A 51771-nucleotide genomic window follows, 5' to 3' on the forward strand; every position below is an offset into this window, starting at 1 on the left:
AGTTAAGGGGGAAGGCCCATTTGTGAGCCCATTGATGTATTTTATTAAGAGAGATTTTTGGTGTAAATTTTGGACCATTTTCATGCTTTTAGTGCGGATCCAGAAGGCTCCATCATCCGCGAATTTTGATGTGTTTACTTTAGGGGAAAGGCCCTCGAATAGATCGTTTATCATTATATTGAAGAGGGTGGGGCTGAGGATACTGCCCTGTGGAGTGCCATTTTCTAGCGGACATTGGTCCGATAGAGTTTGGTCTATACCCACGATTATTTTACGATTGTTTAGGAAGTCCTGGATGTAGTTTATTATCTGACCTTTGAGTCCTATTTTTTTAAGTGAGCGTCCATAGATATGATGACCATACTTACATGTAGATACTATTTGAGTTGACGTAATTCTTGAGTACAACTCAGTGTCACCCTTTATTACAAGTTCATAAACTACCGCGCAATTCAGTCCACTCATCTATGCGTAATTTACACAATCGTCCTCTGCCTATTGTTTTCCATTCAGGATTCGATTGCTGTCTTAATGTCTTACAACAACGTATACATCCTCATAATGTCAATGAAACATTCTAGTCCAAATCCAGAAAGCAATGATTTGAGTGACATCTCCTGAACAAATTAGTTATCATCAGTGAAAACATCTCATTGTTCAGAAACCATTAATGTAATCAGTGTTGATTAGGTTTTCGCCCTTTTATCAAAGTGTTATTCTAAGATTGGTATAAATCTAAAGCTACGGCGACCTCTCTTCAGATCCACATGTTTTCCTTGTCTGAACAGTTTGAGAACGATATCTAATACAAGTTGAGGACGTTAATGTGACCAAAGACAATCTCTGTTCACCCGATACAAGAAAACAGTTGTTACTTTGTGAAGGAATTATACTGATAGTCATTTGCACTATGGAAAACAAGGTGAGTCAGTTGGACATATAAGTGGAAACGACATACAGTAATTTATTACATTCCAGAATTGCTTCCATTTCAAGGACATGGATTGAGTAAGGAGTACTGATACTGTATAACAAGCCAGTTATTAATAGCAAACATATGCTTGTCATGCATATTTTGAGTGGTACTGTAAATCACATTGTTCTTAATGTTGTTAGTCAGCCACATATGTTCTTCATTGTAGATTGCTACATCTGTGAGATGTCTGTTCCCTGAAGTTAATAGATTGTCCACACAATGTCACATCAAGCTGGAGGGTACGACACCAGAAAAGAGTGTGTCTCGATTCAACGTCATCGACATCATCAAGAAAGATGAGACGGAGAACAGCAACAGCTCAGATGACAGCGGTACAGATGCGCTCCATACTACATTTGAGGATGCGGAGGGAAATATCAAATCAGAATACAATGCTAATGAGGCAACAACAAATGGCAGTGAATCCATAAAACATGATGTGATAGGAGCAAAGCATTCGCCAGAAGAACTCACAGCAGTACCAGCAACAGTGATCAAAGAGTACCCGAGTCCTTCCTTTTATTACCCAGGGGGCTATGTTCCTCGTTCGACTTTCAACCCAATGTATCCAATGTTTCTTCATGGACCATATCCCACTGCCTACCCGGGGTCCTTGTCGTCTCAATTCTTCCCACACACGATGTCACAGATCCCTCCGCTGCCACAAACTGCAACAGCGTCCACCATCGACAAGCAGAGTGTGCAAGTTCATTATGATCATAGTAAGTGACATCATCATATTAATCCTAATAGTCAAATCAGGTTTCTTTGACCTCAATAGAAATAATTGTATTCCGTTATATACATCACCCTATGATTTATTGCCATTCATATTGATGGAAATGATTCATAATATTCTGAACTGATTTTCAGGTGACACCAGTGACCATACTCATCGCAGTCCTAGTCCTGCCGCCAGTACCACATCCAGTGGTGTCTATAGCGACTCCGTCCCGAGTCCCACCAGCTCCACCCATCGTGTTACGTCACCTGCGATCGAAGCTGACGCCCCACAGAAGAATGTCCGCGTCCCCTCTGTTCGCACCAGTTACAGTCAGAGACAGGTTCGGGTCATGGAGAAAGCCTTCTCAGAGAGCAGATATCCGGACTACGAGGTGTTTGAAACGATGTCTGCTGAACTGGATATCCCTGTCAAGAAACTAAAGGTAAACAATGGTATTCTGATATGCACGCAACGTGTGCTTGATACCGAACCAACGTTATGTTTATATGAGGAATGAAATTCTCAGACACTATCATGTATCTGTTGCGATGGCTTTCCTAATATGTTTTTATTCATTTCAGGTGTGGTTCCAGAACAAGCGAGCACGAAGCAGATCCCGAGTCCCATCTCCCGACACCTTGAACTCCATCATGCCATCAACACCCGCATATGGTTACATGGCCCCATATTCCATGATGCCTTTCCCGTATCCATCAGCTCCAGTGATGCCCATGTACTCAGGGTATCCATACCCGTCCATGTTTCCATCACCGATCTGCTGAAAAAAATTGGGAATGTCATCAGTAAAGTGCTACACAAAACAACTGCTTTGTATATATACTTGCTATATATGACGAACTATTTATTGATACAGTATGTCTGAAATAAATTATTATAACAATGCATGTTCTCCTTTATCAATGGATGTTGATTGCTGGTGTGTGGGATGATTTCAAACCTCAGTGAACGGTAAAGCTAATATTGTGGCAGGTACATCAAGGACTGAAAGAATGAGATGGTTGGGTTTAACGTCGCTTTTAACAGTAATTAAGTTATATCCCTGCGTGTCAGCTCATATGATGTCATCGAAAGTCACATCTCACATTTTTGTTCCCTTCGTAAGTACCTCTATAACAGGAAATAAATATTTCAAGACCTTTCACCACCATTTGTGTTACGTAGAAGCACATTGTTAGGCAGAATTCCTATTTGAACATTTTGAAATTTCTAAAACATTGGGCAACCTCAAAAATAAAGATGTTCAGTAAGAGGTATATATTGCATACTGTTCATGTAACTGTATTTGTTCCGCTGGGGAAAGATTCTTTTGCGATAAGCTTCAAAAACAATTATAGTGATTGATTTTGATACTTTAGGATGGACTGACTATTTTGACATCACTGAGTAATGTGCTGCAGAAAAGAACTTCGTACATCTTATAAAATAGTATGACAATGTATAATCTTGTTCATCAATGGATGCGTGCTGGTGTGTGGGTTGATTTTAAAATTCAGTAAACTGTTATCAAACCTGTAAAGCGAATATTTTGACATCAAGGAACTGAAGAATGCATCTGTTGGTTTTAACGCCGCTTCGAACAGTTTTTGCAGTTATATCTATGCGGGTCAACTTAATGTGCGGGATAACCAAAAGGGACACAGATCTTCGAATGTCGTACTTTAGTAAATCCACGAAAATGGTATAATGTTGACAAGCCGATACGTATAATTAAAGAGTTCGCGATCTTGGTATTCTGGAATATAGAAGGGCCGCAACCCAGCGCATCGAATTATATACATGTCATATGTACTGATGCTATTGACTTTTTGGTTTTACAGAATTATGGAACATATAACTTGTGGTTGAAAACAAATAACAGATGAGGGTAGTTTTATGTCGCTTTAAGGCGTAATAGAACAGGGTACATAAAGAAATCCACACCTTATACATGTATTTTCGTTCCTTTAGTAAGTGCTTTACCTCTCACAGTTAATAACTATGAACAAAGAAACACTAATTTGTTGATTTAATATGATTAACCTGTCTGATAGGTTGGTTGGTTGGTATGTTGTTTAACGCCGCACTCGGCAATATTCCAGGTATACGATGGCAGTCTGAAAATAATCGAGTCTGGAACAGACAATCAAGTGATTGACATCATGAGCATCGATCCACGCAATTGGGATACGATGACAGGCATCAACCAAGTCAGCGAGCCTGACCACCCGATCCCGTTACACGCCCTTTACGACAAGCATAGTCGCCTTTTACGTCAAGCATGGGTTGCTGAAGACCTATTCTACCCCGGATGTTCACGGGTCTAACCTGTCTGATCAGACCAAGGTTAAGACCTGTGCTTAAATCGATATTTCATTCACATAATGTATCACATAGTCTGTAGAAAGTATTAATGTTTTGGGTTTATCGAAACCCAAATATACAATTGAATCTTTATAGATATGATGACCAGTCTGTAGTCTACTTATATGTAGATATTATTTTAGTAGACCTAAACTCAGTGTCACATTCACCATACCCCCTATTCTGCATGCTTATAACATTGTGGGTACCTTTGCTTCAATCGTTCACCATGTACAAGTCCTCATTCCCTCCTTCCCCCATACACCGAACTTTGTTTTCCTTCAAGATACCCCTTCCCCCTTTGTTTTGAACGATTCCCACAGACCAGTTCGAAGTTCAACCAAGCCCATTGTGATCCATCATTCTTCGCATAACATTTTACTGTTGTCAACTAAACACTTTCCATCTTTCCCCAGCCCCTTTCTTTGTTCATAATTTCTTCCAAACACTTTTTCAGTTAAACATCAAGACAGACAGACGTATATCAATAGCTTTGTTCACACGTTTGGTTTTGCGTGTTTGAAACCAGGTAAATATCTCCTTCATGCACTTAATGCACATTTTGGGGAGGTATGCATACCCGTCATGCTGTGAGCAAGATTCTAAAAACATTTTTCTTAACATCAACTTTGTTCAAAATATATGACATAAATTGCCAACATCTACGCAAACACTTTATGTATTGTTTGACAAGAGTGCACGTTATTGTAAATAAGGGTGTTGCCATTTACTATGTATGAATCAATATTTTGTATGACTTTCAAAGGGTATATTTACGACATTTTGCAATAATTAGAGCTAATAACTACCCAGTTTAGCCTTACCCTACTGCCCACCACGAAACCAATAGCTCAACACGTTTGCAGACAATAAGAAGAAGGTTGAACACGACTTTGTTTAAAAAACAACAACATTTATTACTTTTCCAACTATAGGGTTAAAAAATATATAGAGTGGGCAAGTACATTTACAATCAAGGTAGAAATATTGATGGAAGGCCTGTTTTGAATGTTTGAAGTAGACAGTGAGTTGTCGTGTAAGTGGGTAAAATATTTTATGAACGCTTCAGAGAGTAGAAGTCAGTTGCTTGCATTTCTTATGATAACAAAGGATTCGGTTGTTTTTGTTTGCGATACATTTTTCAATTTGACAAATATCACTCAGTCTTTTAATGAATACACCGAAGGACGATTTTTGTTGATTAATACTTGAGAAATAAATGCTGAGAGAAGAACATTATTACCTATATGGTTACATGTACAAAATCCAAACATGACAGTATATTTTGTGAATTCAAGTTAAAAATTATATTACTGTTGATAAATATTTTAACCTGTCACCAGAGTCCTTGACATGTTCACATTCATAGTAAATATTTGATACATCTTCACTACAGCATTTACAGAATGTACAAATATCATCGTCAACTAAGTTCATCACAAGTGATTCTTTCTTTGTGTTGATTGTTCTATAGATAAATCTTTGATCTCTCTGTGGTTTTAAGTGACTGTGTACATTTTAGTGTTGGTGCTGTTAGAACTGCGAAACTGGCGGTATTTCCCTCTTAGTAAGAAAAATGTATTGTGCATTATGTGAAGTCTTCCAAAATATGCTCCAATTGTGAATTTGTGTTACTTGATAAACATTTTCTTGACACAAATAGGGATGTACTCTTAAGATATGTTTATATAAATCCAGAAAATTCATCATGGTATTTTGATATTCATTGTGGAATATCTATTTTTCAAGATTCCCTTTTTGACGTGCTCTGGCAATAAGGAATTGTTTCAGTTTTGATTGGAGTAGAGCACTGATTATAGATTATTGTGATTTTATTTGCGATTCCCTGAATATGAAACGTTTTTCTGTGAGAGAACGACCAACAGATATGGGTGAGTGAGTTGGGTTTAACGCCGCTTTTAACAGTATTCCAGTCATATCACGGCGTGTCAGCTTAATGTGGGAGGAAAGCCCGAAGTGATGCAGGTCTCATACGTTTACCACTTCGGTGAAACCCACGAGCATGGTATGGTGCTGACAAACCTAGAAACATAATCGGGACGAACCGGGATTCGAACCCACAATCATAGGTTTCTGGCGTTCCCAAGGGCCGCAACTCTGCACAAGGAATCGCGGCACCTTAGACGACTGGGCCACCCAAGCCCCCTTCCAACAGATATGGCAAGAAGTTGATAGATTTATGTCCATCGTTTAAACTTTATTAAACTATTTTTTTATGGCCGCTGTGGTACCGATAACTTAGCGGGTGACTTCACTTTTATTTCGAGTGCAGGAGCAAGTGATATTGATTATACTTTGTACAGATTTCAATATCAAAACTAGGCCATGGTCACCTCACATGCCAATCACATGTTCATTTCAGTCACGTGTCCCAACTAACAAGAACAATGCTGCACGAGATAACCATCTTGTTAATAAGATTATGCACATTTTGCTTATAACGATTGTGCTAGCATGTGTTAGATGAATGTGTTAATTTAGCCTTGTCAGATGTAAATGAAGGAATAGAACTGATTTTAGATGTTTTACGTCGAGCTGCAGATTTTACTGAGAGAAAGATAAAGACTATGTGTGTTAAAGATGATCAGCCTTGGTTTGATAAAGAATGTCGATATTTAAGACTAGAAACCCAGCGATTGTTACCCATATTCAGAAGAAGAAAGGACAGTTTTCATTACAGTCTTATATTGAGAGCAGGAATAAATATCACAATCTGTTACGGGATAAAAAGAGGCAATACTACACATTAAACCAGGAAAAATTGCTTCAGAATATCAATAACTACAAAGAATTCTAGGGTACGTTTAAGCGGGCCACATCTGGTAACGTACGCAAAGCATCGGTATCCATGGATGAATGGTTTTCTCATTTTACTTCATTATTTTAAGGCTAGCGTAATGACCATGAATCATGAGGGCAGTTAGGTTATGACTGTGCCTTTGGCGTGGTAATCTGAACTCACCAATTACGAAGGAGGAAATTAGCATAGCCATTAATAAAACTTCCAAGTCAGTTAGTGAATATAACTTACAACCTGAATTCTTTAAACACTCAATGGATGTGTTATTACCTTATATTGAACTGTTGTTTAACATATTGATTTGACTCATCTGTTTTTCCAGACAGCTGGAAAACGGCAGTTATTGTAGCATTGTATAAGAAGTTGATTCTAAATTCTAAATAAAAAATGCTGTAGAGGAATATCTCTTTTCAGCACATTCAGTAAATTGTATAAATCTATACTCAATAGCAGATTGACATTCTGGGCTGATTCCTGGGAAAAAGGTGGTTGAGTCACAAGCGAGTTTTAGGCAAGGGTATAGCACAATTGATAACACATTCATCCTCCAAGCCATTATTCAGCGTTATGTATCTAGAAAGAAAGGTAAGCTTTATGCCATATTCGTTGATTTCAGAACCGCTTTTGATCTTGTTGATAGATCCAAGCTATGGTTTTACTGAAACATGGAGGCGTTTTGCTGAAAGTGCTTAATGCCCTCACATCCATCTATAAGTACGCGAATACAGTAATCTATCACATGATTTTTATTGTCCATTGGGTGACAGACAGGGATGTTTGTTAAGTAAACTATTATTTTCCATGTTTATTAATGAGTCCCATTTTACTTTATGGTTCAGCAATATGGGGACTGGATATTCACAAAGAAATCAAAACAATACAAATGTTTGCTTGTAAACGTTTCTCATGTGTTAAAACATCGTCCTCAAACCATGTAGATAGAGGTGAATGTGGACGATATCCTATGTATATATTCACATATAAAAGAATTATAAAGTTATTAATATGCCTGACACTGCATATATAGAGAAATGTTACAACTTATTAGTTCTAGATTTCTTTCAGTGGCATTTAGAAGTTGGAGTGATGAAGTAAGACGAGTTCTATGGATGAACAACTTCTTTATTACAATTAGTGCGACGTTTCGGTGTAGAACACCTTTACTAGTTCTAGATTGTGTGAATGGAAAGACTAACTGGGCTTCAAAAATTAAATATATTTTATACGGGTTTCTTTTCGGATATGTCTGGCATGTATATAATATATCTAGTTTCATATCTGAGTTTGAATATAGATTGAAATCATCCAACGAGCAAGACTCGCATGCAGCATATTTTTCATGTTCTAAATGGATAACCTTTGCTTCTTTCAAAATATCCTTTGGTCTCGAATTTTATATTAAAGAAATTTCCATTTCAAAATTCCACGCTGCATTAGCTCAACTTAGATGTTCTTCACACCAGCTCCGAAATGAAACTGGTAGATATGTTAAAGAAGTAAAGTCAGATAGAATATGTCATGCATGCAAAGATACATAGAGGATGAATACCATCTTGTACGTATGGCAATCTCGGGAGTTTGTATATACCTCCAAAATACTACATATATCCAACATTACAAAAAATAACATACTAGTGTCTTCAAAAAATCAAGAAACTGTTAACAAATCTTGCAACGTGTGTACATAAATCAATGTAACTAAGACAATCATTTGGGTGAACAATGGATAACAATGTACCAATGTATATATGCTGTTACTCCCCAAAGCAATGATGTAACTGTAGAATGTGCATATAGCCTTCACTACTTTATGAATAAAGATAAAGAATAAACCTCTATTGTAAACCTAGAAGCAAATTGTCCTCAGTACATTTTCTGTAGTATGAAAATAAATCTTTCCAATTAATAGGAAAGTAGAATTCCACTATTCCAATACTTTAATATCCTTGTGTCACTATTGATTATTTTGTCATACAGGATCCTGGATCCCTTTTTATCTGTGAGAATGTCAGTCAAATCACTGTTGATGTTCAGTTGACTTACATGTAATGATCTGTTTGTAATGACAATTTTCCAAGCTCTAGGAACATCGGTTAAACAGCTTGTGATAGCTCCTAAATTGTTCCTTTTCTTTGGATCCTGCTCTTAAAATCTTCAAAATTTAGATTATGATTTTCATTACAAATATCTCTTATAAAATTAACACCATGATGAAACAAATGCCTAATAATATATAAAGATTCAAAATGATAATTGAACCAGAGTGGTTGAACTGTGATTTGCTCCATATCGTCATTATCATACTCTTGTTTTCTATGAAATATGTCAAAACATCTCTCCCATAAGGACTCATATAAGATAAGCAGTCACCAATATTAGAGTGAGTGAGTATGGTTTTACGCCGCTTTTAGCAATATTTCAATAATATCACGGCGGGGGAAACCAGAAATGGGCTTCACTTAGTGTACCCATGTCGGGAATCAAACCAGGGTCTTCGGCGTGACGAGCTAACGCTTTAACCACTAGGCTACCCGACCGCTCCACACCACTATTAGAACCGAGAGAGAAAGTGTCTCATTGGAAAGATGCTATTGCTACCAGTATTCGTTTTTAAATATCGTTTGAAGTTTGAAGACAGTTTAATGACAGATTTAATGTCAATCATTCTAAGACCACCATCACTCTATTCTCGAATCATATTGTTTCTTTTTGTGCTATCATTTGTGTCATTCCAAATGAATTTTTAAACAAATGTGTTGATTTCGTGTATAAATGGTTTTGGCGGGTTAGGTAACGCAGAGAATATATGTACTCGATTAGAGACGGCCAAAGTTCTTTTTATTACAGTGATTATCTCTTTGAGTTAAATTTCTTCTACGCCAATTGGCAAGTAATCTGTTAACAATATCTAATCGTTTCTTTGTATTGATCACCCATAGGTTTTGGAAGGAAGGGTTTAGTTTAATACCTAAGATTTCAAAATCTCCTTTGTGCCAGTCTAGTTATAAATCATTTTCTAAAGTTATATTAAACTGGGCGGCAAAAAAAAGTATAGGTCGAGTTCCATGATCGATAAAAAAATAACAAGAAGAGGTTTTGTTGTGAATTATAATATAATCTAGGGAGGAGTAACATATGATTGATCAACCACAGTTTGAATGAAATTGTGCAATCACAGGTAATGTAAGCTCAAGGTTGGGTATGAAATTTCATTTTCAAAAGTTGTCTGAAATGTCACCAAGAAATTGGCAGACACACTACAAGTTCATTGTCGACACAGTTGCCTTCAATAGTTTGTATGACCTCCAGCTGCCCCAATGCATGCTGTGATACGCCGCCTCATCGACGACGTCGGACTGGAATCCGTTGACACTCTTCTCTCAGGTTGCTGCAATTCTTGTCTGTTGACGGGAGGCTGATGGCGTGCTCTAATCTGTCTGTCAAGATGGTCCCACAGATGTTCAATAGGATTCATATCGGGTGAGTGGGCAAGCCAGGGCAAGACGTCAACGTTCTGCTGTCAGTCTTGCAGTATGGGGCCTGGCATTGTCGTGTTGAAACAGTGTACCCTGCTGTTGGTCGAACCTGCCTCGCCCATCGCACTCTCAGGCGTCGATGTTGAGCAGTCAGTACCATTCCTCGGAAAGGACGACACGCTCGGATTCCAGCAGCACGAAGTCGTCGTAGTACTGTACGTTGGCTAATTGGATGTCCCAATGCTGTTGCTGCCGTCGCCATCGCCGTTAACAATCTGTTTCGCAGGTGAATGAGCCGTATCTGACCGTCTTCCAGTGGTGTTGTCACTCGTGGTCGTCCGGTTCTAGGCCTGTCCTGTGTCCTCCCTGTCTGCCTGTACCGTTGATTCAGCCTGGCTACTGTCAATGGTGTACAACCAAACCTTCTGGCAATTTTGACCTGTATTGCCCCCATTTCGGCCATATCGATGTCTCTCTCTCTCTGCTCCCGTGACCTTTGTGGCATTTCTTTTGTGTGCTTTCATCGCGCATGGTTATACCCTGCAGTCGAACGCATTTATACAGCTAACATGCACGTGCAGTGTATGCCATAGGCGGGAAAAATGTTTCACCATTTTTTGTCACCGCACGAGCGCCGTCAAAGGTGGCGCGTTCGGGTGAGGTGTTTTTTGGTACCTGTTCCTGGGCAGTCATATTCCCAATACCCACTTTCCACTAGTAATCGCTATTTTTAGGAAAATTACAAATTGCCAACCTATTCTTTCTCTTGTCGCTTAGTTACTTCCCGACACTGCACCTATCAATGTTGCTTTTGTCTTATCTACATTAAATTTAATATAATTGTAATCAGCGTTGATTTAGCCTATTTGCAATACACGTACTTATATTTTTAAAAGGAATTTTACAATGTTATTGGACGCCATTTAAAAATATCTTCTGTCTTTATTTGGTTTGGGAAGATAGGTGATAATTCCTCTGTTCATTGTTATCGATAATCTATTATTTTAAAGGTTTCCTTCTTTAGTCTATGAATCCATAGGTCAAACCCTCTCCAAAAATACTTAAAGAATGCAATCGAATATCCATCAATACCTGGGCTCTTATTATGTTTCATGGATAGAACTGCCTTTTCATTTTCCTCAATGCTAATTTCCTATTCACGATTTTCAACATCATCTTTACTTAGTTCCGGTGTATTTATTAATCTGTTAATTTGTTAATCTCAATAGCATTGGTTTGTTCATTTCAGTTGGAATACTTTGACTCTTCTAGGATGATTTGCAATCTGTTACTGTGTCTCCATTGTCATTTAGGATACCATTTATAAGCTTAGGGCAATCCTGAAGTCCCGGGTTAAACACAACTTGGTTGGCAGCAATAACCTCTTGTCAGCTTGGGTAGTTTGTTGTTTAACAAATTCAGCAATATTCCCGCTTTATGATGGCTGTCTATCAATAGTCGAATCTGGATCGTACAACCCAGTGATTGACATCACTATCATCGATATACGCAACTGGGATACGAGGACATGCACCGACCATGTCAGCGAGTCTGACTACCAAATCCCGTCAGTCTCCTCTTATGACAAGCATGAGTTGCTGAAGACCAATTCTAACCAGGGTGCGATGGAAATGAGTAAACACCTGATTGTAGTAGGGATTAGATGAATATCGTTTCGCTGTTAGCGTATTCTAAAATCACAGCGGGGCACACGAAGAATGGACGTAACAAGTTTTACCAACAACCGATCTGCAGTTCGAGGACACAACGATAGTTTAAAAACTTTGTATAAAGGAGGTGAAGTAACAATGATCATGTTGATATTTACTTTGACTTAATTGCAACAAATCTGAATGTGTAGATTTAAGATCGAGCGATTGAAGGTCCTCATTATGATTTTCATTTTCACCCGTATATGGTCAGGTGGTGGTCCAGTTGTCTACGTCGCCGTAAGTCGCTACGTAGAGTTGCGTCTCTTTGGTGCCACAATCCTCTGATATTGGGTTCGAATCCAATATCTGCCATGCTTATGATCATTGGTTTGTCCGCACCACGGCTGTGCTCGTAGGTTTCACCAAAGTGTTGAACGCCTAAGATCTGAATCACTTTTGGAATTATGCGGACACGCCGTGACATAATTGAAATACAGTTCCTAGAGGCGATAAACCAAACTTTCTAACTCACTCACATTTTCTCTTATAACACGTGCAGTAGTGTGTGCCGCAGCCTCTTCATGTTTTCTTTTTTAAACCCGATCCTGTTTCTGAAAGGGACATTCTCAAAGACCACTTGTCTCTCATTTTACAATGACATAATTGTAATTCAAGCATAGCTACATAATATATATATGTATTTGACATGGTGATCCAGTGATACACGAGTAGGTAAATTGATAATTGTAGCAAGTGTGCAGGTCAGCGAACGAATACATGTACTTGCTTTCCGTGGTGTATCAGTCAGTCAACGGTTGAGCCATCTTGTATACCTGCAATTGTCATGCAAATGTTTCTTGAGTGCCAAATACGAGGCAAGTGAACGGGCAAACCAACTACTAAGGCTGGAGTCACACCTGCCTCATCCTTCTTTGAACCACATCTGTGGCAAGCTTCCACGTTTACATTTACACAACTGCCTTTGTTTGTTTGTTTGTTTGTTTGTGGTTTAACGCCACACTCAGAAATATTGCAGCTAAATGACGGCGGTCTGTAAATAATCGAGTCTGGACCAGACAATCCAGTGTTTGACATCATGAGCATTTGGGATACGAGAACATGCACCAACCAAGCCAGCGAGCCTGACCACCCGAACCCGTTAGTCACCGCTTACGACAAGCATGGGTTGCTGAAGACCTATTCTACCCCGGATCTTCACGGGTCGTCCGTATTTGTATTTGTGACAAGCTTCCATATTTAGGTTTTCATATGTCATCTAACAATTCCATACGTATCTCCAGTTACGTGCAAGATGGCCTGCATCCTGTAAATCGTCGATGCTGATGGATGTATTGGTATATTTTCAGTACTCTAAATATCCATTTCAGAACTAACCTTCGTCTCCAAAAACTGATCAGGCGGTTATATTTGACTGTCGTCTCTGTAGTTTGAGTACAATTATATTTACCATAAGAGCATGTTTGTGAACTTGTTCACACCAGTGACGTCACGTCATTCAGAATTGAATGGTCAGCTTGGCCATCTCAATCTTCACGTGCTCCATACCGTGAGCTTAATACCCGCACAGGCTACAAAAATAATCCGATTTATGAGGAAAGTGATGACTTTAGACGTGATGATTTATACATTGATGTAGACATTGCCACTCTTGAACGGCATGTATCTCACATTGGTACTGTAACGTTGCGCGAGTCCTGAACGACCTCAACGCTCGTACATAAATAGAAATAGGTTATTGAATTAAACGCTAATTACGGACTGTCCGAATCTATTGCTCAAAGCAGCTTGACTCAGGGAACTAAAGTACAACATCGGAGCAGATTTACATATAGTTTATTGAAATAACATTCTCATACAAAAACAAGCTATGATATAACAAACACTGCTCTGACTCAATAATATAAGAATGGTGGGTTGAAAAGGATCTATCTAACCTAGCACGTGTTAAATAGAATGATAGGTCAAGTATTTCCCCGACAGCTACTCGAGATGACAGCGAGTGTTACAAAATAATACTGCGACAATTAACATCCTACAACATTTCAATAACATGTCTACAAGTGAGCCATGACTAAATATATTATAATATATTATCTTCTCAATGGCCGCCTACCAAGTCATGAAGCGTGATTTTTATGCAGAAACGACAGCTTGTGTATCCAATCAGGGACTGGCTTTCTTTGCTCTTCAGCCTAGCCAATCAGTGTCTACGACTCTTGGCCGATGACACCCGATCCTGTCGGAATGCTAGTATTATCAATAGATTCGGACGCATTTTATTGAATCTATGCTTTGTTCTTCGTATGTTTATACTAAATTTGAGAGTTTATGGTTATAGAGCAGGCGAGTTTGAAGCAGATACTGGTTCTGTTGTTTATTTTTTTCAGTATGTCGATATCTTAAATGTTGGTGATAGATCAGATTCCTTGTAGCAATCGTGCCACACATAGTTTAGAACATGGTCTATGAACAGTACATTTTCATGGAACGAATCGAAGGAATTTTTTTATCACAACACTGATGGCTTTCTTGCATATTCATGAAAATTATTTGATGGATAGAATTGAAGCAAATGTAGAGGAAGGGCTTACATAAGGGATTTTATGCTCCGGACTCGGCGTCCCGTGTGAAGAGTGAGTGAGTTTGGTTTTACGCATCTTTTAGCGATATTCCAGCAATATCACGGTGGGGGACACCAGAAATGGGCTTCACACATTGTACCCATGTCGGGATTCGAACCCGGGTCTTCGGCGTGACGAGCGAACGCTTTAACCACTAGGCTACCCGACCGCCCCAATAATGTCAGCATATCGTTCCAGTCTTTGGAATATCGTTTGGTTTGGACAGGTAAGTTAAAATTACAAACTGAACTCCACATATTACTTCCTAAATAATTACCAAGAAAAATACACTATATGAATCCTTGTCAAACGAATAATGAGTTGAAATATAACACAAACAGGAAATATTCATCAAGAATGATGTTTAGGATTTGAGGCCATGAAGGAAGAAATGGTATGCAAAAAGTCATTGATACAATATATGTGAGGGAACATGTTATGGATTCAAATCCAGGACAAAAAAGAGAACTATTCAAGATATTTCTCAAGACACGATGGGTAGATGTCGAAGATGTCGAATGGTCTTAGTGCGAAAGCTGCAGCACGACGCGTGAGAGTGACCTATACACCTATACACCTGTACACCTGTATAATCTGTTTGAAGAACGTGTGTTTTTAATAATTCGCAAGAGAACCTTATACAAATCGAAGCTTACTGCATAAAACATATATGTATGAGTTGCGTACCTATATGGAAGCTTAGGTTATTAAATTGTTATTGACAATACGGGATAAGAAATGCAAATATAGTTGAACAGCGCCGTCAAATCCTTTCAGGTCTACATAAAACACAATCTCATTAAAATCAGATCTTAGTTTTCGCTACCGCTAAATACAAATCTGAGGATATCCAATTAGGGTACGTGTCAGAACGACCTTTCGCGAACTTTGACCGATCAATGAAATGACTGACAAGAAATCGACATTAGCCAATCAGAAGGCAGCTTTCTCAAACTTTACGACACTAGTTTCAAACTGGCGACGTATTCTCGAATGGCTTATAGATGGCCTATATTGTATGGAATAATATAATCATAAAACCCGTAACTGTCGTTCGGAATATTTCCGTTAAATATTTCGAGGTTGCATGATTAGAAAACACATCCTGTGTCACTTTCATGATCTGGTAAGCGACGCACTGATTGGTTGCATAAAAGGTCGTTCTGACGTGACCCGTAATGGGATATCCTCAGATCTTTGTTTAGCAATAGCGAGAACTCAGATCTGATTTTAATGAGATTGATATCAAACACAAACATGGGCGCGTATTGAATATAGATGGTAGTGGCATGATCTGTCGAGTCATATCCCAGCAGGATATGTTCAAATTGATTGCCATATTTGCCCGATTAAGTGAAAGGGAGACAAAAGAACCCCCAAGCCCAGACCATTACAACAACTATTTTACCAGTATGAGTTTTTAATGTGCAATAATGCTCTTCAAACTACCTCACACATGAATGCATGTACTCGCACCTTGCAAGATTTCCTAGTCACGGCTTTGAAAGGGTCATTTCGGGCACTTACACATGCCCTTTTCCTGCCTGACTTGGGAACCAGATCAATTTCTAAAGGGCTGCCATCTATCCACCTGCTCCCACACGGCTGTAACTGCAGGCCAATCCAGTACCTCTTTGGGATTGAGAAGGTGGGGATCTCGCCTGAAAGATATAAGTGTAAGAATCTAACTTACTGGTAGTAATTGTTACACAACCAAATAAGAACGATGCCGTCTCCTCCGTCTTTCGATCATGCGTGCGTGCGTGCGTAGTAGTATTTGTTATGTTGGTGATATGTTATCGATTCCTCGTCATATAAATATATATATAACTACTACTACTACTACTACTACTTGACAAAATACTACTACTACTACTTGAAAAAATACTACTACTACTTGAAAAATTACTACTACTACTACTACTACTACTTGAAAAAATACTACTGCTACTACTTGAAAAAATACTACTACTACTTGAAAAATTACTACTACTACTACTACTTGAAAAAATACTACTACTACTACTACTACTACTACTTGAAAACATACTACTACTACTTGAAAAATTATATGAAAACAGATTTTTTACCCGGCATGTCCGCGAACAGTGTTTTGTTGTCAAAGAAACTAAGGCATTGTTTGGGCGAAAACTACTACTACTTTAAAAAATACATGAAAACAGATTACTACTACTATTAGTACTACTTTAAAAAAATATTTGAAAACAGATTTTCATTACTACTACTACTACTACTACTACTACTTTAAAAAATACATGAAAACAGATTACTACTACTATTAGTACTACTTTAAAAAAATATTTGAAAACCGATTTTCATCCGGCATGTCCGCGAACAGTGTTTTGTTGTCAAAGAACCTAAGGCATTGTTTTGGCGAAAAAATACCGAGCTCGTGATACTTCGTTCATTCTTAACCACGTACAGCATGTGAGCACTGGGGTAAGAATAGGCCCCAAGCACGCTATTGTTTGTCTTGAGAGGTGACTAAAATATATTCGAAGTAACAAGATTTGATTGTTTGTTGTCCAGCCATATGACGGCGGTCTGTAAATAATCGAGTCTGGACCAGACAATCCAGTGATTGATACCAAGCGTATCGATACACTCAATTTGGATACGAGGATATGCATGAACAAGTCAGCGAGCCTGACCACCCAATCCCATTAGTCGCTTCTTACGACAAGTGTAGGTTGCTGAAGACCTATTCTACAACTATGCTTGTCGTAAGAGGCGACTAACACGATCGGCTGGTCAGGCTGACTGACTTGGTTGGTGCATGTCATCGATCCCAATTGCGTGGATCGATGCTCATGTTGTCAATCACTGGTTGTCTGGCCCAAACTCGATTAATTACAGACCGCCGTCAGAAAGCTGGGATATTGCTGAGTGCGGCGTTAAACAACAAACCAAAAAAGACATAAACAACCCCTTCAATATGCCCCTTTATCCCTTTGTCATGGACAATTCCAACAGGCTACTTGGTTGCACATCCGTTTTCTGTCGTCTAAATACTCTCCATCTTTTCCCAGGCCCTTCAGATTGTTTCTGATTTATGTGCATACTGCCACTATTGCCTATTATATTGTAGGTTCCTCACTCTGGAATAGTAACCTTGTGAGACGTACTACTTTCAAGCAAGACCGGTTGAGAGGTTCACAGTTGAATTGTAAGACCTGCTGGGAAGTTTTACAAATGAATTGTACGACAGATGTTTAACAGTTGCATTGTATAAACACCCATGTAAAATGCATGACGTGAATCGAACCTGCAACCTCATATATATATATATATATATCGTGTTTAGTGTAACAGTTGTAACCAACTGTTTTCCCACTGAGACACTGGGGCAGAGGGGCAAACGATGTTCAGTCTTACATGCCACTGTCTTCAATGTCTGCATGCTGCACACAGGCATTCTATCACCCGCTGTAATCGAATTCGTTTTATACCGCGACTTCTGTATTATATCACTCTAAGGTATCCCGATGGTTTTAGTCTTTCTGGCATGTCTTACATTTAGACGATATATGAGTAAGTTAAAACATTCATCCCAAATCGAGTCATGTTTGCACTATAACTTCTTCAACACTATTCCCCAAACAAACATCAACATTGGTACAAGTTTATCAAGAGCCTTGTTTCACACTTTTGATTTCCAACTCATACCTACCCTGTTTCTCTAAGAATTCGTGGCAGCTAATTCTTTTCTTCTCTGTATCCCACTTTACCAAATCAGCATCTTCTTCCCAGCACTGCTTGCGTGCTTGAAACCAGGTGGATTTCTTTTTAATATACCTAATGCACATCTTCACGTCTGGGAGATATACATACCCATCATTATGAGAACAAGATTCTGAAACAGGTTTTGTTAACATCAGCTAGCAATTTAATATCGTATCATGACACTCCTCGTTCTAAACACAAGGTAGGAACGTTAACTTATGCCTCTTTCTAAGTGAGTGGGTTCTAAGTGAGTGAGCTCAGATCTAACCGACGAGAACAAGTTTTGATATCTACAAGCATGTCATTAAAATACTTCATTTATGTATTTAGTTATATTTAAAGCAAATTTGTCAAACATATTTTAGCATAACAATGTTTAGTTGGTTGGTTGGTTTGTTGTTTAACGCCGCACTCAGCAATATTCAAGCTATATGATAGCGGTCTGTAAATAATCCAGTCTGGACTAGAAAATCCAGTGATTAATATAATGAGCATCAATCCAGGCAAATGGGAAAGATAACATGCATCAACCAAGTCAGCGAGCCAGACCACCCGATCTCGTTAGTCGCCTTTTACGAAAGGCATAGTCACCTTTTACGGCAAGCATGGGTTGCTGAAGACCTATTCTACCCCGGATCTTCACGGGTCTACAACTGTTTAGACCAAAATAATCTCTGTTCATAAAAGCATAACACCAAATTCAAAAATAAAATGAGTTATTCTGACACATATCTAAAATTTATGATTTCTTTCAAATAGATTAGGATTACATGTCCCCTCACACGGGAAAAGAAATCTTTTAGATTTACTGTTTGATAATGTTAATCCTTTGCAATTGCAAAGTCCACGTAGTCAAGCAAAATATGCTTGACGGTGAACCTTTCATCGCAAGAGCTCGTGTTAGGAGGTTCGTCTGATCTTTATCTGATTTAAGGAGATATTCGTTAACCGCTGGCTGCATCGTCGCAAAGTGACCTCATCATGCCTTGACTGACAACGCAAGTAGGTGTGACCGATAGTTGGTATAAATTCCTAAACCTGGTTGTCCTACCTTTTTTGCATAAGATCCCGAGTATAACCGTTGATGGTTAGTTTGAAATCGCTGTACGGGATCAGGAGTGGAGATAACAATGTGTCAAGGGCTACTATAGAAGCAGCATTGGCTTCTGAGTTACCTGATTTGGCTACATGACTTGACAACCAGCAAAAGAAGATATTGCATTGGCTAGTAAAAATAGCATTATGAAGTTCTAAAATATCTAGGATTATAGAACATTAAGAATGTTTTTAATCAGTTTTGTTGCTTAATATAGGTTAAAGCTGTTAAAATAGATTTGTACTCAGCAGTGGAACTATTGAACTATTATCTGGGATTATTAAGGAAACAGTTTTGGTGAAAGAGAGGTCTCCCTCTGTCCTCACCATCTGCTGGGGAAGAGAAGATAAGCTAGGTTATATGATATTAAGATCTATTTTAGCTGTAGTGATGTGTGGTTGAATTCTGACTAAATGGTAGAACAAGGTTTGATAGACTTCGAAACAGATTCTCATAAAGAGGGCTAAAGACACAATTATATGCTTGGTTTGATTGATTTAAATGCATTTGATGATATATTTGATAGTTTGATGCAGACCCGTGAAGATTCCGGGGTAGAATAGGTCTTCAGCAACCCATACTTGCCGTAAAAGGCGACTATGCTTGTCGTAAAAGGCGACTAACGGGACCGGGTGGTCAGGCTCGATGACTTAGTTGATACATGTCATCGTATCCCAATTGCGTGGATCGATGCTCATGATCTCAATCACTGGATTGTCTGGTCCAGACTCGATTATTTTACAGACCGCCGACATATAGCTGGAATATTGCTGAGTGCGGCGTTAAAAAAAAAGAAAAAAAAAGAAGACGATAGTTTAATGCAGCGTTGTTCCGGAGACAGCTCACCAGCCTCCACATACAGACTGTCCACAGGAGGGATCCTAAAATCTCCAAGACAGAGCATTAGGCCTTGATGGCGTATTGAGTCTAATTTTGCTGTTGCAGGCTCCACCATAGACAATGGAACTATAATACAACTTGTACAAGTGAAGGAGAATTACTTGTTTGTTTTCGATTCAGAAAACTTGAAGCCATTTTCGTTGGCCCATTTTTAAATTGTGTTAAGACATGGCTGTAACTGAAATGTTGAGATAATCTTAAAAAAGTAACCCATCAACACAAGTGTTCAAAAGTTTAGTGAGACTAGATCATGTGACAGATTGGATGCTGCCTTGATGGACGCCCTGATCATGATTGAAATGATCAGACATGGTAGATCATACTCGTACTTAAAATTGTTTGTTGGTTAAAAACTGAGATATGAAGTGAGATAATCAGTCCCTCAATAAACATCATGTAATTTTTTTAAAATATGAGTTTCCACATTGTGTAATATGCCTTCTCTATGTCGAAAAAGATTAACGCTGTACATTGTTTGCTCTTTACAAAATCAAAAGTCAGGCTGGTTCGGCCCAATCAATGGGAGACGTACATAATTCTAAGGTCAACATCAGCCACCGCCTTCTGGGCATACGTGTATGACTCTAAGCAAGTTGCTAGATATATGTAAATTGACACTTAGATTGAAATGTTTTGTTTGGCCAAGAATAATTTCATTTTTTTTTAAATACCAAATTTTTGTGCACAATGCATTATATACACAGGGCATGACATGGCCAGTCGATTTAACTGGACCCATTCTACTACCCAAGAAGGTTAAGTTAATGTCAAAGTGGTGTGTTGGACTGAGGAACACCATTTCCGGTTCCGGTGCCCTCAACCACCAGACTTCTCCCTCTGTTAAGGGACGCAACCCACGTCAAACAGGTTGTCTAATTCGTTCGCCTCTTTTGACCAGCAATGGCGTGCTAGGGACACATGCTACACAGGATCCCGACGGCGACAAGTTACTAGAGTCTTCACATATTTAAACATAGGATATTGCAGGAGTTTAAGTTTAATGTGCAAAGTGCAAAGGAATTCAGTTTGACAGACGTCTACTAAGGGCAAACCGAAAATAATTAACAAATATAAACCTGACATCAAATGTGTGCGAGCATTATAAACTGACGTCCAAAAGAAACTTTACCAGAGTTTGAAATCACTCTTGCTCAAAAACAACAAAACATACATGCATGAAGTAAAGTGTATTGAGAAGATCAATATATCAACATAATCAACACTGAAAATGACAATCATATGACGTCAGTTGGGTCAGTTGGGTGTGGTACAAAACTCGAGCTTTCAGAATCATGGACAATAGGCAGAGTACATAAACAATCGCTCAGGTTCAATAACAAGTCATTAGTAGCGTGTGTGACCACCAAATACCTCAATACTCGCAAAAACTCTTCGACGCACAGACAAAGTCAGTCGTCTGATGAGGTCACGTTGTTGGCTGCGAGGAAGTTAGTGATAATTCTGGCTGTATGGGCTCTTGCGTTGACATGCTAATAAATGACACCACGTGGCTGCTTTGGAGAAGTGGTAGGACAACTGGACGAAGAATGTTATCCATGTAACGCTGAGCTGTCAAGTTTCCGTCAACGATGACCAGCGGTGTCCTCTCCTGCCCACAGATCCCTCCCCACACAATGACACTCCCTCCACCATATGGTACGACCTCCTGCATGCAACACGTCGCCGTTGGTTCACCCCTTCGGCGGTAAACACGTTGTCTTCCATCAGCCCTAAACATACAGAATCGACTTTCGTCAGTGAAGACAACCCTCCGCCAGTCACGTCGTTGCCAACGTCATACAGTCCGGGCCCATCTCAATCGCAGACCGGTGGTGCACGTGTTTTTCACTTTTTCGCGTGTTATCTCGCAAACACGTAACAGACGATTAACATTTTCTGCATACACTGTATTTAGATTATGTGTTTTAGATAGCTGTCCTCTGTATGGTCTAAAAGCCCTGATTCCATGAGCCCTGAGTCTTTTGGCCACTGTCTGTCGACTAACCCTGTTACCTAAGGCATTTGTCACTGTCAGGAAGCCCCTTCGGAGGTGCAAGGTACGCAAGTACCGGTCATCATGGGGCGTGGTCACCCTGGGTTTGCCTGTTCTTGGCCTGTCAGCGGTCCGCCCTGTCTGTCTGTAACGTTGCATCAAGTTGGTAACGGCAACACGAGAGCAACCGAAGGTTCGTGAAATATGGGCGTGGGTGGCTCCTATCTGTACCATACCCAAGGCTCGTTCAGGTTGTTCGACTGTGAGTCGTGGCATTTCTTTTGTGTGTCTTTTTTATCACTGTGGATGTCTGACTTGCCGTTGCAATCGTTTTATACCCTTGCCCGCACGTGCATTTGCAGTTGTCCGTGGTGCACGTGTTTTTCACTTTTTCGCGTGTTATCTCGCAAACACGTAACAGACGATTAACATTTTCTGCATACACTGTATTTAGATTATGTGTTTTAGATAGACTTCATCGAAAAAAGATTTATACTTTGTCTGAAATTTATATTTTCAGTTGGTAAAGTTTCTTTTGGACGTCAGTTTATAATATCAGACTCTCTGTCACATATTTTAAAAAGTAATTATCTCTAGTTTTTTTCTAAATAAGAAACATCACCTGTTGAAACGTGCAATATTATCATTATATATTAAATGATATGTGTCCCCAACGGTCACCATATTTGCTGAATCCCAAAGAATATGAACCAACTTTGATTGTCGCAATGAAACGTAATGACGTAATCTGAATATATTCCAAGTTCATGTACATTATTTCTTAATACCTTTAGTCATCATTCTTGTAGGCTGAGGACGTAATTTATCTTGTGGCCACAGGGGGCATGGCGCAATGGTTGATATTAGATGGGTAGAGACTTCAAATGGTTTCAGCTCAATAGCTTTAATGTCAGGCTTAGTCATAGTTTCTGTTGGCTTATTGGTAATGGATAACACACCTTCTCTCTTTCTCGATTTTTCGTCTTTAGCTATTGTGATTGATGCTGTATTTCCACGTATTTTCTTAACATTGCCATTTATTGGGATCACCTTAGTAGTACCCTTTCCCATGAAGTGTATGAGATCATCTTTGTTTCCTATGTGTTGCTTGAGATGATCAGATGGAGAAGATGTGTGATCAGCTCTTTTTCCTGTGTCCCTGTGTAGTTTGTCAGTCTGGGAGGATGTGTGATCAGCTCCCTTTCCGGCGTTCCTAGATGGTTTGTCAGTTGGAGAGGACATGTTATCAGCTTCTTTTCCCTTGTCACTATCTGGTTTGTCATTTGGAGAGGACCTGTTATCAGCTTCTTTTCCCTTGTCACTATCTGGTTTGTCAGTGGGCGAGGATCTGTTATCAGCTTCTTTTCCTGTGTCACTATCTAGTTTGTCAGTTTGGGAGGATGTGTGATCAGCTCCCTTTCCGGCATTCCTAGATGGTTTGTCAGTTGGAGCGGACCTGTTATCAGCTTCTTTTCCCTTGTCACTATCTGGTTTGTCAGTTGGAGAGGACCTGTTATCAGCTTCCTTTTCCTTGTCACTATCTGGTTTGTCAGTGGGCGAGGACTTGTTATCAGCTTCTTTTCCCTTGTCACTATCTGGTTTGTCATTTGGAGAGGACCTGTTATCAGCTTCTTTTCCCTTGTCACTATCTGGTTTGTCAGTGGGCGAGGATCTGTTATCAGCTTCTTTTCCTGTGTCACTATCTAGTTTGTCAGTTTGGGAGGATGTGTGATCAGCTCCCTTTCCGGCATTCCTAGATGGTTTGTCAGTTGGAGCGGACCTGTTATCAGCTTCTTTTCCCTTGTCACTATCTGGTTTGTCAGTTGGAGAGGACCTGTTATCAGCTTCCTTTTCCTTGTCACTATCTGGTTTGTCAGTGGGCGAGGACTTGTTATCAGCTTCCTTTCCCGTGTCACTATCTGGTTTGTCATTTGGAGAGGACCTGTTATCAGCTTCTTTTCCCTTGTCACTATCTGGTTTGTCAGTGGGCGAGGATCTATTATCAGTTTCTTTTCCTTTGTCACTATCTGGTTTGTCAGTGGGCGAGGACCTGTTATCAGCTTCTTTTCCCTTGTCACTATCTGGTTTGTCAGTGGGCGAGGACCTGTTATCAGCTTCTTTTCCCTTGTCACTATCTGGTTTGTCAGTGGGCGAGGACCTGTTATCAGCTTCTTTTCCCTTGTCACTATCTGGTTTGTCAGCGGGCGAGGACCTGTTATCAGCTTCTTTTCCCTTGTCATTATCTGGTGTGTCAGTTGGAGCGGACCTGTTATCAGCTTCTTTTCCCTTGTCACTATCTGGTTTGTCAGTTGGAGAGGATCTGTTATCAGCTTCCTTTCTCTTGTCACTATCTGGTTTTTCATTTGGAGAAGATATTAGATCAGTATCTTTCCTTGTGTCCTTATCTTGGTTGCCATTTCGAGAGGACATGCGATCATCATGAAAGAAATTGTTATTGGTTGTCTTCTCGTCACTTATGTGTTTAGTTGATTTTTCGGCCTCTCCGAACGCCTTGATTGAATTTGTTGAGTTGAGGTTTGATGTTATGGTATGTTCATCATCTTGGAACTTTGTAATGTCTGTGTACTTAAATGGTTGGGTGGTATCAGTACCATGGTCTCCATGAGAACGTTTCATGTTAAAGTCAGTTGTGAATGATGCTTTGTCTACACCGTCAATATTGAGTTCTCCTCCAGGCATTGATTTTGCTGGAATATTCCCAGCGTGGGCTAATGATAATTGGGATACAGTTGCTGTTCCTTCGACATGTTTGGTGACATGACTTTTCTTTTTGATTTTGATCTTTTGTGATACAAATTGCTGAAACAGAAATAAAACAACTAACAACAGAATTAACAACAACTTCGCTATGAATAGTTCATAAAATGAATCATGTCTTTGAAATAATAATCATGTTCTTCAGTCACGTTGAACAGAAATTCTTCAAAATAGAAAACAACATTTAGTATGTTATAACCCACTCGTACTCAGCATTTTGTTGCCCTGATTCAAACTTAATTAAGGACGTTTCAATAATTCTTAATTTGGGGGGGGGGGGCACAATTCGTTAAAGCGTTGGCTCGTCTCGCTGACGGCTTTGGTTTCCCTCATGGGTACAATGTGCCTGATTTATTATAACATGTGGCCTGAATTACTATTTTTACTACCATACCTTTGGCCATACTGTCTGCCGTACATGAAATATCCCAAAGGATCCAATTTGTGCTGCAACCTTCAAGCTTTTGAACATCCTGCATTTGGTGTTCGCGAAGTGCACATCATGACACAGAGGTGTTGAAAGGCAGATATGGACGCAGTGCATCGAACTACGAACGTTGATAGATTTGTAAAAAGAACCGGTTCTGCCACCAGATGAGTACAGTGATTTTATCCTCCAAGGACAGTCTCCAAGGACACTGACTAGCATTATTGGAAACACCCGCAGTACCACAAAAACAAACCCCATCGTTAATTGCATCCATATACTAGAATGATGTCTGTGTTGCAAGACGTACATGTGTGCTGGGAACCTAATGGGCGTATAAATTTGTATTGTGCAATTTAGAATCTGTTTATGGTCGTAACGAGTATCGCATGTTAAGATGAGCTCGTATATCTTCAGCCGATGACGATACCTCCGTTTCAGAAACACTACTAATGGATTACTAAACGAGCCACCGTCAAATACCGTTTTTATTACGAGTGTATCTAGATACGTTTTGACATGTACGAGTTGTAATAATAATGGTATCTAACGGAAACAAGTATAGTTATTTATTCATGGCTCACTCAAACATTATCAAATTTCAACGTTGAAAAAAAAGACCTTTTTAGTGAAAGCAGCTGGAAGCAGTTTTTTCCTCGAGGCGATTATAAGAAACGGTAAGATGCCGGTTCCAAAAGTATGTTCATGATAACATTATGTACACAAACAACACCCAGTTAGAACAAGAGTTGAAAAACAATTTCATCTAGCTTGAAGTTGTGTTAGTTGAGTGGAGCCCACGAGTCGATCGACTCACCGTGTTGGGCCACGTCATCTTGGCTAAGTGTTTTGACACGAGGCATCAGTTTGTTTATGTCATGAAATCGGTTGTAAATACCGTTCAGATTTACGACTTGTTTAATTTTGGAGCAGTTTTTCAACTTTGAATTTAGATAACTTTCTTTCTATAGATAAGCTTTGAATTACTCTCGTTATAATAAGTACGTAATTGATATGTTGTAAAGCATGTCAAGTAATATTCTATGCTACTTTTTCCCGTAAACTGAGACTGATAATCGCAATTGCTTCGCTTAATTGTCTTTCTTGTTATATTACGATTCTATAATTTTCTCCAGCGAGCGTTTCGAACAGATGATACTCCGATCAACTGCACACCACTGTATAGGTACCAATAACACTTACCCACTCACTCACTCTATTTTTATTGTTAAACATACTTTGGGACTCTGTGTTACTAATAACGGGTAATTGAAAGAAGGGGTTCCTGGTGGTGCCACAGTTGGGGCTGAACCCTGCACGGGACATTGATGCATCCGTATGAACGTGAATGAAGATACGTGTCTCATTTAGAAAGATGTTCGCGTTCGATGTCAAGACCTGCTTATTGGAAGTGTTAATTCGTTTCATTAAACCCATTAACAATTTTGATATTAAGGCTGTTTCAATGACACTAGTAATTTATTCAAATATTGGCATAAAAAACTTGACATTCATGTTCTTTTTCCATGCCGTTTTCAATTGGTTTACAGATTCGGGGTAGAATAGGTCTTCAGCAACCCATGCTTGTCGTTAAAGGCGACTATGCTTGTCGTAAGAGGCGACTAACGGGATCGGGTGGTCAGGCTCGCTGACTTGGTTGATGTATGTCATCGATCCCGGTTGCGTGGATCGATGCTCATGATCTCAATCACTGGATTGTCTGTTCCAGACTCGATTATTTACAGACCTCCGTTATATAGCTGGAATATTGCCGAGTGCGGCGTTAAACAACAAACAAACCAAACAAACAAACATGCTTCTCTTTTGTGAAGAGCTAGTTGGTCTCTACGGCTGTCCATGTGATCGAGCTGACTGCGATCGGATAAGATGCAGGAGTCTTTATCATTTTCCTGTTTTGTTTAATATTAACAATTTGCCTTTTACACCCCACTGAAACAGGGATCGTGAAGATCGGGTAAAGCAGGTCTTCAGCAACCCATGCTTGCCTTGAAAGGCGACGATGCTTGCCGTAACGGGATCGGGTGGTCAGGCTCGCTGACTAGCATTCGTTGATGCTAGGTTTCGTCTCACTGAGATACAAAGTCTTTCAGATAAGTTCAGTTGGTTAGGACCCATGTCGAGATACGCCTCTCCAGTGATTGATATCACGAGCATCGATCGACGCAATTGGTATCGATGACATGCTTTAACCAAGTCAGCGAGCCTGACCACTCGATCCTGTTAGTCGCCTTTTACGACAAGCATAGTCGCCTTTAACGGGAAGCGTGGGTTGCTGAAGACCTATTCTATCCCGGACCATCACGGGTCATGCTTGTGTTTTTGTTATTCGCAGCACAACATGCCGCATCATGCCGTCATGTTTGTTGTAGTAGACTCTCTGTGGCTAGATCATAAGATATTAGCAAGAATAAAAAGATTTGCCCTTTCGTTGTACGCTATGTATGGTCCCACCGGGGACATGGGTGGCCTCGTCGTGTATGGCGCCGCAATTCGCTGTGTAGACTTATGTCCCTTGGGCACGCCAAAATCCCATGATTGTGGGTTCGAATCCTAGTTCGCTCCGGTTATGTTTCTAGCTATATGTTTGACAGCACCATCCCCGCGCTCTAGATAATACGAGACCTGTATCACTTCGGGATTTCCTCCTTAATTATACTGACACGCCGTGGTATACCTTGAATACTGTTAAAAGCGGCGTTAGATCCAACTCACACACTCAGTCACTCATAAGCAATTTAACTATCTTGACAAATGATTTGTTTGTACCTACAGATGGAGGATTGACAATATCAGAAGCCATGTACTTCCCATCGTCGAATGTGTAGTTGTTTGCAACCTGTTGGGATTCCGGGTCAAAATAGGGCAAATGTTTGTCATGGAACATTAGTCAAGTATTTATACAGGCCACAATATTGCTTGAATATTGCTTATTTTCAGTTCTGGTAAAGGGTAAAGCAGCACAGTTTTGTCGCTGGTATATTCAGAGAAAAGCAGCAGTTTCTTAAAAATATCTTTACAGTGTATATGTATTATGACACCACACATCTCCTTTATGTCGTCTACCATCTAAATAAAAGATGATGCGCTTCACATATTTTATTCTGGTTTTCGAGACAGCAGAGAGAGCAGAGATGTCATCCTGGTATCACTAACAAAAACATATGGACCTGCTTTAATAGAAGTCTCATATACAATATGGTAATGGAAAACTTGGCTTTCAATGATTATTCCAAGTGAGGAAGTGTTTACGACTGGTATGGTTGTTACCGTGTATTGGGATGGTTAAGCTACATAGTTTCAGTCGGCCTAGTCCAGATGGTGCAGCCGAAAATCATACACTTAACGTCCAATTCCCACATGTACAGTTTTCTATATCAATCAAAATGTGACTTAAGAACCATCTTACGACAGGCCATGTGTTTTGTTTGTTTGTTGTTTAACGCCGCACTCGGGAATATTCCAGCTATATGAAGGCGGTCTGTACAATAACCGAGTCTGGACCACACAATCCATTGATTGACATCATGAGTATCGATCCACGCAATTGGGACCGATGACATGTATCAACCATGTGAGCGAGCCTGGCCACCCGTTCCCGTTAGTCGCCTTTTACGACAAGCATAGTCGCCTTTAACGGCAAGTATTGGTTGCTGAAGACCTATTCTACCCCGGAATTTTCACGGGCGTCCTGTTTAGAATAGTGTCCTCAGTCGTGCGACAGGTGATAAGTATGAGTTTGGTTGTAGGATCTGTCGCTCAGCTCATGACCAGGGCGTTGTCTATGCAGAGTTTAACATCATGGAATGAGTTTGTTGTTCTGACACAGTATAGAAAACAGCAACTTGAGTTTTCGTTACAGAAGAAAAATAAATACACAGAGAGAACATGGTGTGATCAGTCTATAGTAACAAAACTTATATGCAGTGTACAGTTTGGTGAGGAGTCTCATGGGCAGTGGTCGGTGGAAGAAGCTGCGTTGAGTTCTACGCACAGAAAATTAAAGTAGGTTGGTTGGTTGGTTGTTTAACGCCGCACTCAGCAATATTCCAGCTATATTCGTGTTTAAGAGTCAAGTCAAAAGTTGACAGTACTGACTTATGGTTTTGGCTGATTTTCCTCAGTTAACACACTGGCCTAAAATGTGGCATTATTCGATATGTCATTTATACCAAGTCATTTGATCAAACAATTAATGTAGTGAAGCTAACATTTGATGGTTATGTTATTTTAGGCCTTGTCAGTGGGAACAACTACAAACTTTTCATGTAGGGCATCCAGACTTTGGATGACATCTGGCCGGGACAGAATGGGATTATTCCTCTTTTCAGGTTTGTTCATTCTACCAATGACAGCATTACACACTGACTTAAACCACTCTGAAAGATATATTCAACAGGTTCCTCTCCTCTTTTGGCCCATCTTTTGGCATATTCTTCGACAGCATCCATAATTATTTTAAAGTTGTGATCCCAATTGGTATTCACGGTATTCTGGTCCATATTTGAATAACTGACGAAGGGTGTTACTGTCAACAACAGAGAAGACACCTGTGATTATATGACCTGCAGGTTGATAGCAGTATGATGAGTCGTGGCAGCCACAAGTAGTGGAATTTACATCATGAGCTGATAAATCCACGTTCTGAACACATTCCAAAATTGAACAACCTGGATGTAACTGTATTCGTATAGGAAAATGAAATGGTTGGGGGTTACTGAAATTTGAATTATTGTGGGACATTTTTGGAAACTGATCTTTGTCTGAGAATGTTACTTATATTTAAGGCATCAATTTCCTTGTTTGCAAATTTCAAATTCAAGAAATGACGGTCTTTGCCTGATACAGTGGAGTCTGTTCCTGGTTTAGGCCAAACGTTTCAAGCGATATCAAGAATGTTGGATTGCAAAATGCAAAACCAAAATGTATACAATTTGAGAACTGTGTCTATGTGTTTGCTTGCCATTCGTTTTATGCAGTCTACTGAGTTGCTTAATAACACTTATCATTTCAGAAATATGTCCAAGACCAGTAAAGGCAATATATTTGGAGCCGAAAACAAACCGATGTCTTATACTCTCGGTTGAGGGAGTTCTTTATTTAAGTGTTATGTACCTGATATAAAATGCTACGGTCGGCATAGTTTAAGGTCAGGTAGAGCCACAATGGCAGCCAATAAAGCATCTCTGATAAAATGTTTAAACGGCATGGAGGAGCGAGAGTTGCAAAGATGACTATGTTAAGGACAATATCGCAAATTGTTTGAAAGTTTCTCTTTCTTTGGGGCTTTGAATTTCCCGTTCTTTGTTTCCTCAGTCAGTGCACCGAACTGTATCCCGATATGCTATAGTTGTGTATTTTGTTGTGTTAAGGGGGAGAAGGAGGAGAAATATATGTTCTTTCGTTTGAGGAACGAAATTATATTCTCCTAACGTCGGCAAGCACAACAAAGGGAGGTAACTTGGTCTTGGTATATAAGTGAAGGCGCAAAGTTGAAACTTCATTCTAAGGGGCGGTGCAGTCGGGGCCGGCTATATTAAACATGTTCAGTTAGGTATGATGCCGATTGAAGGACAAGTGGGCGAACCTTTTGTTTATTTTTATGTGTATAGTAGCTGCTGCTGTCCATATGATGATCAGGATGTTATGCGTTGCTTGCAAGTTGTATTGGCGAGCCATGATAATACGTCGTGAGATGGATCAGTATCCATAGTTTAAATTTCGAACACTCCAGTTATGAGAGTGTGGACTTGGGATATACTCTGATGAGTATGCGCCGACAAGCCATTAGAATACGTGATAATGTGTCGATGCCTGTGAATATTATATACGTTGGAAATGGGAAGCATCAAGTTTATATTCATGTAAATTACGACGTGTGGATGGTCATGATGCTAATGATGTTCGTGATGCTGACGATGTGATGATAATGTGGATATAAGTTGAAGAATAAACTGCGGTCAGTCAGTGCACCGTACAGTATCCCAATATGTTGTTTTGTATTTTGTTGTGTTATGGGTGAGAAGGAGGAGAACATATTTATCTTTGGATGTACATGTAGATTGCTGTTTGTAGATTTTAAAACTCGACATTCATGACATAATATGAATGCTGTGAAAAGTACCACAACAACAAAGTGTGAATGAATTAGTTTGGCTTAACGTCGCCTTGAAGACACGTGGTGGCCTTTTATTGTTACGGCGTGTCACATTAATTTTGGAGGAAAGCCCAAAGAGAAGCAGATCGTAAATGTCTACCATTTAACCTGAACACATGGACCCGGGAAGATTCCGGGATAGAATAGGTCTTCAGCAACCCATGCTTGTCGTAAAAGGCGACTAACGGGATCGGGTGGTCAGGCTCGCTGACTTGGTTGATGCATGTCATCGATCCCAATTGCGTGGATCGATGCTCATGATATTAATCACTGGATTGTCTGGTCCAGACTCGATTATTTGCAGACCGCCGTCATATAGCTGGAATATTGCTGAGTGCGGCGTTAAACAACAAACCAACAAACCAACCAACCAACCCTAGAGTGGGAAAGTACATTTACAATCTAGGTAGAAGGCATAATGAACAAGCGTATAGTTGACAAAATTATCTATATCCCCCGCCCTTTTTAACACGTTATGGTCCCAAACCAGGTAACTGACCCAACATTCCTCTTAGCCCATGTCAAATAGCTGCAATGAAAATTCTAAAATAAACATTTCTAAAACTCCTTAATATCAAACGGCACTAGTTCAGTATGCGATTTATATATAGACATGCAATGTTTGGCAAGGAAATATTTAACAGTTTATTTGTTATACTCCTTTAGTAAACCAATCCTATATTAAAATTTAAATCCAACTTGTTGTCATGGAAACATAAACAATAAAAATTTCTAAAAGTGCTATATATCAAAAGGCACCAGTTCCGTATGTGCATGGTAGACATGCACAGTTTTGTAAGAACGTATTTAACGGTTTTCGAGTTACGCTCTGGAAACGAACACCACCCCTGTAGAACCTAAGTTCAACTTATTGCCATGGAAACGTAGTTTTTGTTGAAAAGTATTGAATGGGTTTTGAGTCATGCTCCGGAAACAAACTCTACCCTATAGAACCTAATTCCAACTTGTTGCAATGGAAACGTAAAAAAATAAAAATTTATAAAACTCCTAAATAGCAAAAGGCACCAGTTCAGTATGTGTCTGGTAAACATGCAAAGTTTTGTAAGAAATTATTTAACGGTTTTTGAGTTACGCTCCGGAAACGAACAGCACCCTTATAGAACCTAAGTCCAACTTATTGCCATGGAAACGTAGTTTTTGTTGAAAAATATTGAATGGGTTTTGAGTAATGCTCCGGAAACAAACTCTACCCTATAGAACCTAATTCCAACTTGTTGCAATGGAAACGTAAAAAAATAAAAATTTATAAAACTCCTAAATAGCAAAAGGCACCAGTTCAGTATGTGTCTGGTAAACATGCAAAGTTTTGTAAGAAATTATTTAACGGTTTTTGAGTTACGCTCCGGAAACGAACAGCACCCTTATAGAACCTAAGTCCAACTTGTTGCCATGGAAACGTAAAAAATAAAAAATTATAAAATTCCTAAATAGCGAAAGGCACCAGTAGACATGCAAAGTTTCGTAGAGAAATATTTAACGGTTTCTGAGGTATGCTCCGGAAACGATTTCGGGACACGCACGCGCACACACACACACACACACACACACACGCACGCACGTACGCACGCACGCACGCACGCACGCACGCACGGACGGAATCCATTTCTATAAAAAAAAATAATATATTCATGGAAGGCCTGTGTTCAATGGTTGAAGTAGTCAGTGAGAAGTCGTATACGTGGATCAAATATTTTATGAACGCTTCATAACTATGGACAGAGAGTCGAAGTCAGTTGCTCATATTTTATTATGATAACAATGGATTCGGTTGTTTTTGTGCGTAAAGTATTTTTCAATTTGACAAATGTCACTCATTTATATAATGAATACTTCACAGGACGATTTTTATTGGGTAATACTTGATAAATAAATGAATCTGAGAAATGCTGTTAGCAGAATTTGGTTAACTACATGATACGAGGGCGGCTTAATCGTTTTGAGCCTGACTAACTTTCAACTATTGGCCATAACAAAGTGAACTTGTCAATGTAGTACATTGTTTGAGTAGTTAATTGTAAGTGTATTTGGTCTGTTGAGGCCGTTTGTATATTAGTGACAGTTGAATGTGATAGGAGTCCAAATGGACACAGAAATAAAAAAGAACGAGTGCCGAGCAGTCATCAAGTTTTTGACTTCAGAGAAAAGTACTCCCAAGAATGCCCTAGCTATTCCACTGTTTGACACACACACACGCACGCACACACGGACGGAATCCATCTACAGCCCCTGCCAACTTCGTTTGGGCGGGGGATAAAAAAAATATATTCATGGAAGGCCTGTGTTCAATGTTTGAAGTAGTCAGTGAGAAGTCGTATACGTGGATCAAATATTTTATGAACGCTTCAAAACTATGGACAGAGAGTTTTTGACTTCAGAGAAAAGTACTCCCAAGAATGCCCTAGCTATTCCACTGTTTAACGATGGGCAGCTATGTTTAGGCTGGGAGAACAAGCCTTGAAGATGACCCTAGGTCTGGACGTCCCTCAACTTCCATCAATGAAGATTCAATCAAGGAGATACAGGTCTAAGCCATGGATCCATTGAACCTATTATTCATGAACATTTACAAATGAATAAGATATCTGCTCGTTGGGTGCCAAAGTTTCTAAATTCTGATCTTAAGGAAAAAAGAGTGAGTGAGTTAAAATTTAGAGCTAATTGAGGATAAGTTCGTCAAATTCAAAAAGAGATTAGTAATGGGTGATGAAACATGGCTCTACCACTATATGATCCCGAGTCAAAACGTCAATCCATGGAATGGCAACATTCCACTTCTCCGGCACCAAAGAAATTCAAGTCTTCAAGATCAGTGAAGAAAGTTATGGCCACTATATTCTGCGATGCAAATAGTGTGATCCTTGTTAATTACTTAGAATGTCAAAAGACGACTACCGGTGCTGATTTGCTTCCTTGCTTGAGAGATGCTACAAGTAGAGATTGCTGAAGAGCATCAATTGTTCCCTGCAATATAATGTTATGTGCAGAGGAAGGAAGTGTAAGCTATGGGAGGAGAGAATTGGTGTAAAGTACAAATTGGTTGTCATTAATGTATTTGGAAAGCACAATAAAAGAAACAATGTCTTTAAGTGGTCAGTACAAGAAAACTGGGCCTGTCAGGCAGAACTTGATATATACCCACTATTGTTTTTTTGTTTGTTGTTTAACGCCGCACTCAGCAATATTCCAGCTATATGACGGCGGTCTCTAAAATAATCGAGTCTGGACCAGACAATCCATTGATTGACATCATGAGCATCGATCCACGCAATTTGGGATGAATGACATGCATCAACCAAGTCAGCGAGCCTGACCACCCGACCCCGCTAGTCGCCTTTAACGACAAGCATAGTCGCCTTTTACGGCAAGTATGGGTTGCTGAAGACCTATTCTACCCCGGAATCTTCACGGGTCTATACCCACTCTTTTCCTAAACCCACTATTAGTACGAATAAAAAATAATAATTGATTACCTGTCCTATATAGATAACACAACAAATGTCATTCTTGAACATGCCTTTGCAGCAAATATCAATAATTCAGGTCAAAATGTTGGTTGGGTTAAATTAAACAAACTTTTTAAATAGTAAACACCAAAAAAATGTAATGAATCCACTGTAAAAAAAAGTTTAAATTAATAAATTCACGCAATTATTAAGGGATTCCTATTTATCTAACAGCAAGTTAAAAACACACAGTTTGGTCAAGTCATCTATTAATATTGAGAATTATCTTTTATATTGTAAAAACAAAGGTCATAGGTCACTACGTTTAAGTAATCACAAACTAAAAATTGAAAAATTGGTAGATATACAAAAACACTAACCTTATTGGGAAAAAAACGTCTCAGAAGATGAGAATAAGAATAAGAGTTATTGCAACATGCATTATTTTTATATATCGTCTTTCGCGCCAACTGGCATGTAATCCGTTAATGATAATTTTATCTTATCGTTTCACTGTATTGATCACTTATATATTTTTTTAAAGGGTTAAGTTTAAAATCTCCTTTGTGCCAGTCGACTTTTAAATCATTACCTAAAGTCATATTACTTCCCGACATTGCAGCTATCCTTATTAGAGGCGGTCGGGTAGCCTCGTGGTTAAAGCGTTCACTCGTCATGCCGAAGACCCGGGTTCGATTCCCGACATGGGTACAATGTGTGAAGCCCATGTCTGGTGTCCCCAGCCGTGATGTTGCCCGAATATTGCTAAAAGCGGCGTTAAACCATACTCACTCACTCACTATCCTGATTGCTTTAGTCTTATCTATATTAATTTTAAGACCAGACATTTCATAGAAATTATTTAGTGTGTCCATGGCAGCATATAGGCTATGTTCAGATCCATCCAGAAAGGGTTGAGTAAGAGTATTCAAATAAGAATAGGTAGGGAGATACTGGGTCTCCCTATCTCCATCTTTTTTCTAACAAAATAAAGATGAAATATGCCAATTTTGTACATCAGATGCTGATGCATAATCAGTTTGTTTGATATTTGGTGATATATTCTCCATTTGATGATATTTGGTCCAAATCCAATGTTTTTTAATACTTGTTCAATAAATTGATTAGAGACTGAGTCAAAAGCCTTTTCAAAATCAATTATTAACAGCAGGCCTAGCTAATTAACCCTTCTAGTTTCAAAGATAATATCAAAGAGCATTCTTATATTTTCAGTTATACATCTTCCAGGAATAAAGTCTGTTTGGTTGCCATGTAAAATTGTATTTAGTGTTGTTTTTGCAATACACGTACTTATTATTTTACAAGGAATTCAACAATAGGACGCCATTTTTTAAACACGCTTCGGTGTGTCCTCGACCAATTCAAAATGATCACGTTGATATGAACTTTGACATAAGGTTAATTTCGGGGGCATGGGTGGCCCAGTCGTCTAAGGCGCCGCGATAAGCTGTGCAGAGTTGCGTCCCTTGAGCACGCCAGAAACCTATGATTGTGGGTTCGAATCCCGGTTCGCCCCGATTAAGTTTCTAGGTTTGTCAGCACCATACCCGTGCTCGTGGGTTTCACCGAAGTGGTAAACGTCTGAGACCTGCATCCTTTTGGGCTTTCCTCCCACATTAAGCTGACAATTGCGTGGATCGATGCTCATGATATCAATCACTGGATTGTCTGGTCCAGACTCGATCATTTACAGACCGCCGTCATATAGCTGGAATATTGCTGAGTGTGGCGTTAAACAACAAACCAACCAACCACCAAAGTGTTGAACGTCTAAGAACTGAGCCACTTAGGGAATTATGCGGACACGCTGTGCAGTAGTGTGTGTCTGTTGTGTTTGAAAAAAACCCGATCCTGTTTCGGAAAGGGACAATCGCAAACACCCCTTGTCTTTCATGTTACAATGAGGTAATTGTAATTCAAGCATATCTACATAAAATATATATGTATTTGACGTGGTGATCCGGTGGTTTACGAGTAAGTAAATTGAAAACTGTAGCAAGTGTGCTGGTCAGCGAACAAATACATGTACTTGCTCACCGTATCAGACAGTCAATGGTTCAGACATCTTGTATACCGGCAATTGTCATACAAATGTTTAGTGAGTGCCAAATACGAGGCGAGTTAGCGGGCAAACCAACTACGAAGGCTGAAGTCACACCTGCCGTTAATCCGCTCCCTCATCCGTCTATGTAACCGCATCCGGGGCAAACTTCGAGTTTACATTTACACACCTGCCATTGTCCGTATTTGTATTTGTGACAAGCTTCTATATTTATGTTTTTATATGTCAGATTATAATTCCATACGTATCTCCAGTTACGTACAGATATCGTCGATGCTGATGGATGTATTGGTATATTTTCCATACTCTAAATATCAATTTTAAAACTAACCTTCGTCCCCGAAAACTGGTTTTATTTGACTGTCGTCTTTGAAGTTTATATTTAACACAACGAAACCTGCTGGTGAAATAGATAATTTTATTGTTCATAATGTATTTTTTCATTTGCATTCGACATACATGTATGTTTTGCCATGTGCTCAAGGAAATTCCACTTGGTTTGCAAGCTGATATGACGCCACAACTGGGATATGCCATCAACAGGACCACCCCCTTCAGTAAAAGAGCGAAATTATCAGACGCGAGTTCCGTAAATAAACGTTACTAAACCGGAAAGGTGTAGATGTTCTTGCGTAATCTTTTTCATAAAAGGAAATTTTGCTTTTATGTATTCGTGTGCGAAGAAATAAATACGGACATTTGTAAATGCATCATCGATCAAGAATTTTAATATATTTACAGCTGCATTCTGTTATGAAATATATCCTGGATCATTCGCTGCAACATCTCGTTTTGAGCCCGATTCCAATAACATGAAAATAACCCTCCATGAGTGATGGAAATCCTGTTCTAAGTTAGTGATAGATTAAGTTAGTGATAGATTAAGTTAGTGATAGATGAACTTTTGAAACGAACTTTTGGTTGCGAATGGGTTCATTGTATTTAAAATAATAGAATATATAGAAATATAGTACCTTGTCAAGTGGACCTGCAATTATTATGTTTGTTGAAACTGTGAACTGACGAGAGATAGACACAACATTAATGTTATGATGATATTATAGCGATATGTATATGACACGAAGGTAAACCGAAGCAATTGAAATAGACTTGAAATAGGTTATGTGGTCATATTATCATGAACATGTATATAGCTACCTATCTCCGTGAAGACATTTACCCAATCTTTGTACCTTCTTAAATATAGCTCCGTATTCCCGAGAGGCCGTTTTATCCGATCTTTGTACATAGTTAAATATTGTCATTTATTATCGTGAAGATGCTTTTACAGTTTTTTGTATACTTCACAAAAGCAGTTAAAGAACTCGGATTTTTTTTCATGTGACCATAGTTAATATGTCATGCCATAATAAAATTTCAGACTAACTATAATCATATGAAAAAATCGGATGTTCCTTAACCTTTTCAGTAGTAGATATAATGAATTATTGTTACTTATATGTACTCCAGAGAATGCGTTTATCCTATTTTTGTAAATATTTAATTATCATTACATATTCCCAAGAAGACGTTTTCACTTTTGTATATATTTAGATATAGATACTTATTAAAAAAACATCAAGAGATTATCAAGTGTTTGTACAGTTAAATATCGCTTCTTATTCTCAAGAAGACGATTTATCCAATCTTTGTACATGGTAAAGATTAGACTCGATTATTTACAGACCGCCGTCATATAGCTTGAATATTGCTGAGTGCGTCGTTAAACAACAAACCAACCAACTTCAACTTATTCCCGAGAAGGCGTTTTGTCTTTGTACTAAGCTTGTTTACGAAACCCCTTTTCCAACAGGTAAAATTGCCAATAATATCGGCTTTTTAATCCCATCAATTTTTGGATTATCGTTTGGTTTGGACAGGTAAGTTAAAATAACAAAACTGACAAATTCCATGTCTACACAAAACGGAACTCGACACATTACATTCTAAATAATTACATAGCAAAATACACGTGTTATGAATCCTTGTCAAACGACTGATGATCTGAAATACAACACCAACAGGAAATAATCCTCAGGAATGATGTTCAGGTTTTAAGACCATAAAAATAGAAATGGTATGCAAAAAGTCACTGATACAATATATGTGAGGGAACATTATATGGATTTAAACCTAAATTACGCGTCATTAGTTTCTGGAATGCTCGTCAATACTTTCATCCGCCTCGTCAATAGTTTCAACAATTCGCCACTAGTTTCAATAGCTCTTCAATAGTTCTGTACTATTGACGAACTATTCGAAAATACATAACAAAGTCGGGAGTGTGCACATTGTTGTTGTTGTTTTTCTCACTTGGGCAAACTTTATTTATCTAGGGTTACATTTTAAATGTCAGTTTGGATCCGTTCCGCTCAAGACAAATTTCCAGCGGGCCGGAAACAGTCAGACCATCTGTGGATGATACGGAGGAGGGTGGCATTGGTGTTCCAGCAGTAGATAAGGGGGGCATTGGAGTTCCAGCAGTAGATGAGGGTGGCATTGGTGTTCCAGCGGTAGAGGGGGTAGGCATTGGTGTTCCAGCTGTAGAGGAGGGTGGCATTGGTGTTCCAGCAGTAGAAGGGGTAGGCATTGGTGTTCCAGCAGTAGAGGGGGTAGGCATTGGTGTTCCAGCGGTAGAGGAGGGTGGCATTGGAGTTCCAACAGTAGATGAGGGTGGCATTGGAGTTCCAGCAGTAGATGAGGGTGGCATTGGAGCTCCAGCAGTAGATGAGGGTGGCATTGGTGTTCCAGCAGTAGAGGGGGTAGGCATTGGTGTTCCAGCGGTAGAGGAGGGTGGCATTGGTGTTCCAGCGGTAGAGGAGGGTGGCATTGGAGTTCCAGCAGTAGATGAGGGTGGCATTGGTGTTCCAGCAGTAGATGAGGGTGGCATTGGCGTTCCAGCGGTAGAGGAGGGTGGCATTGGTGTTCCAGCGGTAGATGAGGGTGGCATTGGTGTTCCAGCGGTAGATGAGGGTGGCATTGGTGTTCCAGCGGTAGATGAGGGTGGCATTGGTGTTCCAGCGGTAGATGAGGGTAGCATTGGTGTTACAGCAGTAGAGGAGGTTGGCATTGGTGTTCCACCGATAGAGGAGGGTGGCATTGGTGTTCCAGCGGTAGATGAGGGTGGCATTGGTGTTCCAGCAGTAGATGAGGGGGACATTGGTGTTCCAGCAGTAGAGGAGGGTGGCATTGGAGTTCCAGCAGTAGAGGGGGTAGGCATTGGTGTTCCAGCGGTAGATGAGGGTGGCATTGGTGTTCCAGCGGTAGAGGAGGGTGGCATTCGTGTTCCAGCAGTAGATGAGGGGGACATTGAAGTTCCAGCGATAGAGGAGGGTGGCATTGGTGTGCCAGTAGAGGAAGGTACAAATGTGGAAAGTGGTGTCGATCTCTTTCTCTGAACTGCATTATCGACGAGATCAAGAGATGATCGCTCGTTCTCTGTAACTGTAAAAAGAAACATTATTTTTATCCTTTTAAAAGTATTTCCTTATCAATAAAAATATTACTTTTTGTTTCTCTAATTATTAAAACCCAATAATGCATCTTTTGTGATCAAAATGTTGCATTTATTTAGTGTTAATTCATAAGTGTAAACTACCGAAAATGTTCTCTTAAATGAAATGTTAGATGATAGCATTGGTTTTACCTGCGAATAGCAGTCGACCGATGTCCTGTTCTCTCGGAAATGAGCTGCTCGTCAAATCCCTGCTCATAAAGCCTCGTTGCAACAGTTAACTCTCAGTGAGTGGTGGGTAAAGAAACCCCTGAAACCAGCTTCTGCGCATAAACGCTTCACGACGCCGCCTTCAACGATTTATGTAGCACTATAAAAATGTTATAGTAACGTACAGTATATTTGCACAAGATACTGTGACTACCCAGCTGTAATATTTCTTCTTGTTACTAGTATCATTTGCTTACCTTAGTGACAAGTACGTTTGGTGTAACCGGACAAGACAGCGTTCCTTCTTCTCAGCATTGGGGCCCACAACTATAGTCTTTCTGTCAAGAGCTTTGTGTTTTAACCCGCCGCTGTTTGTCTTGGTTATTCCATCACAGTATTTCAGGTGCATAATACCTTTTTTCTCCACAAATGAGAAATTAGAAAGTTTAAGCGAATGGTGTTCTTCACCTCCCCTCAAACAGAAGGAAATGCCATTCAGATAAAGCAGCGTGTCCAGTAGTTTCTGGGGTGTGTCCATCTCAGAGGATTCCCTTCTCCCACATCTTCCTGTTCACAGCTAATAATGTCAGCTTTCCGCTTAACTATTCCAATTCCTCGTGCTGCCAGTTTCTTCATTTTGGCGTCCAACATTCTTCGGAGACCACTGTATTCAAAAATCCGTCAATAAGTTTATTTCTCTGCCATTTTCTCTCAAATGATATTGCAGTGACATTAAAATCTCATGGAGTGTATTGCCATGGTAGTCTTCACCTTTCAAATTTTTTACCTCCGTTATGAAGGCGATAAACATTTGGTTTAACTCGCCGTCAGACGCTTGTAAAAGATTGTCTACTTCTTGTCCATTCCATTTTCTTGCTTTGTACCAAGTAGACAGTAACCGAAAGGCCCAGTCACATTTTTTTAAAGTATTTCTACTTTTAGCAGATCTTTCCAAATCTTGCAATTCAAGTTAAGAGAGTGGCCTACCGAAACGGCGCGATACCGGACTTAAGGGGGGTGGAGGGGGAGTTTCAGCTTTTTGTCGTGCAATCTCTAAAGTATTAAATCCTTGACTGCAAGGAATAATTTCATCATCAGATGAAGAGCCGAGTTGCATGATGAAATTGCAAGTGTATGTTTCACCGACCGGAGAAGGAAAAAGCTTCATGTCCTCATCAGGGCGATTAGGCAATTTGGTCATAGATTTACTTGGACCAACATCGCCGTCATCATCACACGCGGGAGAGTTGTTTAATAAATTCTCAAAGTCACTGTTTATATCTTGTGTATCAAAGTTTTGCGAAAACTTACTCTGGGTCAAAAATAACTTGCTGTCTGAATCCGATTGACAAGCCATTTGGTTATGTCGAACTGATGTCATGCAACTGAAACCGGTTTCGCATGATTCTGGTGTGTTTGAGTGAACTGCACGCGCACAACTAATGACGTTCAACTAATGCCGGTTTCTGTTCTCGGTTACCTGATTGTCTGATACTACGGGATTCAAACTTGCAAAAGCTATAAAAAGTATTTTGAGTTTGTTTTTAGTTGAGGTGTATATACTATTTGAACGCATAATAGTTTTTTAAGGGGATGTAGCATTCCAGTGAAACTAAAGCCGCGACAATTTAGGTTTAAGTAGAATAAACTCCTCAGACGCGTCAATAGTTGTGCACGGGGTTTGGTCTGAGGCGCTATTGACGCGTCTTCGGAGTTTCTTCTTTACATAAATCCAGGCTAAAAAAGACAACTATTCAAGGTATATTTCTCAAGACACGATGGGTTGATGTCTAAGATCTAGATGTCAAAAACACGATGGTCTTAGTACGAAAGCTGCAGCACGACGAGTGAGAGTGACCTGTTCACCTGACTGCCATTAATCAGTTCGAAGAACGTGTGGTTTTAATAAATCGAAGGAGAACCCTTATACAAAACCAGGCTTACTGCATAAAACATAAATGTATGAGTTGCGTACCTGTATGGAAGCTTATGTTATTAAATTGTTATTGACAAAACGGGTGAACAAATGTTCAATAATGCTCTTCAAATTATCTCACACATGATTCCATGAGCCCGCACTGTGCAAGATTTCTTATTCACGGCTTTGAAAGGGTCCAGTCGGGCACTTGCACATGCCCTTCTCTTGCTGGACTTTGGAAGCAGATCAGTTTCTAAAGGGCTGCCATCTATCCACCTGCTCCCACACGGCTGTAACTGCAGGCCAATCCAGTACCTCTTTGGGATTGAGAAGGCTGGGATCTTGCCTGAAAGATATAAGTGTACGCCACGTCCTGTAAGAAACATATCTGAAAACTGAATCTTAACTTACTAGTGGTAATAGTTACACACCCAGATCAGAACGATGCCTTTTATACTTCTCCTCCGTTTTCGACCTCACCGTCCGATCATCTGATATCTGATATTCTGTGTGAGCGTGCGTGTGTTATTTTTTGCTTTGTTGGTGATGGGATATGTTATGGATTCCTCAGGTAATAATAATAAAATAATAATAATAATAATAATAATTTGACAGTAATGTCATTGACAAGATTGAGGTAAAACATGGCAAATATGCCTCGCCATTGTTCTTGGTGCCTTAGGTTTGGTACCTCCCAATCTGTTAACTAACAAAGAGAGAGTACCCTGGATTGCTACCAATAATGATAATTATTTTAATCTGTAAATAATAATAATAATAATAATAATAATAATAATAATAATAATAATACTTCAAAAAATAAAATGAAAACATAGTGTTTTGTCCGGCATGTCCAAAGAACCTAAGGCATTTTTTTGGCCAATATATACCCAATTCAACTCCTTACTTACGATACTTCTTTCACCCTTTACCGCGTTCACCCTGAGTGCACTGGGGTTAGAATAGGTCCCAAGCACTCTATTGTTTGTCTAGACTTTCCTATATCTGATGGCTATGACGTTACTCATAATATCTACCCTTGATTTATTCGGCCCAGTCTCAATTGTTAATAGACTGCGGGGATGGGGTGGACTATTACTTAATTTGGCATAACACAACACATGAATTTATCCATGGCAATAACCCATTTACCACATCCTAGTTAAAAAATACCCCCTCCTCCACAAACCTATTGTGGATACCCTTGCTTCCTCCGTTTACCATGTAAATTTCCTTCCTCATACTCTAATTCACCCTCATGAATTCTTCGCAATTCTTTTGGCGTTTTCCTTCAATATATTCCATCCTCCCTGTGTAATGGATAATTCCAACAGGCTATTCAGCTACTTTATTGGTCAACCCAAACCGCTGTGATCCACCCTTCTTCGCATATCCGTTTTCTGTTGTCAACTAAATCTCTCACTATTTTCCCAGCCCCTTCAGATTGTTCCTGATTTATATGCATACTGCCATTGTTGCCAATTATATTGAAGGTGTCTTGCTATCGAATAAGTAACATTGTGAGACGCACAACTTTATAGGTGAATTGTAAGACTTGCTGGGAGGTTTTAGAATTGAATTATAGGACCTGCTTAGAGGTTTTACAAATGAATAGTAAGACCTGTTTAACAGTTGCATTGTATGAACAACCTTTTAAAGTTCAGATGCTTAAAATCATTCATCCAAAATCTAGTCTTGTTTGGACTATAACATCTCCAACACGCTTCTCTCAACAAACATCAACATAGATACACGTTTATCAAGAGCTTTTTTCACACTTTGATTTACAACTCATACCTACCCCGTTTGTCTAAGAATTCGTGGCAGCTACTTTTTTTCTTCTCTGTATCCCATTTTACCAAATCAGCATCATCCTTCCAGCACTCCTTGCGTGCTTGAAACCAGGTGGATCTTTTCTCTATATACCTAATGCACATCTTCACGTCTGGGAGATATACATACCCATCATGATGAGAACAAGATTCTGAAACAGGTTTTGTTAACATCAGCTGGCACGCAATTTAATCTCGGATCATGACACTCGTAGTTCTAAATACAAGGTGGGAACATCTATGCCTCTTTCTGTGTGAGTGAATTTTAAGTGAGTTAGTTAAGATTTAATCGACGAGAACAAGTTTTGGATATCTACAAGCATGTCATATAAATACAAAGTTATATTTAAAAGCAAAGTTGTCAAACCTATTTTAGCATAACAATGTTCTTTACAACTGTTTAGACCAAAGACTATAAGCCACTAGCAACCAAAGCTTATCCACCTCGCTGAGGATCATGAGGACTTACGGGGCTTCAGGTTCCTGCACAATACCCCAGCAGAATTCACGTCGTTAATTTAACTACTGGGCCATGTTCCACAAAGCGATCGTATTGCTAAGATGATCGTAACTCCATAATTTGAAACAGATTACGATCGCTACGATCGCTTTGTGGAACGGGGCCCTGGTGGTTGTACGAAATACTAGCCTATATTAACAAATTGTTAACAAGAGTTTGCTTAAAACACTGGTTGGTGATAGTTATATTGATTACTATTGGAATGACGTGTCACACAGGGGAACAATAAGTTTAGGGTACTTCCTGGGCACAGTCTTCAATAATCTATGTTGATAAAAGCATGACACCAAATTAAAAAAATAAGCATTTAGTTTTTCAGACACATATTTAAAATTTGTGATTTCTTTCAAATAGTTTAGGACTAGACGCCGCTTCACATGGGGAAAAAAGATCTTTTAGATTTACTGTTTGTTAATGTAAATCCCTGCAAATGCAAAGTCCACCCAGTCAAGCAAAAACCTTTCATCACAAGGGCCAGGAGGTTCATCTGTTTTCAGGAGTTATTCGTGAGTGAACCTATTGTGGCCGATGCGACATCATCGCAAAATGACCTCATCATGCCCTAGGCCTGACTGACAAACCAAGCAGGTAGACTGATAGTTGGGTTTAATTAATAAACCTAGCTGTCCTACCTTTTTGGCATACGATCCCGAGTATGACCGTTGATGGTTGGTTTGAAATCGCTGTACGGGATAAAAAGTGGAGATAACGATTTGTCTGGAGCTGCTAGGGAAGCAGCATTGGCTTTTGAGTTACCTCAAATACCTACATGACTTGACAACCAGCAAAATAAGATATCGCATTGGCCAGTAAAATTATCATTATGGGGTTCTAAAAGGTCTCAGATTATAGGATGTTTCGAGTAGTGTTTTGTAAATTGGTTTTGTTGTTTAATAAAGGTCAATGCAGTTAAAAAAGCTTTGTTCTCAGCAGTGAAATTATGGTGCTATGTCCTTGGATTCTTGGGGAAACAGTTTTTGTGAGAGAGAGGTCTCCCTCTGCTGGGGAAGAGATGAGAGATTAAGTTATATGATATTAAGATCTGTTATAGCTGCAGTAATGTTTGGTTGAATTATGATTCCAAAAGGTAGAAACAGGTTCTCATAATGAGGGTCGAAAACACCATTATATTCTGGGCTTGAATGATTTGGCCAAATTTTGAATTGTGTTAAGACATAGCTGTAACTGAAATGTTGAGATAATCTTCAAAAAGTAACCCATCAACATAAGTGTTCAAAATTTTAGTGAGACTAGATTATGTGACAGATAGGATGCTGCCTTGAAGGACGCCCTGGTCATGATTGAAATGATCAGACATGGTAGATCCTATTCGAACTTGAAATTGTTTGTTTGTTAAAAACAGATATGACGTGAAATTCTCTCCCTCAATCAAAATCATGCACATCTTTTTTAAATACAAGTTTCCACATTATGTAATATGCCTTCTCTGTGTCGAAAAAGATTGATACATTATGTGGTTTGCTATTTACAAAATCGGCCCGTAAAGATTCGGGTTATAACAGGTCTTCAGCAACCCATGCTTGCCATAAAAGGCAACTATGCTTATCGTAAGAGGCGACTAATGGGATCGGGTGGTCAGGCTCGCTGACTTGGTTGATGAATGTCATCGATCCCAATTGCGTGGATCGATGCTCATGTTGTCAATCACTCGTTGTCTGGTCCAAACTCGATTTTTTACAGACCGCCGTCATAGCTGGAATATTGCTGAGTGCGGAGTCAAACAACAAACAAGTATTTACATAATCAAAAGTCGACCCAATCAGTGGGAGACGTACATAATACTAAGGGTAAAATCACTAGATTGGTGTATCAGCCACCGCCTTCTGGACACACAGGTAGGGCTCAAAGCAAGTTGGTTCATGCATGTAAATTGACATTTAGAATGAAATGTTTTGTTTGGCCAAGACCAATTTCAATTTTTTAAATACCAAATTGTTGTGCACAATGCATTATATACACAGACACCACACTACACTAGAGTCTTTACATATTGACCTATAGGATATTGCAGGAGTTTCAGTTTAATGTGCAAAGTGCAAAAGAATTCAGTTTGACAGACGTCTACCATGGGCAAACTGAAAATAATTAACGGATAGAATTCAAATTTATGCGAGCGTTATATAATACTAGTATCAGACTAACTATCTGTAGGAAATCTGCCACATTTACTGACCGCAAAAGAAACGTCACCCCAAGTAACATTGCATGAAAAGTTGAATATATTGTCCGGAATAATGAAATTTGATGCTAAAAAAACAAAGCAGATGACAATAAATAATGATGATAATAACGGCCACGGTAACCCGATGCACGTGAGTTCCGTGCAAATTGAAATGCACATGCGTTCCCCCATTTCTTGCCATATAAAAATTCACCCAGATTGGATACTGACTTGTGTTTTTTTTGTAAATAGGAAACATAACCTGTTGAACTGTGCAATATTATCATTACAAAAATATTAAAACATATTGATGTGTGTCCCCAACGGTCACCTTATTGGCTGAATACCAATGAATATGAACCAACTTTGATTGTTGCGATGAAACATAATGACGTACTCTGAATATTTTCAAGGTTCATGTAAATAATTTCTTAATACCTTCAGTCATCATTCTTGTAGGCTGTGGACGTAATTTATCTTGTGGCCACAGGGGGCATGGCGCAATGGTTGATATTAGATGGGTAGAGACTTCAAACGGTTTCACCTCAACAGCTTTAATGTCAGGCTTAGTCATAGCTTCTGTTGGCTTATTGGTAATGGATAACACACCTTCTCTCTTTCTCGATTTTTCACCTTTAGCTTTTGTGATTGATAATGTATTTCCACGTATTTTCTTAACATTGCCATTTGTTGGGATCATCTGAGTAGTACCCTTTCCCATGTAGTGTATGAGATCATCTTTGTTTCCTATCTGTTGCTTGAAATAATCAGATGGAGAGGATGTGTTGTCACCTCTTTTTCCTGTGTCTCTATCTAGTTTGTCAGTTGGGGAGGATGTGTGATCAGCTCCCTTTCCAGCGTTCCTATATGTTTTTTTAGTTGGAGAAGACCTGTTATCAGCTTCTTTTCCCGTGTCACTCTCTGGTTTGTCAGTTGTAGAGGACCTGTTATCATCATCCTTTCCCGTGTCCCTAGCTAATTTGCCATTTGGAGAGGATATGTGATCAGTTTCGTTTCCCGTGTCACTGTCTGTTTTACCATTTGGATAGGACATCTGATCAGTTTCCTTTTCTGTGTCCCGATCTCGTGTGCCATTTGGAGAAGATGTTTGATCAGCATCTTTTCCTGTCTCCGTATCTTGGATGCCATTTTGAGAGGACATGCGATCATCATGAAGGAAATTGTTATTGGTTGTCTTCTCATCACGTATGTGTTTAGTTGATTTTGGTGCTTCTCCGAACGCCTTGATTGAATTTGTTGAGTTGAGGTTTGATGTTATGGTATGTTCATCATCTCTGAGCTTTGTGATGTCTGTGGTCTTGAAATGTTGGGTTGTATCAAAATCATGGTCGTCGTGAGAAAGTTTCATGTTAAAGTCAGTTGTGAATGGTGCTTTGTCTCCGTGGTCAATCTTGAGTTTTCCTCCAGATATTAATTTACTTGGAATATTCCTAGTTGGCGCTAATGAAAACTGGGATTCAGTTGCTGTTCCTTCGTCAAGTTTGGTTTCATAACTTTTCTTTTTGATTTTGATCTTTTGCAATACAAATTGCTAAAACAGAAACAAAACATTAACATCAACTATGAATAGTTCATATAATGTATCATGTTCTTAAAATAATAATCATGTTCTTAAGTCCTGTTAAATAGAAATTCTACAGATAAGAAAAAAAACATCATTTAGAATGTGAATACCCGGTGACCACGCGTTATAACCATTCATACTCAACATTTTGTTGCCTTATTCAAACTTTATTGAGGATGTTTCAATAATGCATTAGTTGGTTGGATACAATAGCAATTAATGAGTTGGCTCGTCACGCTGTCGGCTTTGGTTCGATTCCCCTCATGGATCCAATGTGTCTGATGTATCACATCATGATATAGCCTTGTATTACTATTTTTACTACCATACCTTTGGCCATACTGCTTTCCGCACATGAAATATTCCAAAGAATCCATTGTGTGCTGCAACCTTCAAGCTTTTGAACATCCTGCATTTTGAGTTCGCGAAGTGCACATCATGGCACCGAGGTGTTGAAAGGCAGATATGGACACAGTGCATCGAACTACGAACGTTGATAGATTTGTAAAAAGAACCGGTTCTGTCATCAGATGAGTACAGTGATTTTATCCTCCAAGGACAGTCTCCTAGGACACTGACTAGCATTATTGGAAACACCCGAAATACCACAAAAACAAACTCCATCGTTAATTGCATCCATATGCTAGAATGATGTCTGCGTTGCAAACCACGTACGTATATGTGTACTAGAAACCTAATGGGCGTATAAAATATGTATAGTGGAATTTGGAATCTGTTTATGGTCGTAACGAGTATCGCAAGTTAAGTTTTTTTCCACGTATACCTTCACTTGATGACGATACCACCGTTGCAGAATCATAATATATGGATTACTAAACGAGCCTCCGTTCGATACCGTTTTTATTATGAGTGTATTTAGATACATTTTGAAATATACGAGTTGTAATAATAACGGAATCTAACGGAGACGAGTGTCATCAAATATTTATTGCCCATTTGAACATGATCGAACTTCAACGTTGAAAAAAAATACTTGTTTTTCCTTTTTAGTATTGTTAACCTTACCCCGTGTGTTTCAATATAATGTGTTGATTGTTCATTGATCTTCTGTGATCACAATGATTTTCAGTGATCCATTCATTTAATTTTCACCGCGTTTTTTTGTCGTTCACGCACAATCGAATATGTTTCGGCATATAATGAAGAATGATCATTCTGACGTTTACGTCATATATTCAGTGCTTTTTGATACACGATAGATTATGTCCCCATGCCTGCTCTCTATTTGTCATTAGATAGGACAATAACGGGGATTAGGGTTACATTATATCACCTTTGCTTATCGTGTGTCATTGTGCTCCAATTGGGCGGATGGTTTCTCATGCTTTTAGCCACAAGTTGCCTGGTCCAGATTGGAGCAATGATGTTAATAAATGCAGTGTAAAACAACATTCACTCGCTCATATCACAGCGACATGTTCAACATGGAAGCGAGTGAGTGAGCGAGTTTTAGGTCACTTTGAACGTAAGTTCAGCTATATCAAGATGTGTCGGTTTTATGTGAGAGGGCTGGCCAGACTTAATGCAGGTCTTCAACGTTTAAGAAACCCACGAGCACGGGTATGATGTTGACGAACTTTGATACCTTATTGAGAAGAACCGGGATTCGCAACCACGGCCATACGTTTCTGGCACTTATAAAGGTTGTATAGCAAATCGACGTGCCTTGTATGTGTTCATTCTTTTGAAACATTTGATACGTCTATCATTGACAGCATTGAATGATACTCAAAACTGAACATTTGTTATCATGCTGCACGCTAGTCTCTGAAAAACAACGCAATTACCATATTATTATCCCCCGACACGAAGTGGAAGGGGGATATAGGAATATATCCTTCCGTCCTTCCGTCTTTCCGTCACGTTTCGTTTCCGGAGCAGAACTCAAACATCATGAGAGATATCTTAACCACACTTGGCACACAGATAGGTCTAGTGGTGAGCTGGTGCCTTTTGATATTTTTTTTTTTTTTAAATAATATTTTTTCAGGTTTTCCTGGCAACGTCTTTGACTTAGACTAAAATTGGCGGTAGTGCTCGTTTCTGGGGCTTGATAAACGTTAAATATTTCTTCACAAAACTTGGCACATAAATAGGTCTAGTGGTAAACTGGTGCCTTTTGGTAGTTTGTCTTTTTTCATAATTTTTTTTCCGAGTTTCCATAGCAACAACTTTGACTGAAAATGGCGTTGCTGCTTGTTTCCGGAGAAGATCTTGAAAACCATACAATATTTCTTCACCAAACTTGGCACATGGTTAGGTCTAGTGGTGAACTGACAGTGGCCTTTTGACAGTTTGGGATTTTTTCAGAATATTTCTTTGACAAGAAACTGGCTCAAATACGTGCAGCATTCATTTCCGAAACATAACTCATAAACTCTATGCAGGGTTGTCTGAGAACCGTTACCATAATTATATAAGTGATACGTATACCACTTGACTTGAAAATTTAAAGCCCAGCATGGTCAAGTATATTCAATGCTCAGTAGGGTCAAACCAAGGAAAGACCACAAAAAACACAAAAACACAAAATTGTAGAAAACTAAAAAGCATTGGATGAGATGACCAGAATGCAGAATGAAAGACCTGGACACCTGGACACACCCTGTCGAGAACAGTCATGGTGATGGACTCAAGGTGGCTCACTTGAATGTTCCATCACTCAATGCGCATTTTGAAGATGTGAAGAATGATACGTTTGTCGGTGTGGTTCGTGTTTTGTGTTTCACAAAAACTC

The 51771-nt window shown here is 39.3% G+C and overlaps 1 protein-coding gene across 1 annotated transcript; it reads right to left on the reverse strand.

The window, feature by feature from the left end:
• Positions 1-16092: 16092 nt before the first annotated feature.
• LOC139446264 (protein starmaker-like) lies at positions 16093-26425 on the reverse strand. The gene is made up of 4 exons (XM_071227617.1): positions 26408-26425; positions 23447-25205; positions 18344-18487; positions 16093-16313 (listed from the first exon to the last, which is right to left on the reverse strand). The coding sequence occupies exons 1-4, from the start codon at positions 26423-26425 to the stop codon at positions 16093-16095; spliced, it is 2142 nt and encodes a 713-aa protein (XP_071083718.1).
• Between the last annotated feature and the right edge of the window lie 25346 nt (positions 26426-51771).

This window comes from Haliotis cracherodii, unplaced genomic scaffold (genome assembly GCF_022045235.1).
Source record: "Haliotis cracherodii isolate W230 unplaced genomic scaffold, xgHalCrac1.p SCAF_6, whole genome shotgun sequence".
In the NCBI taxonomy this organism is placed as follows: Eukaryota; Metazoa; Mollusca; class Gastropoda; order Lepetellida; family Haliotidae; genus Haliotis; species Haliotis cracherodii.

Bases quoted from the DNA above. Each gene is read 5' to 3' on its own strand.
- LOC139446264 (XM_071227617.1), bottom strand. The intron at 18,488-23,446 runs GTACTACTAAGG...TATATCTCCCAG, and splicing joins CATACACTTCATGGGAAAGG to ACGTGAAGATGTGCATTAGG. The intron at 16,314-18,343 runs GTAGGTATGAGT...TATATCTTTCAG, and splicing joins CGAATTCTTAGAGAAACAGG to GCGAGATCCCCACCTTCTCA.